This window comes from Nyctibius grandis, chromosome 8 (assembly GCF_013368605.1).
Source record: "Nyctibius grandis isolate bNycGra1 chromosome 8, bNycGra1.pri, whole genome shotgun sequence".
Classification (NCBI taxonomy): domain Eukaryota; kingdom Metazoa; phylum Chordata; class Aves; order Nyctibiiformes; family Nyctibiidae; genus Nyctibius; species Nyctibius grandis.
The window spans coordinates 6003858-6061140 of NC_090665.1; the positions used below are offsets into that span (position 1 = coordinate 6003858).

At 40.3% G+C, this 57283-nt stretch overlaps 2 protein-coding genes across 7 annotated transcripts; one reads left to right on the forward strand and one right to left on the reverse strand.

Moving 5' to 3' along the window:
- Nucleotides 1-6208: 6208 nt before the first annotated feature.
- On the reverse strand, nucleotides 6209-25485 carry NCEH1 (neutral cholesterol ester hydrolase 1). 3 transcript variants are annotated; one of them, XM_068405816.1, is made up of 6 exons: nucleotides 25184-25485; nucleotides 15563-15791; nucleotides 13589-13653; nucleotides 12095-12159; nucleotides 10980-11151; nucleotides 6209-9514 (listed from the first exon to the last, which is right to left on the reverse strand). In XM_068405816.1, exons 1-6 carry the CDS (start codon nucleotides 25319-25321, stop codon nucleotides 8897-8899), a joined length of 1287 nt encoding a protein of 428 aa, XP_068261917.1. In that variant the 5' UTR covers nucleotides 25322-25485; the 3' UTR covers nucleotides 6209-8896. The 3 variants fall into 3 exon arrangements, with proteins under 3 accessions (XP_068261917.1, XP_068261919.1, XP_068261918.1); XM_068405818.1 differs by lacking the exon at nucleotides 25184-25485 and adding an exon at nucleotides 18755-18880; XM_068405817.1 differs by lacking the exon at nucleotides 12095-12159 and having other exon boundaries at nucleotides 13584-13653; nucleotides 25184-25481.
- Nucleotides 25486-32904: 7419 nt separating this feature from the next.
- On the forward strand, nucleotides 32905-56964 carry ECT2 (epithelial cell transforming 2). Of its 4 annotated transcripts, XM_068406218.1 has the most exons (24): nucleotides 32905-33034; nucleotides 34077-34156; nucleotides 34258-34350; nucleotides 35139-35321; nucleotides 35842-35931; nucleotides 36997-37104; nucleotides 38323-38396; nucleotides 38541-38671; nucleotides 39640-39755; nucleotides 39956-40018; nucleotides 40332-40554; nucleotides 42087-42223; nucleotides 42908-43027; nucleotides 44745-44813; nucleotides 45785-45895; nucleotides 46912-47008; nucleotides 47725-47806; nucleotides 48761-48839; nucleotides 49023-49142; nucleotides 50461-50599; nucleotides 51203-51357; nucleotides 53424-53531; nucleotides 54597-54743; nucleotides 56875-56964. In XM_068406218.1, the coding sequence occupies exons 1-24, from the start codon at nucleotides 32905-32907 to the stop codon at nucleotides 56962-56964; spliced, it is 2745 nt and encodes a 914-aa protein (XP_068262319.1). The 4 variants fall into 4 exon arrangements, with proteins under 4 accessions (XP_068262319.1, XP_068262321.1, XP_068262323.1 ...); XM_068406220.1 differs by lacking the exon at nucleotides 34258-34350; XM_068406222.1 differs by lacking the exon at nucleotides 34258-34350 and having other exon boundaries at nucleotides 40332-40473.
- Nucleotides 56965-57283: the final 319 nt, after the last annotated feature.

Sequence of the window (57283 nt, forward strand, 5' to 3'; positions counted from 1 at the left end):
AGAGCGGCAAAAGGAATGTGGAATTAATTTAGCACCCCAGGACACTATGGTCCTGGTGACAGGAAAAAAAAAAAAAAAAAAAAGCAAAATGGGAGGTTAAAAGGATGTTGCTTGGCTTGTAGTATTGTACAAAAGTGTTTAAGGGTTGGTGCACAGAATGAAAGATTAGATAGAAAAGGAGACGCTGCTGGGAATTATCAGGATGATCCTGAAAAGGTTGCGAAAGGATCTGAACTAATTGTGAAAACCCAGGAGCCTGACTGGGAGGATGTGGATGCAATGTTGGATACTGCGGGGAATGCGGTGTTTGTGAAAGTGGCCAGAGCCCAGGTGCAGGCTCTGATTCTGGCTGGAATTCTGCCGGGAACGGTGGATCTCTGTTTTTGGGACAATCGGCAGATGATATTAGGAGAAAGCTACAGAAAGTGCAAGAAATGGATGCGAGAGATTTAGAGAGGTTGCTGGAGACTGCATGGCAGGCGTATGGGAATGGGGAGACTCGGAGGGGGAGAGTGAGGGCGGAGCGGCTGCCGGTGCTGCAGCGGCTGCTCTGTGCAGCGCAGGGGACCAGAGACCCTCTGGAACTTACCGGGAAATAACACTAACGCTGTGAAACGAAGTGCAAGTGCCCCACCGAGGGAAAATCAACCCCTTCTGAAAGATCAATGTGTGTGTATTGAAAGCAGATGGGGCATTGGAAAAGGATTGTCCGAAACTGAAATTGGTAATGGTTTCTGGTATAGGAGCTGACTGACTGGAACCAGGGGAATCTTCCCTAGCAGAACCCTTGGTAAGAATGCAGCTTGGGAAAGGAGAGAAAACTGTAGAATTTCTAGTAGATACAGGTGCCACCTTTTTCAGTATTGAATCAGACCTTATTGTCAATAAGCAAACAAAATGTTAACATTGTGGGAGCAACTGGGCAGGTTGAGAAAGCTTTCTTTTGAAACCATTAGAATTCATAATTGGAAAAAGTGTAGGAATTCATAAATTTCTCTACCTGCCTGATGCTCCTAGACCACTTTTGGGAAGAGACTTGTTAGAACAATTGAATGCTGAAATAAAAAATTTAAAAATGGAGAAATTGAGTTTAAAGTACCAGAAAAGAATCACATTGAAATTTTGTTTGGCTCTCACTGAACCCCAAATTAAGGAAGAAATTATACACGAAATAAAGAAGCAGGTATATCCAGGAGTGTGGGCCTCAGGAATGCCTGGAAAAGCCAAAAATGCAGAATGGATTGTTGTTAAACTTAGAGAGAACACGGCCTGTTAGGATAAAACAATATCCCCTGAAACTGGAAGATAGGCGAGGAATGAAAAGTATTATAGATGACTTGCGTACTTGGCAGGATCCCTTAAAGCGACAGTGTCGCCCCCCAGTCCGCTTTAAACGTCAGCTTGCACCCTTCGCCTGCTTTAACTTTGGCTTGCGCTTCTAATCTGCTTTAACTTTGCCTCGTTTCTCCTGTGTACCCCGGATAGGTCTGATCTGTATCACGTGTCTGTATTATGTGTTCACCTCTCAGGGATGTACGGGGTGGGAGGTCTTGTGTGTGGAGTTCCGGTTTTCTGTGTGTGCCTCTCAGGGACGATTGGGGTGGGGGTTGTGTGACGAAAATCCCTGTTTAGCCAGAGCCTTGTGAAGATTTACTTGCCGCCTCCCTGAGACGATTACCCCCCCACCCCTGGCTTGTTGTGTTTGTAGACCAGAACTTCATCAGAACTTTGTGGCTTGTGTGCCTGGATTGTGTAACTGGTGCATCCGAATTCTGTGTGGAAAATTGCTTGGTAACTAGGATCTTGTGTGAAACCTGTTTGTGCATCCTGATTGTCAGGGTCCTATACTTACTTGCAAGTATCCTTGGTGATCAAAATAACATTGCTAGATATAAAATACATATCTAAAGAATATATCTGTTAGATCTCATTGCACACGTTTTTCCCCAAACCATGCATGCGCCTTCCAGTCCTTCCGGGAGAAGGTGCTGGAACATTCCTTATTGGGTTGGGGGTGTGGAAATCCATTTTCCTACTGCGTATGCAGACCCCAGCTCCAGCAGACCAGGGCAGCGTGGCCACCAGTCTCTCGGTCGCAACGCAGGCAGCGAACTCATCTGCGAATAGCCAAACGAATCGTAAGAATTAAAAAGGACAGAATGTGGCTGTCACCAGGAGCTGCAATTACGCTTCTGGTTGCACTCTTCCTTTCAACTTTTATTTTAATCATTCTTGGAATACTTAATCTTCTGGCTTATTATGGTTATGATTTATCCTGTAATTGTCATTGGCCTTGTGTTTGCAATAGTGGACAATCACCTCCTTCTTCTGATCCCCCAGAGCCATAAACCTCCAACATGGCCTGAGATACTTTCTATTCTCTTTCAATTGTTGAGATATTGTTAAGTTTCTGTTCTCTTTAAACTGTTGCTCTTTAGATTGTTAAGATCTTGTTAAAAATTTGCCAAGATTGTTAAGATATTGTTAAGATAATTACTATGTACATATCAAGACAGTGGACAAAGCTGTCCACCCGGTATGTAAGTGTGTCCTGTTTTATTTGTTATGTGGAACAATATTTTAAGTTTGCTTTATTGTTAAAATACAAATTTCCATATGAGGGCTGCCACATTTTTCAATATAACTTTCATGAGAGAGATAAATAATGTTTGCCTACAACTTTCTGTTTGAAAAAGCAATAAGCAGTATTTTAAACTAAGGTCTGAAGACTAATTTTGTTTGAATTTATTTCTGTCTGACAAATTGTCGATTGACATATTTGTTAAACGATGAAACAAAGAGGCATTGCCTTCGTGTAGTATTCTTTTCATGACTTCCAAGCGCCCAGTGAATTAAGCACATTCTGTTTTAACATGTTATGTGGTTGTGTAATGTTGTTGTCCTTATTGTGTATTGTCACCGTTAATACTGTACAACTTGTACCTACCTCATCACTGGGTGGCATTGAATACACCAACCAAAGCCGTCCGTTGTACAAATCGTTTGAATCTGTTGATTGTTTGCATTTTAGGATTATAGCCAACTGATTGTAAAAAAGTTCAAATGCTCTTTTCCTACTTTACTATCCTTTTCTTCTCCCACCACCACGGGATCCCGAAGACAGCGATCTGGGACAACATAACAAACTTTGAGCCACGGGGTGGTGTGGAGGACCATAAAATGGACTCTTTGGGGCAGACAGCAGGTGCGTTTAGTTATTTCGGGATAAGTGCGCATGTTCTATCTGCCAGCGACAAGCTCTGTTACCGAGGCCTGTGGACACGCATCCATTGGAGGAGACCTACATGGAGACACATGCCCATTGGACAACACGACTCCATGGACTAGCCGCAGGATCCTTACAGCCTCCCTGCTTCCCCCCCGCTGCTGCTGCTGCTGCTGCTGCCCCCTGCCGCTGCCTCCCTTCTCCTCCGGGCGGTGCCTATTTCTGCTTTTTCGTCTGTACACCCCACCACCACCGAGGAAAGAGGACCAACGGCACACCGCTGGATCTGTGGTGGTGACTAACCCTGCTGCTCTCTCCACTCTCCTGCTTAGTTTTCTCCTCTCATTTCCTACCTTTCCTATTGTTTTGTTTTCTCTCTGCCCTCTCGTTCAATAAAGCGGTCTGAGTGGCAGCATCTGATCTCATTTATGCCTTAATGTCGTTCTCTTTTCAGAGTATAACACACCTAATTTACCTGTTAAAAAAAATCTGACGGCAAAACTTATTGATGGGTGCAGGATTTGCAAGCAATAAATCAGATAGTTAAGGGTTTGTATCCAGTAGTGGAAAACCCATATACTTTGCTGACCAGTTTAAAGGAAACCTATGAATGGTTTATGGTCACCAGTGCATTTGTTTAAACTTGGGAATTGGGTTTACGTTAAAAATATTTCAGGTAACCCTCTCGAAGAGAAATGGAGCAGTCCTTTTCAAGTTTTGCGGTCAAGCTTGAGAAGCACATTGCCTGGATCCACTACTTGAGAATCCAGAAGGCACCCGAAGGACCATGGAAATCCCAGCTCACAGAACCCACATTCGTAAAGTTAACTTGAGACTGTTAATGATTATATTGTGTTTCTGTTTTTGACACCACCTCTGATATTGTTAGTGTTCAGCTTTAAATTGCCTTTTAAGGTATAAATTGAAGAAATTAGCTGTGGAAATTTGGATCCTACCTAAGGTAATGAAATATGAAAACTTGGAACCTTTGTAAAAGAATTTACAAGTAACAAGTAAAGGGGGGAATGAAACAGTTGGGGTCCCCAGAGCAAGGGATGTTGAAAATACCTTAGACACTCGATTAACATAGATATACAAAACAAAGGGAAGATTTTACAATTTGAAGAGTGGTAATGGCTGTAAGATAAGGAGGCTCCAGGATGGTCTCACTTCAGATGGCTGGGCCATAGGATGGGCGATGCATGAGATAAGGGAATTGCAACAGCTACCTTGAAGGACGTGGCCTACGTGATCCTCGGACTGAGTTTGCGCAGAAGCAGGGGTCAATCAGACTACCGGCCTTCATCTGAAGACCCCCGACGACCACCAGGGAAAACAACTGCACATGCGAACAGACATTTGCATATCTCATGGCTATGTAAATGACTTCTCGGAAATCCTATGACTATGTATAGCGTTATGGTATATATTCTCTGAAAATTTGCCAAACCGGCGGAGCACTCATGGTGGATGATCCCCAGTGCTGCCCAGCGCTGCAATAAAGAATGCCTGCTTAATAACACACTCTGGTGTTATTGAGTTTTCTTTCTGACTCCTTACCCAGCGGCACCTAGCTTCCCACTTCGGTGAGGAAAGTTAGAAAGCAAGGGGGTTTGGAGATCTCCGATTTTTGTATCAAGATCATAGCAGCTTTAAAGTTTTAAGACAGGTTAATCTACTTTGAATATTTTTATTCGAAAAAAATCTAATAAAGTTTAGTGAGAGATTAAAAAAGATACCCACAATGAACCTAATTAAAAAATATAGAGGCCCAAACACTACAAAACAATGTTTTCAAGATAAAGCATTTCTTTCCAGTTTGTAGGACTTAAACCCGCAATGGCCTTTCTGCTTTGCCTGGGGATGCAATTTTGGAATTACTTAGCTGAAGGTTAGGAAATTCAACTTATTTGTGATTTTTATGAACCACGAAATATCTTTAAAGTGGTCAGGGTTTCCAGAAATGCTGAACACCCATCCTTTAAGAGGTTCTAAGCTATGCAAACAAAACCTCCATTTAGTCCTGCAAATATTGGCCAGAATACTGTGGACCTGCTAATATAGTTCCTGGGTCCATGAAAGTAGGATGCAAATGACTATAGGTTCTGTTATATGAGCTTTTTTGTTTAAAGCTTACATTTGAATGCTTTGATGGTCATTAGGAAGCTATTCTTGCAATGGATAGATAAAGTCTAATTTTTGGAGGGGGAAAAAAAAGCTATTTTCAAAAGTAGCTAGCCATACTTATTGATTTAGTGAAACGTAGACAGATTTATTGAGTATCTTCTTTTAGAAGAGTGACCTTTTACTATGCGCTCATGAAATATTGTTACAAATACTTGATGTGATCCTACAATGTGCCCTAAACTGCTTTGTGAAATACCCAAGGAATGAAGGTGCCAGGTACGCCCGAGGAAAACACTTCAGAAGACCTAGGACTAAACACACGAACAAATCGAGGTGTTGTAACACGCATTAACCTAATCTCTTGCTAGCAGGCATTAGCTTTCTGTAACCATGCCTGCCGGCCCCGGTTAAGCTCTCAGCTGAGTTAGTACTCAGTTTCTAGCAGTTTGCAGCAGCTCAGCTGGAAACAACCCGAAGCTTTCAACTTTGGGCACGGGGACTGCGTGCAAAGGAGAACAAAGCAAAGCAGGGGGAAAGCTGAGTTTGGACTAACACTTACTTCAAAGTTTACACTGAATTTTAATCAAGTGTCTTGTGCAGCTATACGCTAAAAGGTCTTTTTATAGCTGGAACTCAAGACCTCTTTTTATATGTTATAGGATTCATCGTGTATCTTTGCAGCTATCATGTACTTAAACCATACAGCTGCACGATAAAAGTAGTCAAGATACGATACTTTGACAGAACTAGTTAATACTGTCACATCTCATCCAAGTTGTGCTGCGATCTTGGATGTCACATCAAGCTGGTGATGCCTTAGTAAACACCGTCAGTCCAGTTATATACTTACTACCATTTCTTGTGCCAAGACTTTAATGTGCTTCAGTGCATAAAGGAAATTTACAACCGACTCCATGAACATATATTCCAGCTCTCCATTTCATTTCAGTTAAAAAAAAAACAGCAGTAATTATATTGTAGCTTCATAGCAGATATTTATAACTTAGCTCTAAACAAATGCTGATCTAAAGCTTTGCAGACAGCTCTCAGACAAACTTTATTATTATAGAATTTATAGGAATATTAACCACTTTTTTTTTTCCAGTATAACAGTTACTACTACCTTTTAATGACTGCAGGAGAATATAAATTAAATCTTCTCTGACATGGGCTTACTCTTTAAGTGGGAAAGCCCATAAGAAGGTTGTTGCTACAACTCAGTGTAATGATAATTTTTTTTTACTCTTTAAGTCATAAAGTCAGGTAAATGGAGCTGTGTCCGTACAGTGGAAAGGACTCTGGAGCAGATTAGTAATTTGTCTTTTGAATGGACATAACTTCGGTTGCTATCTGTTTTAAGTGTAAATTATATCTACTGAAGTTGTGTTTATGGAGGAAGGGAGGAAAGAGGGTTTAAACCCAGAAAAAAAGTTCGAATTCTTCTGCAGCGTTCATTGACCAAATTTATTCTGATTCAGCCTGTCACTCAGCTGCTGTAATTCTACCGAGTCTTTGTAACAATCTAATGGAAGAAGACTCTAAGCCACTATTGAAGCAGCTTTGGCTTGTGACCTCTGTGTGAACCTATGCCCAGAAATGAGTTTCAGCCTGGATGACTGAGCCTACATCAAGGCCTTGTCTCATTAATAGCTTTTCTTAATACATACAACCACATTAACAACCTGATGTTTCTAGGAAGCAATGACTGAGCAGAGCCATTCTCTTAGTTAATTTAAACACCAGTAAAAGTGGACTGTTCCGTATATATGTTCAATGACAGAAGGCAGTTTGATCTACCAGTACCCTTTTTTTTTTTTTTTCCAAAGAACTTTTCAGAATTCTGCCATAAGAAATGCTCTAATGCAATTGCCTTTGTCATGACCTCCCAACAGCCAAGAAGCTTCACCTTGTGGTACTTTGACAGGAGCCAGGACAGAGATGAGCTAACTGCCCAAGAGGACCCACAGCCCAGCAGCACCACCCATCACGGGGCAGGCTGCTCTGAGCCAGCTATTAGAGAAGGATGGAAAGTCAAAAGCTATGGGAGCTGTTCAGTGCCTGCCAGTCATCGTCACATCCCCGTGCTTCACCAACACCTGTGAATTCAGCTTCACAGCTCCTTTGTGAGGTAGGAAATTACTACTCCCTCTCTTGCAGAAGAAGAAAGTGAGGCATAAGGAGATTAAGTTGTTCTCCTGGGGTCCCACAGGAAGTCTGTGGTAAAGCTGAGGATGAATTTAATCCACTATTTTAGTCACGGGACAGCCATTCTCTCCTCTTTGCCCAGAAACGCTGGGCTTTTGACACAACCTTAATTTCTGCAAGCAGTAAGCACCCCAGACAATATACACTGTAAGTGGTTTCACTTCCCTGTTCTGCTTGTCTGCAATTTACAGACTGGGTCAAACTGTAGAGATTTCTTGCACAATAGTGAGATCATCTTACCTAGCGTTTTGGGTCAGTCTACAAGACAGACAAAGTTTAGCTGCAAAGCTCAGATTTAAATCTCCCCTATAGATTAGAGCCCACTACTATTTGCTTGCTTCCCTCCTTCCAGGAAGCATGAAATACAACAAACACTACAAGCACAGAAGAAAAGTCAATGAACAAAAACTACTACTATTAATTACAAACATTAGTGCAAACCACACAGCAGATTATTTTTAGTAAGCTGTGTTTTCTGTACGGAGGTCACATCTGAGGCTTTAAACACAGATGAAGTCACATTCTTTAGCAAGTAAGCAGTCAGCTTTGAAGCTCACTCGCATAAGCAACCTGGATTCTGCTGCTACCCATAATATTTTATTGTACGTATTTGTATGTGTGCTATAATATTTTTTACTGAAAATATATTTAGTCCTGTGCTTTTATAAAATATAAATAACTAAAAGGCAATAAAGACCAAATTCCAAAGCTGAATTACATGTTTGGCTAAGAAACTTGCCTAGCATCATCTTAACTGCCTAGAAAAGCTTTTTTTTTTTTTTTTAAATTTAAATGAGCCATTCCTCTATATGCCTAAAGCCAACACCTACACCCATGCTTGACATTCAAATGCATGGCTCTGCTGTCAAAAGTGAGTGCTCACACTTTCTTTGACATCAGACACTCAACATTGTTGAAAAATAGCTCCCATTTTTACATATTCACATGTAGATGTAGGTGTTTGGCTTTACCTCACATCATTTGAAAATTGGGGCCTTTGTGCCTAATTAAGAGTCAAAGCTTGAAAGTTGCAGCCAGTTTAGAATGCTACAGGAATGCTGATCTCCCTGCTCAACATTTGTTTAAGTTTGGCAATAGTCAGCTGAAAGAAGGTGAAAAAAAAAATAATCAAAGTTTGGAAAAGTATTTCTCAAAATACTTTGCTGGGCAAGGCCAATCGAGCTAGTAAATGCTGTAGTCAGTGGTCTGTACCCCCAGCAGCTGCAGCTGAACAGATGAAGTCAGAATTTGGAAAAGTGCATTTCTTCATTGTTTGCTCTTTCTTAAGAACGGACACCAGAGCTGAGCACCCTGTGTCTTCTAAAGAAAACTCTCTCTTCAGAGGTTTTCATCCAGCCATTTTATATAGCTGTTCCTGGTCTGACTGCCCGCAGAGAAATCAGTAGGCCAAACGGTGAATATCATGCAGCCATGAAAGCAGTCATCAAAGTGATCGAGCGTGACTTCCACGCCGGCGTTCTCCAAGCGCTTGGCGTACATCACCCCGTCATCTCGCAGGACGTCATTCTCACAGGTCAGGATGTAAGTCTTTGGCTGCAGCTGCAGAGTTTCATTTTCTGCAAGGAGTGGGACTGCTCGTACATCAAGCAGCGCTGGTATCTCCCGGATGATTTCAGCCTTGCCTGTGGTTTGTATTACAGGCTTGTAGTTCTTTTTGAATGATGAAGGCAGTAGAGATGTCCAGTTCAGACGTCCTCTGAAAGAGAGAGCTTGGCCAACGTCAAGAGCAGTGTGGTTGTTAATCAGCAGTGAGTGAGCCAAGTCATAATTACCATTGAAATAATCTATCCAATAGTTGATCATGACATAACGAGGAAGAACGGGCATATTCATGTTCTGCTGATAAGAAGGTGTATTGAAGTCAAATGCCTGAAGGACTGGATAAATTAAGGCCTGCAGTTTCGGTCTGATGGTCAAATGCTCATCTTTGCTAAGCTGTGGGAAAAATACAGGATAGAATTTGGATTATAAAGAAAATAAACATTACAATATCAACCTTGAACTTCACACAAGCAATCATTCATTTGACAATTTTTAGGGTAAATTCTGCACTTATGCATATAATGTTGCTCTTTTGTCTGAAATATTAGCAGCCTGATCTTATTCTTCTCTTGTAAGGATGGCCATTGGGGCAGACCCAGCATCCTGCCTCCAACAGAAATCAGTGGCAGAAGTTTATTGAAGGGTGTAAGAAATAAGAAAGTGTAAAGTGGCATTTCTCTGACACAGTTCCCAGTTTAACAATTTGCAACTGAGGGACTTCCTGAATCAAAGGAGCTATTCTTGCTTTTAGAAGTTTTTCATGGATTTTTCTTCCATGAATTTATCTAATTGTTTTTTACAGTTTTCTCTAGCAAAGGCTGACTATGTGCAGAAGCAGCTCTTTGTGTGTTTGACTTCAACCTGCCATCTGCATTTGATTCGAGTCTACCAATTAGACATTTGTGCCCTCTAATCCTTTTACTGGAAGAATCAGCAAACGGTTGTGTATCTTCTACACAAGACAGACAGTTCTCTATCACATCTCATCTTGTCTGCCTCTTTTTCAGGCTGAAGAATCTTAAGTATATTTAACCTCTCCCTGAAAAGAGTCCTACATTACTGATTTAAAAAGAATTATGCATCAGGGAAATGAATTAGGATTGCTGTTTCCAAAACATGGTACTATCATGTTTATCAGTCCTCAATATTGAAACTTTTAGTGTAATTGTCCCTTATTAATTTTTTCACCCTAATTCAATATTGCAAGGCTGTCATGATAATCAGTTGCCTGGACACGGTATCCGCTTTCTTATCACCAATGGTTATGACAATACAAAAAAGCTAATAATAATAATTCACTCAACCATGAAAAATATTATTACTTGCCCCAGGCTGCCTTTAAAATCTTTACTAGATCAAATTCAGATTACATTTAAACTGCAGACACACGAAAGAAATTTCATTTAAATTGCACAATGCTACAGGAAGACAATTTAACAGAAGAATTAAGCTTCATTTATTGTCTTTTTTTGTCCTTTATTTGTATTTGAAAGAAAAAAAAAATTTTCAGAGACAAGCGTCTAAAAATAGGGAGCTAAATTGATAAATTATGAATGTACCTAGTTACCTACTTAGAAAGAGAAAGAGGAAAAGGGGTAAAAAAAGTCATTTAGCTACTTGCTCTTAAAATCTAGCCCATAACAACTCGTAACTATAGTAAGACATTGCAAGCTATGTGATTCATATTGCAATTGACTCATTTGTCTTCTGTAAGGTGACTAGATGCTGGCTTTCTACTATTCTGTCTTTAGGGTTGGCACATCACCTTGTGATGACGCAGCACAAAGAATCTGTGAACCTACATGCATCACTAAGGTAGGGACTGTCAGTGTGATACAGAACAGACACTGGATGTTACCTGCTGACACACAGCAGCTGCCAAATTTCCTCCTGCACTATCGCCAGAAATTGCAATTCGACCTGGGTCAACCGAATACTCAGCTAAGACATCAGGCTGCAAAAAATGCTTAGTAGCACGAAGAGCATCATGGAATTGCTCGGGGAAGCACACCTCTGGTACCAGTCTGTATCTACACAGAAAAGAGATGAGAGACAATTATTACTGTGAATGTTAAGTACCTCTGTTTCAGGATTAGTAGGTGATATCAGGTATTCCTTAATGGCAAATAAGTATTTAATTAGGATAAATATTACGGGAAAAATACAAGGTGTGTAATACTTTTGTAAGACTTAATCATATAATTAATGCTCTAATTCTGAAAGATTAATATGAACCTAATAGATATGAATAATGCCAAGATAGTACAAAATTGCGCAGCACTTTCCTAGGATTTCCCAATAGAGGGCTCATCATACATTATAAAAATGAATGAATATTTTAAACACCCTTGGCAAGGGAGTCATTATAATCAGCCTGTTTTTGATCCAAATCCCCACATTAACTAGTACAAGGGAGAAATTTGTCATATACGCCCAACAGATTCCGCTGAGCCAAACACCAAGCAGTTCTGTTTCCTGATTTTTTACCTATGCTCGGAAGAGAATGAACCTTGCTGTTCCTCTGTGTTGTGAATTGAACAATAGCCAAGAAGTGAAGTAACACCAATTTGCTCTAATGCAACAGATGCGATAATTCCTCTCCTTTATTGAGGAGTGGGGCAGGAATATACCCATTGCACAGGCGGAGAGATTGAACTGCAGAGAGCAAAGTGTCTGCCCAGGACCAGTCAGCAGCTGAGTCCCATCTCGAGATTTTCTCTGTTTCTAAATATCAGTGCAGGAGAAATCTGTTCATATTTACTGAATAATTTGCGATCTAAGAGTTGTTACTAAGCCTTATGGTACAAAGCATGTCTTCTGTTTGTAGCTTTTCAATCAAAAGACTTTACATATTCTCAGCAGAGCCGAGCAAAACAAGGAAAACAAAATCCAGTTTTCTGATTCAAAACATTTTCTTCAGAAACTAAGCTAAAAAAGGTGTCATATGCAGCACAGATTTTAAACTTAGGTTACCTGAAAAGTGTTTCAAACTCCAAATCTGACCTGCTTTCAGAAAGCCAATCTATATATTGCATCACCTAGAAAGGAATATGAGAGTGTCCTTTGGGAACTCCTCACAAAACTGGGTAACAGATTGTGCGTATATCATGAAAGCAAGACGTGCAATTAAACTAATGAGAAATCTAATTAGTCTTCACTAATTGAGTAGAAACGCCTTGACTGAAAGATATAATGGCCAAGGAGAAGAGGTAAACAGTAACTCAGAGAAACAGGCAGAATTATACCACCATAAATCAGAAAAGGAATAATAAGGAACAGTGTGATTGCTGGTTGTCTGGAATAACCAGCAGCTGCTTTTTTACTTTTCATTGTTTCTACTAATAAACAACAAAGTAGTAAAAAAAAAAAAAGGCGACCCTTTAAAGTACACTGTAAGTATTGAATGAGTAACATCAACTCCATATAATTAAATTGCAATTAGATCACAGAGCTTAGTATATTATCAACTGCAGGTGGGAAACTTGAGTAGTTACATCAAGTGATGGGGTTTGCAAAAGAAATATTGCAGTTGACAATAAGGATGGGAAAAGTACCAATCAGGCTGGAGTCATCTAGGTAATGTAGTTAGCTAGTTGAGAGGTTTATTTACCTTGGAATTGTTCAGTGAGTTAAAAAAGCAGCCCTGCTTCTCTGTTGTCTGGCACCCTGGCAGTTCTCTGCTCTTGAGTGGAGTACAAGGCTTAAATGAGATGACTGGAACAGCAGGAGATCGAGAGAGCAGCAGGAAACTGCCAGACTCCACGGTGTATTCTGGTTAATGAGCAGGGGTAAAATGATTTGTTCATTTTTATGTTGCAGACCCTTGCTCAATAGGACTCAGAAACTGTGGTTTATAGACAGACTTCAGGGGGGTTTAATATACATTTTTTAATATTTTATATATATAAATTTTATTTTAAATATATATATATATATAAAAATATACCTTGCAGCAGTGGAAGTGGCCATTGAGAATGAGAAAAGTCCCTCTTTCTCCATGAGGCACAGAGATGTGGTTCAGCCTGCCTTCAGGTGTATATCATGTCCAAATGTGTTTGGTTTTTTTGTTTGATTGTTTTTGAAGTTCACAAGTATTTACAGAATCGTAACTTGGCACTTGAGTGATTTCAGGTTTTAGCTGCACTCCTTACATATAGAGACAGTTGCAAGATGTACTGAAATTTGCATTTTAGTATTTGTCCAACTGAACTAAGTGCTACTCTCTTTCCCCACATTTCTGCCTTCTAACATGACCTCCAAAATAACTAGAAACCCAAATAAATTTTTGATTACCATTCCAATTTGTTGTAATTTTAAAAGGGTAAAAATATTAGACCGGTAAAGAGAATTATTGTCCAAGTTAAAGCCTTATACACAAGCCAGTAACAAGGGAAAAGCTAAAAGAACTACGTTACATATTTCTAATACCTTAAAATAACTTGATCAGTTTTAGATTACTCACTCAACTGAGACAACGACAGCGTTGAGAGATTTAGCCATGATTCTGCAGAGATTGTTATAAAGGCTTGTTCCTGGAATGAAAGGACATGGTGTTACAGACATAGGAGTCCATTTATGTCAATATTCACAAAGCCACACGTAAGCCTTCTCAGAAAATATAGAGACATGATACAAATATAAGGAAAGCAAATGAGATCAGCTTGCAATAGATGAAGCGCCAAAGACATATTGTAGCAGAAGGAACACAGTGCACGCCTTGAGAAGTCCTGCAGTCTAGTGCTTTCTCATCTGTCTCTTGGGGACTTGGGGCACGTCATTTCATCCACCTATCACAGTTCTCTCAGTTGGGCAAAATTTAAGGTACCCAGTGGCTTGGGGGCATTAGCAACCAGACAGAATTATCACTGTATGAGTCACTGTTTGTTGTTCATTTTATTATAGCACGCATTGCTTTGATTCAAATGAGTTGCCCTGTTAATGTCAACTGAACTACTCATTTAAGGGAGGATTAATTACAATGATCCTATTTCTCAGTGGACTGATTTTCTTTAATTTTATTCCTTTCCAGTTACTCAATCATTGGTTCCCAGTACTATAAAATATACTAAGACACTAAGTGTTTTCTGAAGTATCTAGTCTTAGAATTTAATATTTAGCTGTAACATTTGTGCCATTAACTTCTGCATCTTGGACTTGAGGATAGCATCTGCCATAGCTGAGTTATAGTCATCCAAACAAAGTGTGGTAATTTAATATAAACTTTTTGCACAACAAGAGTCATATGCAAACTGTTACAGAACAAATGAGGCGGGCAGGACACTAACAAACACCCCTTCAGCAGGCCTAAGAAAACCCATCTCAAAGCACAATTCCTCTGTAGGAAGAGGAGCAAAATTTTTAACTGCTATAGGACTATCAGATAAAGAGACTGGGGTTTCCAAAGGCATGTGAAGGACAGATTTTAAAGTTATTTAGGAACCTAAATCTCACTTAAATTGTGGTCTAAATGACTTATACATGCATAGTCCAAATGCAATCAATACAGTCTTTTTTTTTTTTTTTTTTGGAACATTTTGGAAAACCCCATTGATGTTCTTTTTCTATAGATGAAGTCATACAATGCATCAGGGCTGCATGGACTTCATGATGTCACGGCAGCGATGGGGAAGGAAAACAGGGAAGACTCCTATCGGGTCTGGATCTCGGAGCAGCCATAAGAACCACATGCCCTTTCTCCTCCCCAGGCTTTTCTCCTCCTGTACAATGTGGTAGGATCAGTGGTTAGCTTATAGTTGTCTATAGCTATACCTTACTTTCTCTGATCATGTTTGTGCCTTCCAAGTTAAATGGAGTAAACAGCATTAATTTTCAAGGTAATTTCTGCTAGTGGTGGCAGTGGTCCCCTAAGGGAGGCAGCCAGACCATGGGAGGGGAACCCACCTCTACCTGTTTCCTTCATCACACTGCCCGTTGTCTGTGATCAGCAGCACATATTCCAAGTATGTGTTATTTAAGAGACAAACATGAGCAATGCTGTTACACGCAGTGTTGTTCAGCTCACTCTTCTGCTAATTGTTGTGTGAAAATGGGGCAAAACCCTTTTATGTAGTCACTGGATCCTTATCACCAAGGACTGACATTTGCACATGACCACAGAAAACAGAGGATTGGCCCAAACAGCCCATCCAGGCATCCCAGGAATTTAAACAATGAGGTATTTTGTCCTCTCAGGATGTAACGAAATTAACCTTTTGGTCCTTTTACAGCTCATGTGCAGATAAGATATGCATTTTTGCTACGTGTTCATGATATTTTTCTCGCTTCCTCCTTAGAGCTGATCTAGCAGAGTGGAGACAGTTACTACTGAATTCAGGTATGTCTTGGCAAAATTGTCATCCCTGGCAGGAAAAACAGCTTTTGGCTTCTCCTGCTAGGAGAAAACCAGACCAGAATCCTATTTAATTACTGGCAGACACATACTTGCACTTGCCAAGGCCCAGCCTCCTCCGTGGATGTAAACAACGCTGCGCTTGAGCCTTTCATCTCGCTTCACAGGAGGCTCAAACACTCTGACTTCCACACCATCAAAAACAGCATCAGTGATGTTAATGTCTTCAGAGGAGACAGACTTCAGCTTGTCAAAGGTACCAATCAAATAATTCAGAACTATCAAGTGATGGCTGAGTCGCAGATAGTGAATCAGGTGACACTAGGGGGAAAAAAAAAGAAGAAAAAAGGAGATTTCTGTTACTTCAGAGCATATCGTACTATACTGCATTGATGTTTAATGCAACTGTCTTCAAAGGGCAGGTCATATACAAAACTGAATATGGATTCTTAGAATACTCACTGGAAAATGAATTATTATTGAAGACCTTTAATGCTTTTAAAGCTGTATTAAAACAAAACCCTGTCCATAAAAGATTCTCTGTCATCAAAATAAATCAAATCACCAGCACTATGTGGATCAAGACAACTGTGAATGGGCACTCAGATCCTTGCCTTTGAAAGACACCTCTGAAAGGAGAGGAACCTCACCAGCATGTTCCACCACGGGACTCGCGAAGCTCCTCAGAGCAGTGCCAGCAGAGGGCAATACCACACAGGCAAAGTTTCAGTAGTGGTAAGGTATCAAAAATGCGAAGTATTTCTCTTGATCCACCCCAAAGCATAAGTCTTTCCACTTCCAAATGAAGAAAGTTCTCAAGGATTGCAAAGAAATTTGAAAACAGGAATGGTCTCAAAGGAATATAACGCTTGTTTATTGGCTTGTCCTGTATTTACCTGCTGAATTGGGAAGGATCTGAAATTCTGTCCAAGAAGCATGGCAGGTTAGTGATTTTTTTTTTCCAACCCGCAAGACTAAAATGTGTTACTTTTTTTTTTTTTTGTGAGGGAGTGTAAAAGACTGTGAAAGTGAAGAATAATATGATATTTCTGTCCCCTTGTGGTAAAAGCAGAGAGATTTTATCCCCTATCCTATCCAGGATTTTTATTTTCATGCTTATTTTTTAAACTTTGCCCTGAATAGATTAAAAACCTGTTTGTCTCAGCAAATGGATCCAAGGCACTCCTCCAGCCCAAATGGTCATGACCTGCTCCCCACGTATGACCTGCACACTATTTGTACTGCATACTTGTTCCCATTCCCTAGATGATGCAAAAGGGGTGGCAAAGGGTGAGCCAAAGGACTGCAAGGACTACGATGTCCAGACTGGCCATTAAAAGGGGAAAGACCCTCCGCTACTTTTTATAAAGTTAATTGCTATCCTAGTGATAAAGGCTAGATATTGGATAATCAGCTAAGCCTTTTGTATAACTTTCTCAGTCAAGGCAATGAAGTTGGGAGGTAAAATTAATGCTGTAGGACCACTCCCATAAGGAAAACTGTCAGCTGTGACCTTTTATTTCACATACAGGTAATAGATACTTGGGGAAAAGGCGTACTGTTAGGAGCCATGGGGCTTGTCTACTCACAACCACTTTACTGTTTTAATTCTGCTAGTACCACTAGTGCAGTGCAAACCTGCTAGTATGAATGAAAGATGCTGACACCTGAGAGAGAGCGGGGTTCCCAGGTACCGGTCTGACTGCATTCACGTTGTGAAGAACGGATAGTTGCCATAGTTTAAACCTGTACTAAAACTAAGCGGAAGCCAAGTCTGGTGTCTTGTGATGGACATGACTTTGCAAAGAAGAGTTTCACAGTCTCTTTCTGGTTTGTTATCCATTCACAAGGACAGCTATTGCATTGTCTTGACTTGGTTTTCTTTACTACAACACTATTTTCTGCAGTACAGTCTTCTGCAGCCACTTTCAGTGCTCAATTTCAGCTCCTCTGCCAGGAGCACCTGAAGGAAGGGCTGACGGAGGCAAACACACACCTACAGAGGCAAAGCAAATTTTGAAGCATTCAGCAGCATCCATGCCAAAGAAGATCTGTCTCCTTAGGTCTACAGCCCCAGCTCTTTACATGTAACTTTTGAACTTGTCATCATTAGTTTGAATGTAAAAAAAAAAAGAAATATTGGCTTTCAGTCAGGTGCCATATAGAAAAGGCCCTGCACAGCCCCACTTCCACTGCAGATTGCTGTAGAAACAGACAAGCTTTGATTTTTTTTTTCCCCCAAAAATCTATGCCAAATACAATGGGCTGCTATGTGAGTGGGAGAGGAATCCACTTCCAAAACAAGAATTTACAAAAATGACTTTCTTTTCTTGCTTTAGCTTGTGGTAACATCACCCTGCTGAGAGAGTTTGGTGGGAATCCAAATATTACAATGTTTGCTGCTTTTTGGATGAAAAATTAATTTCTTTATACTGCAAGGCCTTTCTCTGGGAGAAGAAACACAAAGTATCCACCCAGTAAGAAGAAATGCCGAATTCACAAGGCTGTTTGTATCTCTGAATTTCAGGTCATGCTTTTCTCCCACCATTACTTAAAAATTCTCACAGGAAAACCCAGTTCGAGTTTGAAATCTGAAGAGCAATACACCTATTAATAATTTGGCAATCTGTTGGGCTGCCACTGATGTAACCGGCTGAAGATCTGATCCTCTGTGTGCCCGAGGGAGGTTCCCAGGGAAGGTAACCACTGGGAATCATTTTTAGAAATACTGCCAGGGAAAACAATGTTTTTGTAGATTTTTTTTAGCCTGACTGTGCTGCAATAGACGTCCCATTTTAGTTTTCTACCACTTTAGATCACATTCTTTGTAGACGAGAGTACCACATGTTCCCTGAAATCAGAAATGTTTTATTTTCAAGGCTAGTTGGTGGTGTTTACCAAGAAGTGTTTTGCCCTGTTCTTTAATCTGCAGAGCACCGTGGCCATCTGCAGGTTATCACATGCTTTCATGTCTTTTTTTTTCCCCTCCTTATAACAGACCACTCTTTCCAAGAATCCAAAAACCTGGAAGAGATGCTTTGTACAGCAAGGCACGAAAGCAACAGTCCTCATTTTTTTGTTAGGCTTAGGAAGCTTTTTTTGCCAAGCATTTATCAGCCAGATTCTTTGGAAGTACATCTATATACTCAGCCTAATTAGTTGTCATTTATAAGGCATCAGGATTGCACTTTTTGCTGGCAAAGAGCTAGTCTTGTCCAAAGTTCTTACAAGTAAAATCCTTTTTTTTCCTCTATAAATAAATACTTAAAATAGATATATAATACCTTATCACTCTGTAATATAACTACTGGCAGAAGATGTGTTTCATGGTTGGCCAACTCTCTTCTAGGACTTTGTTGCCACCCAAAGGGCAGACGTGCCCGTCCTGTTGGCTGTGCTTCCCTGGCACCTTTCTTGCATTGGCACTAACAAACGTGAAGCCTCAGAGTATCACCTTGCTGCACCAGCTCAATACAAACCCTGCAAAACCAGAGAAACAACATGAAACTTCAGCCAGGTCACCATCTTACTGATAACCCAAGGCAGGAAAGAGGGAGTAGGAAAAAGGATGGTACCAGCCCTTTTGGCAGCAGTCCACAGTTGGATTGTCTTAAATCTGTTATAAAACTGTATCCGGTCATCTCATGTGAGCAGTAATTGGTTTGATCTTTGCTGGTATTTGTGATTTTTACCACCCTTCCTGTGACAACATGCAGGACTGTTGCAGGCTATCAAATATAGCACTTAAATATATTTGGGAATTACCTGTGTGCAGGTACATGCATGTGGAACAGAAAAGAGAAACAGTGACATTCTCTGGTGAAAAGGGAGAGAATACAGTGCTGTAATAATAAAAGCTAGTGAAAAGGAAGAGAGAGCAAAAGGACAAAGGGGAAATTGAGACTACAGCAAAAAGTAAAGACAAACTCACAGAAAAGAGGAGATAGTATAAAGATGAAAGCCCTGTGGGCAGTTAGCCCAGAATTGCTGTGCCAGCCACAGGCATGGCCCATCACTCAGTCTGGGTCACAGCCACAAGTTTTCACATATAACGACTGTATTTATGCATCTGTCTGAATAACCACTTTTGTTTTCTGAACAGGTAACTCTGAGGAAACGTGGCTGGTTAACTTCACAGTGTTACGGGCTGGACTGAGTGATAGGCTGACACACACTGAGACAGCCCAGCTGCTGGGCAGCGAGGCAGAGTGGGATGAGCAGGAGGACCCCAGGAGAGGAGGGCTGGGCTGGACAGGCCAGCGAGGCAAACGTGAGTATTTTGCTGGTGTTTGAGCCAAATCAGCAAATAACCACTGTGGACATGTTACAGTAGCCCTACTGCCAACCTATTGCTCATTTCTGATTGCAGCTTTTTGTTTTGGGACCATCGGCTCCCCTTGACCCATGGCTGCCTTGGCAGCAATGTGATTTACACTCACACTGTAATGCTCCCCAGCTCTCCAACAAGTCAGGCAGAGCAACCACTACAGCCACAATCTCTTTCTCTTTTACCAGGACATCCCAATAACAGGGGTTTTCAAGTAGGGACAACCCAGGGACCCCCTAGAGACTAAAGTGCTCAAGACAGCCACCTTCCTCCTGGTAAATTCTTTGGTGAGGGCTACCAGCTATTGAAAGATTTAACTGATGTAAGAAAATCTTCAATAAATGAAGAAAAGGAGTCAGGGTTGTGATAAAAAGCAGACGGAATGAACTAAGTACTGCTCTAGAGAGGCACCATTACTTCACCTTTAATCACCTGTATCTGTCCCTAAAGTATTAGGAGTCTTCTGTTGGCTCCTCAGCTGGTAATTTCATGTAGAATCCCACATGCTCACTGCTATTATGCTTACCTCCCTCATGGACCTGTACTCCATATTAGTCATGTGTTCTGTATTACAAAGCAAATCCAAAAAAGCTTTTCTGTTGCTAATTTCTATTAACCTCTAACAGTACTCAGCACATCGGGATTCTTTGTCCTCACATGACTTCCATAGCTGACACTGTCCAGCTTCACATCTCTGAGCTTTAGCCACGAAGTTATTGCAACAGGTCACGTTCAGGCGGCACACAAAGGCAGCACGCCTCTAAAGCCAGGCTGAATGCATCAGCTGCTTCCTCTACTGCCTTCACAGCTGGTCAGACCCAAGGTCCTGCACTGACCTTTCAGGCCTCGGCAGGATCAGGAATTAAGCAAACAGCTAAGGCTCTTTTGTCATACAACACTACTTGGGACTAAGCCAAATCTCACTCGGGACTCAAATGAGTAATGATGCTGGAACTGAGCAACTGAACTCTCCAAGACTAAGCTTCCTACCTGAAAAGATGCAGACACTATCATCAATTCTGGCATCACTTTGCAAAACACATTTCTATAACATGAGAGTCCAGAATGCCAACTACAGTATCTGTGGTCAATAATAGAGATTAGTGAAAACTAAACAGGATCATTTCCCCATTTAGCTGTGTGCAGAACATACTGGTTTGTGTGTATTTCAGGCAGTTTATCCTGTTTAAAGGTGAATGTCTATTTTCTTTTATTTTACAGAACCATTTCTTAATGCAGGTGCATTATTGCCCAGTAAAGAATATGTTTTTTTAATGCTATTATATAAAGGCAGTCATCAAAGACAAGTGCTCTTAGTTTCATGAATTTCCTTTAGAACTGAAAAGAAACCAAGATGACTGTTTTACAGTTTATTAGTTAGAAGCAGAAACTAGATTATGTTTTTCTAGCAGAAACTAGATTACCTTGTAAGGTTTTGTGCAGCTTCTGCTCAGGTGCCACTGCTGTGAGACCCACCTGCCACAACTAACAACTTGGTTTGCTGTAAAACAATTCCAAGACCATGTTCTTGTATGCAAAAACATCAACAGCTTACTGGGCTGGCTACGACTATGATTTACATCTGTCCAGAAGTCACATACTCTGAAATATATGGGTAGAGAGATATTAAAATGTTACAAAGAACTAATTACTGTTTTCTCTAATCCTGAATGTTGATGTCCCATGATTTTATTCCAAAAGCAAGTGAGTGGCAGAGAAGCACGAAGGAATCTTTGGTTGATGAGGACAAATATGAGGATAGTTTTCTCCCTCGTACAGCTGCCTACCTTCTTCCATACGTGTCTCTCTGATGGCCTCTATGCCAACCCATTTGTCCTTCCAAACCTCTGCTAACAGCCGTCCCGGTTCCAAAAAATCCCTTCTTCCTTGCCATGCACCAGAATAGCAAGTATCTTGACGGTGGTGTTCAGAAATAACTTATTTCAAAGGGCTTATTAAATAAACATATGCTGCTCTCTTTACTCTGACAAGGCAGAGTGGTCAGAGAAAGAAGTGAAAAACAACAGTATCAATCCTGCTGTTAACAGCAGAATTATGAAATGTTGCTTTAGACACTTCTTGACAGACACCAAATAAAACAATAACTATGGTGCAATCCCATAATTAATTCTATATGCTTGCCCAAATTTCAGTGAAGCCAAGTTCTGACATACCTGTATACATATGTATGTACACAATTTTTCATTTCTGATCTAAAATTGTGTTATATCACTGTTTTCTGTAAAAATGTTACCATGTCCCATTTTGAGACAGGTGAGAGGGGCAAATTACTCTCATTCTCAGTGAAGCACTTTCACATCAATTCATTAATATTACTGAAGTCTAAGTTCCTCTGTTTTCATTCTGGAGCAGCACAGGACATTGAAGATGGCACAGGAACAAGGCTCTGAAAACCCAGCTCAGTTTCCAGCTCCGGCACTGGAATTTTTGTGAGCTCAGATGAGGTACTCCATCTCTTCCTATCTCTATTCCCCCCACTTTAAGATTAGGGTAACAGTATCAGTCCTCTTCTGTAGTATGTTTTGAAATCTACTTACAGAAACCGCCCTATAAGCATTACGCATTTTTTTATTATATTTGAACATTTATTGGAGTATCTCATGCTGAGGCAGGACACTGAGTCAGTCCCAAGCTTGTAAAAAAAAATTGTAGCTGGCTGGGACAAAACTCCTCATGGAAATGCAAAACATTATTATGAATACACTGAGAGCCTTATTATGTTTTATTGGTAGTGATTATTAGTGCACTGAGCAAAACAAACTCATTATCCCTAACAATAAATTATCATGCTTATTCATTAGAGTCTTCTCAAATTATTTCAAAATAAGCAAAAGACAATTAATTGTATTTGAAGCACATTAAGTTTGTTTCATGCTCTTGGAAAAAAGGATTACAGTACACTTCAGAGATTTAAAAATCTGAAATGTACTTCTGTCTGCTATCAAACCTACGAAGGAGAGTAATAAATAGCGAGCTGAAAATACATTCAGAAGTGGGTGAAAGTTCAATGGTCACATTTAGAGAAATGTCAAGCCATTTGGTCTTGCAATAGCCGGTAGAGGAAGAAAGGAGAAGCTGAGCTCTGCAAAAGGACATACACTTTATATACACACACAAAAGCTGTCTAACAAAGTAAATGCTCAAGCTTAACTTTTACAATCCTAGCTTCAGTTCACACGATTCCTCCTTAATGGCAGTCATTTATTCCTGACTTTGCGCTGTCTCTGTGTTGGAAAGACTTCTGAACACTCAGAAAGCACTTTCTCTTTCTCTCAAAGGAATGCCCCAAGGCTCACCTGTTGTGTGATTCAGGGCACCTCCAATGCCTCATTTCTTTTACACTTTGGTGTAAAACTCATTTGTTCCTTCCTTTGGTTTGTAAGCGGCATTCCAGGAACTGTTACTTGCTTAGAACTTTTTCTTACTATAGAAGTTTGTATTTCTAAGGCTGGAGATGTAAACAACTAAGAAATTACCACTTCCCCCTAACAGAGACTTTCCCACCCAGAGAGTGGGACAGATGTGAGCACCTCAGCCCTGCCTCCCAGTTTACTCGAGCTGCCACCCGGGCAGGCTCTGTCCTGCCAGCTCCTCTGGGGATTATGACCTCTAGAATATCCCCGAAAGAGATACCCAGCAGCCTCCAGGCTAGAGGCACCAGAACTCATCTGTCTATGCCCAGCATACCACATAAACAAACTGCACGTGTACATAAGCCAATAGCAATATACATATATATAGTCACAGTCATAGGATTTTCTAAAGATAGGTGTCCTTCAGCTGGAGGTTATGGCCTTGATTCAGGTGCTCCTGGCTGAACTGTTACGGTGTGTTTTGCATCACAGCCCTCCTGTCCATACCAGCAATTAATTTGGTCAAGCCAAGCGCCTGCTGTTCTGTTACTTGAGTTAACAGCATGGAGCAAATGAACATCAAGCCATAGATTTTGCTGAAGAATGAAGATATTCTAGGCCATGTCTGCACAATTTTCATAGCAGACATATGGGAGGGTATGTGAGCAAACAGGTTTTATCCTGTACAAGGAAATAGGTTTTATCCTTTCATCCTAGAGACATGATTTGATTCAGGAAAACATTTGGACCATAAGAAGATGCCGCAGTGGCTCAGGTGAGTGGTCTCTCTGCTCCCAGACTCTGTCTCCAACACTGGCAACCAGAGAAGCTATTCAGCCAGAATATACAAGTCTGGTCACTGTGTGGTCCACTCTCCTCATGTTTCCCAGCACCCACAACTATTGTATTAGGAACATAGAAGGTACATCCCCATCTACTCGTTTTGGAACTCTTTTATGGGCCCTGTGTCCATTAACTCATTTACTCCCTTTTTGAATATGCCAATGCCCTCATCCACTCCAAGTGCAAGTTTCTGTACATTTCAGAACCAACTTAGTGAATTGAAATGCTGCTAGGAAATTAAAACAAAAAATACTTTCACATACATAGTACCTTCCATCAGGCCTGACCATGACTGGTCAGTCCTTGTAAAAGAGCAGACCTTCCTAGAAGAAAATAAAGTTCACAGCTAAAGCCATTATCAGAAAGTTTGTGATCTCTGATGTGTTTCACATCAGCATAAAAACATTGGCAGAAAATGAGGGAGACATCATGAAGTGACATACTGTCATGTGTGTCTTGCGACAAAATCAAGCATTCAGAGAGTTTCATTTAGTAATAAGATTCAAAATCAAGGCAGTTTAATATTTGAAAGAGCTTCCCTATGTCTTCTTTCCTTAAGGCATAATTAATGCATGGAATAAAACCCATTAATTCTTTTTTTTGACCAAAAGCCTGCAAGTTGAAAAACAGACTGAACCACATCTAACCACAGCACCATGAAACCCAGAAGAGAAGACTGACCAGCTTTAGTAAAATGTGCACACTTCATTTACTGATCAGGACAAAAGCAGGAGCAGCCCTGCCCGGAGGTGCCTGCTGCTCTCCCTCTGCGGCACAGCGTTACAGCTCAGCCCAATTCCTGTTCTCCTCCGGGATGCGGTATCAACCCGGTGCCGCGGAGACCGGCCCCAGCTCCCGCAGACGCGGGTGTCAGGGATGCTGGCGACTCCCCCCTCGCCTCTAACTACAAACCGCTGCCTGCGACGCGGCTCTCGGGATGGGCCGGGTCCCCCTCGGGCCCAGGGATCCCGGGGGGGCTGTGCGGGCTGCGGAGGACACCGCCCCCGCTGCGGGGATGCCCGGGGCGGACACGGCAACCCGCGGGCGCGGCCGCCGCTTCCAGCCGCCTCCGGCAGTGGGGCGTGAAGCGAGCCCGGCGCCGGGGGGGGGTCTGTCCGCCTCTGCCGAGCCGGGGCCGTAACGCCGGCGGGGCCGGGGCGCCGCCTTACCGTCTGCTGCACCGCCCGGAAGGTGGCATCCAGCAGCATCAGCTTCCAGGGGTCCGACACGGTGCCGGGCAGCGGCAGGTACACGTAGTAGGCGGCCAGGGCGGCCAGTGCCGTCAGCAGCACCCAGGCGGCCCGCATCGCCGCCGCCAGCCCCGCGCTGCGCGGGGCCGCCTCGCCGCGGCTCCCCGCGGGGCGCTCACTGCCCCAGGGCCGGCCTCCCCCGGAGGAAGTCCCGGCGTTTCCGTCCCCGGGCCGCCGGCCGTGTGCCAGCACCGGCTGTGAGCCAGCACCGGCGGCCGGCGGCCTTTTCTGCGCCTCGCCTCCGCGCCCGCGCAGCGCCGCCCCGCCCGCCGGGGAGGCCGCTCCGCGGGGCTCGCCGCGCCTCTTGGCGGGGCACGCCTCGCTTGTGCCGCCCCGGAGGAGAGCGCGGGGCGCGGAGCGGCGCACCGGGGAGCCCTCAGGGCAGGGGCTGTGCCGGGCCTCGCCCGCCGACCCACGCGAGGCTGCCTTGCCACGGCCGTGAGCTGACGGGGCTCCTCCATCGTGCGCTGGGCCACCAAAGGCTGCAGTGGCCCCTTTGACACGCCCTTGCCCGCACCCAGGCCACCTTTGCCCACCTTGGGCTGACAAAGCCATCTGTGTTGTTCACCAGGCGCAGCGAACCCGGCCCACACGCAGACCCCCCCCGGTTTTCTCTTTCAGGGGTTTTGACGGCGGCAGCTCGGTGCGAACAGAGAACGGGGACACCGGCGTGCGGGCAGACCTGGCCCTTCCCCGCTGAGCCCAGGGGCTGCGAAGGAGAGATGAAGGCTGTTCACGGGGATCGATTCCCATCGCTCCAGGAGGATCCCAGATCCAGTGTATTTCCAGGAGGAACTCAGGAACACCCTTATTTTAGCTGAAGAAACTGTACTGCTTCCCATTTAACACATCACAAACCAATTCCAGAAGGGAGATTTTTATTTTTTAAAGCATGTTTATTTTGTGATTTTATTTTGGACTGGGAATATTTTTTTTTTAACCCTAGGCCAGTAACAAATTTTGGTTTAACACAGGAACACTTCTTGTACCTAAGACAACAACATTTTCTAAATAGAACTTTTTCATCCCCATAAGCACTTTCCTGTCAGATAAAAGCCCTCTCTTTGCAACATGCTGGAAATACAAATACTATAGAGTTCAGCCTTGACACAAATGACTACTTAATACTTCGTCACAGAGCTATCTTCAGCAAATTAAAATATTTATTTAAATAGCCAGATCCACATGCATTATGAATCTAATGCAGAAAAAAGAACGAGCACTAATTTTAACAGTGACATTGCTTTTAAAAATGTATTCATAATACTAAAAAGTCAGAGAGATATATAAAGAGAGTCCTGGAAAGGACAAGTTTCCTTTAAAAATGGATATGAAAAGGTAATAAAAGAAAAATATGTTTCTAAGAAGTAAAAGGTCAGCTTTTAAGCCAGCTTTACTGGAACTGAAGGAAAACCTCGCTGATTCTAAAGGTTGTAGAAGAAATTTTCTGGAATTTGTGAGGAAATAAAACTTGTAAGTATCTTTAACCTTTTTTCCTAACAACAGCAGATGGAGTTTCTGTAATTTTCAGAGTCAGTTTTGGTAGACTACAGATGTGAAAGGGCTGGTAGGAAACACGCTTTGTCAAGAAAGCAGCACAAGGTGAGATTCCGGAGGTCTCCAGCTTTTTATACCAACTCATCCCTTTCTGTATTATTTTGTGCTCACACACACCTTCTCTTTTACCCTGTGCCTGCTCCTGGCCTCCCGTGCTTTGCCTCCTCCCATTCTCTTGCTTTCCCAAGCATCTGCCCCTAACGTCCACACCCAGGATCCTGGAGCATAATAATTTGTACCTGTCTCTTTCAACAAAAATCATTGCTCCCAAACCTCCAGCAAAACTAGGTCTAGTCCCACTCCTCTCTCATCTACTTATCTCTTTGAAAAAGAGACAAAAAGGCTGGATGGAATTATTTTGAGGTTTCTCGTGCTCCCACGGACCCCCACATACATCTTGTGCTTGTTCTCCTCCCTTCTTCCTGTTTCAAAAGCTGGCTAAACTGAATCAGTAGCTCTTTGAGTAACCTGTTTTTTTCCGGGTGCTCATAAAGAAGTCTGTTGGCTGACAAGACACTTTTGTTTGATAAAGATTCCCTTCTTTTTTTTTTTTTAAAAAAAAAGAAAAACAAATTAGATAAATTAAAACCCAAAATGCTTGCAAGATATCTAGGGGACAAGCAGTCTACCTATGTAAACTCACGCCCTGAAGCCAAGAAATCATAGAACCACAGACTGGTTTGGGTTGGAAGGGACCTTAAAGATCATCTCTGGGCAACCTGGGCCAGTGTCTCACCACCCTCACAGGAAAGAATTTCTTCCTGATGTCTAATCTAAATCTACCCTCTTTCAGTTTAAAATCATTACCTTTGTCCTATCACTACATGCCCTTGTAAACAGTCCCTCTCCAGCCTTGTAGGCAACCACGGTTGCTAGACAGCCAGGGCCATGACAGAGACAATGCAGGGCCCAAGGTCTCCTTCAGGCCTCTCCAGCTCCCAGCAGCTCTTCTGATGTGGCTTCATTGTCTTTTTCCACAAGGTATGAGATCCCCACTCCCACAATGCTAATGTGACAGGATTCATTTAATGATTTAATCTCCTGGAACTTTCTCCTTGTGTTACTGTTGAGAGGAAACTATTTAACGATTAAATGAATGTTGTACTCCTGGGTTACTGATGTCTAGATCACTGGAAGGAACAGCAAGTTTCAACCACGTGTTACATTTTACACAACAAAAAATAATAGGTGTTGATATTTCAGAGCCTTTTATCAGAAAAGCACTTAGATTTTTAAATGTCAGGCATATAAAGAGTAGTAATTTTTTTGTCATCAGTCCTGATCTAAACTTTAGTGACAATAAATGCACTTCACTGAAAATAAAAAACCCTTAGCCACTTTTCATAAGTGATTACTACCTAAAATTTGTCTAAGTTCTGTCAGTCCCAGGAAGGATCACTTAGGATGGTTCATCAGGATACCCTGGTTGCTTTATGAGGTTGTAATTCTGGGTTTTCAAGTGTACTCAAAAAAATGGCTAATGCCCAAGCCACTCTCCATATTCATAGTGAGCCTATTTTGAATGTTTAGGTATCATCACTTACATCCTTTTTAAACCTTTACCTGAGAAGAAGTGATGCGTATATCACCTGTTAATCCTCAGCCCCAACAAATATGCTTCTCCCATCTTTGCAGGCACAACATTCTATAAACTTTTTTGAGGATCTGGAGGTCAAGTGGAAATTAATGTACAATCACCAGTATCTTTTCCAGAAACTATACTGCAGAACTTGTTCCAAACCTAGGAGAAACCTGGTCCCTGGTTCAGGGTGTGAGGGAAACTGAAAACCTGGCTGAAAAGGACTTTGTAAGAGTGCAAAGAAAGGAGAGAACGGGAAAAGGACAGTGAAGGTTGGCAAAATGATGGCCCAAACTGATATTTCAAGGTGACAAAAGGACCTCAGGTTAGGCTGTATTTTGACTGTAAGTCCTTGTTGCTATCACTCTATATGAAACAAAGTAATTGTAGGACTGTGTAATAATTGGCTGACTGAACTGCCAAAATTGAAACGACCTCCCTGGTTTCCAGTTATTCTGAAATCTGTTCAAGAAAATAGTCCTCATTTATGTGTTTCTCACCAGCAAATCTTTATTCACATAAACAACACTTGCTGTCATCTTCTTCTGCTTTTTCCTATTCTTTCTTCCAAATCATAAAAACTCAATGGACTCTTACTGGCACTAACGGCTGCTGGATCAGTCATGAAAATGCCTGAACTAATAAAATTCTGTAGTACAAAAAAATGAGTAAGATCTAAGAACTCAATTTGGCATATAAGTATTTAGCATATAATAGAAAATTCTAGAAATAGAAAATCTCTCTTTCTTTTTATATAGAGCCAGTGAGACATTATGCTAAATCACGTTTGAGAGATGCTGAGCTCCTACGACAGAATTCCTTTCCAGATCAGTAAGTTTTAGTATTAGAGAAAATTAAAAAAGAAAAGGACAGTAAAGCATTTGGTGTAATTAATTCGTTTCTGGGTTGGTGCCATTGAGTCAGCTGGTTGACTTTCATCTTGACCAGTCATATTTTCTCCTGTCAGCTCTTTTCCCTTGTTTCCTATAAACCGATTATTCTGAAACTCAACATAATATGTGCACACTGACATCCTCGGCAAGGCAGAGCTTACTGAATTCTTAGGAGCATTAATATTTTTACGGTGGTCACAGTAATTATTTCTCCTCCCTTTGGCATAGCGCCCGAAGGTGGTCTGAAGGACACCTGAGAGCTCACCACACGACGGTCTGGGTCGGGGCACGGTGAGTGGCGCGGCGACAGGCGGGCTGAGGGGAGCCGAGCCGCGGGCAGCCCTGCCGCGGGTCTCCGCCGGGGGACGAGCCCTTCCGCACACGCTACGGGCCGCTAACTGCCATCCCCGTACGCCACGGGGCAGCTGTTACAGCGGCTCTGGAGCTCCCCGGCTTACGGCCCGCCCTGCCCGGGCACCGGACAGCGCCTCAGGCCGGTGCCGGGCCGGCCACCCGCCGCCGCTCCATCCGGGTCTCTCCGCCCCGGCCGTTGGAAGCGTTCGAAACCCCGCAGCGGCCAATCAGCGCAGAGCGCCCCCCGCCCCTCCAGCACCCTGCCCTCGGGTACCGCAACACGGCCTGTTCGTCTGCCCAGGAAACTGCCCACCGCCAATGGGGGACCGCCCAGCCACGAGCGGCAGTGCAGCATCCAATCAGAGAGGAAACGGGGCGAAGTGCCGTCCAAAAAGGGCGGGGAAGGGGGCGGGTCACCTCGGAGAGATGTCGAATAGGGTAGCGGCTTACAGAGGGGCGGTGAGCCTGGCAGCCAATGCGCGGCGCGCTTAGTGCGGCGGCTCGCTTTTTGAATTGGTGGCGGCGGCCGCTCATGGCGGAGGTTGTCTTTGCGGTTGGCGGCAGGTGGCACCGGCGGTGAGGGGGAGCCGGCCCTGGGCGCCGGGAGCGGGCGGGTGTGGCGCGGAGCGGCAAGGCCGAGCTGGGGGAGGCCGAGCCCGAGTGGGACAGCGATGGGTGCGCGCGGGCGGCCTGGGGCGGGGCCGGCTGAGGTGGGCCGGGGCTTGTGTCTAGTGCACCTTGGAGACCTGGAGGCCTCCTGGGGCAGGGCCGCTGCTCAGTGCTGCTCCGGGCCCCCGTTAGGCTGCTAGCGGCCCGCTCTGGGCAGAGCGGGGGCCCAGGCCCGCCGGCACCTGCCAGCTCCCATGGAGAGCGCCGCTGGCGGTCTCTAGTCTTGCCTCCGGCCGCCTCCCTGCAGGGGAGCTTGGTCCCGCTTTGGGTGGTGTGTCGGGCGGGAAACAGGCAACACGGGAAGCTTCATTTAATGGTGTCTCCTTGCTTTAAAAAAATGTTTTAGGGTGTGGATGTTTTGTGAGCTTCAGGCTTTCCACGAACTATTGGGAGGTTGTTTGTAAGTGTAATGTGTAAAGGCATTCAGGTTTGCCTGAATCCTGTAGTGATGGTGTTCTGACTTGTGTTCTTTTTTGTGTGAGGGGGGAAACCGTTGTGGTCATGTCTTCTGTGTGTTATTTGTTCTCTTCTGTATCTTGGCACTTTCAGCGTGTAAGTCTGGTGACTAGTATTACGTTATTAATTAATATGTGACCATTAAAACAGGGAATATTTATTAAAATACACCCATAATGGAACCCCCAAAATAAGTTGGAAAAGCCATAAAGAAAATCAATGCCCAGCCCAAAGTACGGGCTTTTCCCAAATACACTATGAAGTTCTCTGTAAGTGTGTGCTCATATACATGTTGTGAGGTATAACAGCAACAGCATGACAGGAATCATATCAATATCTCAGTCTTTTAAAAAATAATCTGTAGGATTTAAATTTAATGATACCCTTAATGGAGGAGCTTTTTTGGTCTGATTTTACATATAACTGTCTGTGTCGTAATCATTATTAACAATATGGGTTGAATCTTCTAAGATTATGCTTTCTTTTACCCTCACTGCCAAAGAAGAGGTGATTGTATAACAGTTCCTAGTGGTATCTTTATAACCTTCTGGACAGATGATCGCTAAAGACTCTTTCTGGTTAAAGTTACTTTCTCCGCTTGCTATGTCTCAAGCTATTCTGAGAAACTAGCTGGGTGAGTAGGACTTACTGCTAGGAAATTTAGTTCTGTGGAGCCTGCACAGCTGTGTGTGACACCTAAAATAGCAACTAAGGTGGCAATTTTGATAACTGAATATGCCTAGAATTATGGTAGATTTGTAGTGTTGACTTAATGCTCATCACTATATTAGGAACTTACTTGATGTATTAGAAAGACATGAATCCTGTCGAAGAGTCCAAACATTAACTCCTGAACTCTGAAAGATAAACTCTTTTCTATATTGCTGTTATGTCAAAACACCCATTGTTTTTTGTCTTCTGATTTTTACTTTGCTATGTCATTGAACAGGCATTGCACAACTTGAAAAATAGTATCTGCTATTCTCTAAGGGTTTTACTACCTCATGAGTCCTCTTTCAGACAATGCTTTAATGTAATATTTGGGTGGTTACTGTTTTAAAGGGGCATTTGCAGTCAGGAGGAGAATGACTTCAGTTCAAGTGATACAAAGTGTTATTATACTACAGCAGTTCAGATACAGTGGCTAGTCTAGATAACTTTTGGTATCACTGCGCAAATATTTACATTTGTGTGAATGATGAATCACAGGAAACACATGTTTCTTGCTTCATGCACAGAAGAAAATGTGATACATGTTGGGCAGGTGTCTTAGAACAAATTTTCTGGTACAAGGTTCAGGTAGCTACTTGTACTATATATAAGGGGAATAAGAATTCTGCCTTTCCAGTATGTGACAAGTTTGGTTGATGGGCAGGGAGAGCACAGATATATTCTACCTGTGAGAAGACATAAGGCCTCTTTATGTGATGATGAATGGATACCTCTACTGTATTATAGTAAATGTAGGACAATAGACCAGATCATACAGATTGACACATGTATGCTTATTAACTTTGGAGAGACTGACATGCATTTTGAAACCTAGTTTTTCTTTGAATAAATACTACTGGTCCTACTCCCTGGATGATCATTTTTATGTAACCACAGTAACTCTTGCCAGTTCACCTGAAAAATCAAATTTTAGCAAGATGCTTTGTGTACCCTAATTCTTCTGCTAATGTTTCACTGTAACAATGCTAACCTGGGTCTGGCTTATCACAGTTTATCACGGAAGCAAACAAGTGCTTTTAGTTTGTCAGTGTTTTGTGATGAAACTTTTTTAAATGAACACTAGAGTTAGTGCTTCCCTGCTGCCCAGAGTTGAAGTACCCTCTCTGCAGCTTTCTGTGCAGATGAATTATTTCCGTGGTAAGCAGCCTGCTCACAACCATTGTTTCTGTAACAGGTTTGTTGTCAGTCCTTTCTACCAATTGTGTGACTCCTAATAGCCTTTCAGAACTGCTGTATCAGTATGAGTGGGATTTTAATAAGAGTCTGAATGTTTTGTTTTCAGAAGTCTGACATTACTTCTGCCTGCCTTAGTCATGCAACTCTTATTATGAGCTTTTTGCAACTGTAACTTAGTTTAGCACATCTGCCTTCTAGCTGTTGAAGAAAGAAACAAGACAATCATGGCTGACAACAGTACACTGGTGTCTGAAACCGGGAGGAGCCTCTTGGCTGATTCTTCTGTTCTTGATTCAAAAATAATAGAGACCTCTAAAGAGAATGTATTTCCTGCATCTGTTTTGGATGTTGAAGGTAATGGGAGAAGCTTATTTTAAGACTGCTATGTTTTTGTAATGACTGATTACTTTGTAGGTAGTCTTGAAAAACCAAAAGTGCTTTGTTGAACTACAGAATTGCACGTAGGGTACCTGAAAGGGTGTTGGTTTGGTATCCTTTCACCAGCAAAGGGACTGTCTTAATTTTTAACTCATCTTGTCATAAAAATTTGGGGCTACAGCCATGAAATCAAACAAGTTTTCTGGCTGATGTGTAGAAAGCTGTTAGTTCCATAAAAAGATGGAACTTCTGTGGAATAAACCATTCCAGGTGATACCAATATTTGGAAACTACAGCTGCTCTATTGTGTAGGATTACAGGTAGTCCTTAGAGAGATGAATAGTCTTGAGCTTGAAATTAATGAAGAAATCTTGAAATTAAAAAGCAACAACAAAGGTATTTTTATTTTCCTGCAATGCGGTAGCCAAAATCCAGTGGCAATCTTTTGCTGCAGATGACGTGGAGGCAATGTTTGTCCCTTCCTCCTAGTATTTTGAAAGCTTATTAATACATGAAGAAAAAGAACAAGATATCTAACTTCAGTTCTGATGTTCCTTGGTGAAATTGAGCAGTTACTAGGAAGTAATGAGCCTTGTCAGCCAGGAACACAGAAACTGGAAAAGATATCAGCTGTCTATTTTCCTGTGAGTCTTGATATCTAATTCTACTAGAAGCATTAAGTCAATAATTTTGGTTTTCTCATTCTTTTCTTTTTCCTCTCACCCTTGCTAACTCTTCTTGCATGTTCTTGCTTTGACTGTAAGGTAACTGGTCACGAATTGCAGGATCTTGTTTCACCATGTACTAGAAAGTTCAGGCTCTATGGTCAATTTAGTATGCCTTAATTAAAGGACAGGCTTCTTGAGGTAACATTTATTTTCAGGCTTGTTCCTGATAAAGCAGGTATCTTGAAAGGATGCAGTCTGCTTGTATTCTTCTATATGTTATTGCTTGATTTAGACCTAACATGGATTTTTCTATTAAAATATGAGTATTATCCTTGTTTCTCTATAAACAGAAGAAATGCCTCAAATAGAAACAAGAGTGGTTTTGGTTCAGGAAGCAGGCAAACATGAGGAGCTTCTGAAAGCCTTGGAGGTACGTGGGTCTAAGATGAAACAGTCACTGAAATTGGATTGTATGCTTTTAGACTTCTGGTAACCAGTTTGGTTCTGTACTAAAGTTCACCTCTTCCACAGACGATTAAGATAATGGAAGTACCAGTTATAAAGATAAAGGAAACTAGTCCTGGTAAATCGGAAGAAAAACTAATAAAAAGTATTATTCATATGGTATGTCATGCAATTAAGCACGTGTGATTGCATGTAGCATGTTGTACTTCACTTTGACTGAAATGTGCATAAGCTTTAATTTACATTAACTGGGCGTAATGGTCACAATATACGCTAATGTTTCTGATGGGGTCACTTAAAGCTCGTCAAAATTGGTACTTTTTTTACAAACACTTTCTCAAATATGGAAGTAATATCTGCAGCTCTTAATTAGTGGTGTTTTCTAACGGGGACGGAGACATTCAACTGCATGCTTATATTGAGTCAACACATAAGTTTTTGCTATGAACTGACTTCATAATTGGTTAATTGACTTCTCTTTCAGTTGAAAGCTGCATTTAAACTTAAGTGTAAGAAGTGGTTCTCCATTTCTTGATGTGAAAAACCTAGGAAATAAAATTTGGAACTAGTTATTGAAATTAGAACGGACCAAATTTTTAGACACCTTGACAGTCTGAAATTTCTCTTGTGTTCTTATTTTTTTTTCTATCTGTAGATATTTCCAATACTATATCAGTGTGAACTGATATGTAAACTACTAAAGTAACTAGAATTCTTATTTTTCAGAAGCAGAAATTGCTTTAAGATATTTTTTTTTTAGGTGCAGTTCATAGCTATTCTTATGCTAGAGAACCGTGCATCTAATTCAGCTTTCACCAATCCTTCAAAGAGTCTGTCTCTGTTGAAATCTGAATCATACATTTTCTAATGGTCCAAAATAAAAATCAGTTGAATTTTGACACTATGTTACCTGAATAATGCTTTCCCCCTCATCCCCATAAATCAAGGAAATTAAAGTGCCATATATAAAGACAGACACGATAGAAGAGCTTGGAGATTCTGATTCCCCAGAATTTGAGACTATCTTCGTTGTGTCAGACTTCCAAGATTCTATCTTTAACAACCTCTGCAAAGCAGATTGCCGTGTCATTGGACCTCCAGTGGTACTGCACTGTGCACAAAAAGGAGAGGTATGTGCTTTCTGTTGAAATCAGCTGAGTAATTCTCTGGTGCAGTGAGTTCTAAATATTAAGCATGCAAAATAAAATCTATTTTGCTTTTGTCAATCAATCATAAATATTCTTAGCATTGAATTTTAAGAAAAGCAAGCTTCTAATACAATGTTAGAATATTGCATGTAGTGAGAAAGCACGGGTATACAGGAGTAAGACTCAGTTGTGGGAGTTGTTGACCCACTAGTTAGGATTGTGCCATTAGGAAAGGTAGTGTACAAATGAAGCTCCAGCAGACACTTTGTATTTCCAAAAGTTGTCATGTAGAGGGGATGGATTGGGGAGGAGAAAAAAGGATGGAGTGCCACCTTGGGGATGCTCTTGTTACTTTATCAGAACACTGGCAGGTCTGGAGCTGAGGTATAACTGAATACACAGACTTAGACGAGTGTCTCATGCATTTTAATACTAGGAATTGTATTAAAGATAATGTTAAAACTTTAATGGAAGCAGTATGCTTTTGACTTCTCACTTTCAGGCTTTACCGTTCTCCTGTCGTCCACTGTACTGTGCAAGTATGTTGAACTTGGTACTGTGCTTTACAGGATTCAGAAAGAAAGATGAATTAGTAAGACTTTTTTTTTTTTTGCTTTGGATGGGTAAAGCTATGTTATTTTCAAAATAGTCTTCTGTCACCCGTAGAGTTTAACCATGACTAGAGCTTATATGGGGGGAATGAACTGTGTTGTTTTGATCTTTTGTTTTGTTGCATGTCCAGAGGCAGTGACATTTGAGGATGGGAACAAAACTGTTGTGCAAGTCCTGTGATGCCATTTTTGGTCACTTTTTTTGTTGAATGATGTTAAACAGCTCTAATTCAGTAGGGCTTAAATATTTGTAGATTAAGGCTTCAGGTAAGATAGTGTCCTCTTATTTGTATGTAGTAGTGTGGTCAAGTAAAGCTTTGTAGTCCTGTTCAGGGCATTTGTGGACATGTTATCTTGCTGCCTTGCTATCTTGCTATCAGGACTTCAGTCTTAGACCTATCTAGGTGTGAAGTGGTTTGATACTCTAGCTCTTTGCTTTTCTATTTCAGTGATGCAGTTGGCACCTAATTTCCCTGTTGGACACCTGGGAGTCAACAATTTGGTTCCACTTCTTCATATTGGAAAAAAAAAAAAAAACCAACAAAAACAAACAAACAAACAAAAAAAATACCCGAAACAAAAGCCTTTGCCCAGTGTTAGGGATAGTTAGGTTTTATCTGCTAGATTCAAATTGGACAAAGTGCAATCTTATGTAAATTCTGGCAGTTGCCCCTTCAGGTAGAATTGACTAAATTGATGAGGATAATGTGCTTCAACTCTATTGTGCATGAAAAGGTGAAGGCATTATGTATGATGATCATGAGAGTACTGGTGGCTTGGGTAGTCTTCCTCAAGCTACACAGCAAGGCTGTATTAAATGTTAACAAAAAAAAAAAGAAAAGTTAATAGCTCTTCTGATGTATCAGCTATATCTTCTCCTGTAGATGTGAACAAGTTGTTTTAAGAACAAATGGGACCATTTCTATTCCTAGACATTTAATGTAACCTCCTATAGCTTGCTTTGTCAACTACTTTTGTACTGCTCTCACTTTGCACTGTATGCTTCTAGAGATATACTGAAAACTTATTTCATCTTTATTTTTCAGGTTAAGCTAGTGACCTTGGTTCATCACATGGGTGGAATTATTCGAAGGGACTTTAGCTCAAAAGTTACACATCTGGTGGCTAACTCAACGCATGGAGACAAATTCAGAGTATGTAACTTGAGTTGGTGCTTCATGGAAGCTTTCAGAATTTGGTTCTTGTAGACTAAGTCTGTAAATTATACTTCAGCTCGTAAGTTGCAGGGTTTTTTTCCTGTACTAACAACAATGACTTGTACTAGTGAGTTCATCTCTGTTGGGTATTGAGCTTTGACATGTTTTTATCTTTGTTAGAGATCTAAATAATGTCAATTGCCTGAGTGCAGAGATTTTGCAATAGACAAGTATAGTAAATAACAAGAACCAAAATGTTTCTTAAGTACTGATGTTATCAGTGCTTAAGACACTTAAGACATTGATGTACTGATGTTATCAGTACTTCAGACCTTGATGAATGTTTGTTCATCAATGAACAAGTGTTTATATATCAACATGCTTGCTTTGTTTGTCTGTCCAAACAATAAACTTTGAGGTAACTTGCAAAAAACTGTAGTACTCAATTTGTGCGTGTCTTCTTTTAAAAATTATTTTCAATTTGTTATGTATGAGCATTCAAATCTTCCTTTATGTATAAATGTGTTTGATTTTTTTTTTTTTTTCTGACAACACCAAAAAGGAATCCTTCAGGACATGTATGTCCAGTTGAGAAGCAAATAAAAGTTTATAGGTTTTTGCACCACAGAATATGACATAGCAATGCTTAAGTCCCTTGACTCTCCCTCATTTGAGTTGTTAGTAGGTTGTTGCTTTTTTCCTAGTCTGTCTTCCTAATCTTCCAGTTGGAAGAGAAGACCTACTTTCTAACTCTGTTCAAACATTCCTTTCTGCCAACTCAAAATGAAAAAGCTTTACAATCTCTCTCAAGCAGTCATGGAAGTTACCTTCGAAACAGTCACTTGCTCTGGTGAAAGCAGATCAGGATGTTTATCTTCATGCAAAGTATCAAAAGCAGAAAAAAGTTCCTATATTCCACTGGAACAGAGATTTGGTTTTGTGTTTTTGTGAGTGACGAAGGATATCAAACTAACAAAATAGTGCACTTTTGAGTAAGTGTCAAAATAGCTATTGATCTGATCTCCTAGTCACTGAAGAATTAATACATTCTAACTCTTGGGAGTTACAGTTGGACATGATTCTTGAAGAAATATGTTCACTTTTTGCAGTATCTGTCTTGAAAAGTAAAAACAAGGTTATGAATTTTTCTTGGCATGGGAAAGACTTAAATGGAAATACTTACTTGGTACAACTTGTGTTTTTCCTGTTTTGTAGATTGCTGTAAGTCTTGGTACTCCTATCGTGAAAGCTGAGTGGATTTATAAGGCTTGGGAGAAAAGGAATGAAATGTAGGTGTTTATTTTCCTTCAGCCTTAACCTTGCATCCTGTTCACCTGTCGTGTTGTGAGCTTCTGTTTAAATAGTGATGTGGCACTGATTTAGTGACTTGTTTGTGCATCTTTTTTTTTTTTTTTTCTTCTTTTTTCCCCCAGTGATTTCTGTGCAGCTGATGATGACTTTAGAAATCAGTTCAAGGTTCCTCCTTTCCAGGATTGCATGTTAAGTTTCCTTGGATTCTCTGATGATGAGAAAGCTAACATGGAAGAAATGACAGAAATGCAAGGTTATTGTTTATGAAAGCTGACCTGTGGAAAGAATGGGGTTTATAGCTGATAAATACTTCACTGAAGCTGAAATGCTGGATCCTGAATCTTGAAGCATTAATGAAGACTCTTCAGCTTGGAGAGTTATAAACTGATTTTTAGATGTCAGTGTATGCATAAGTTCTGGTAGCTGTTGAAGTCTTCAAACTTACTAGGCTGATTGAAACTAGACAATTTAAAAAAGTAATTACAGGATGCTTGAAGATATCCTGGAAAACTTGCTACATAAAATGTATATTCTGCTTCAATTTTCATAATCAGTTTTGTGGTATCACTTTTACGTAATTCACAGAAAGCATCTACAATGTTTACAACTTCACTTGATTGGAAGCGTTCCATTTTTCGGTAGTGTAGTGTGCAATATTAATAATCACATTGACAGTAATGATGTAACAGAACTTACAAGTCTCCCGCCTTGTATTGCTAGAGTTGCATGTAACAGAACTATAGAAATGGAAATAGAGCAAGCTTGTAACAGCAAGGCTTTCTCAGAAGGATGAGAGTTGGCTGGGTTTGCTTTTCTTTTTCTTCCCCCCCCAAGACATGTTTACCTAAAGCTACTTCTAAGATTGTGACATGCACAGGTTCTAGCTTGTGAATGTCTTTAGGGTGAGTATTCCTGGCTTGCTCTTCCAAGAAACAAGAAAAGCTTTCCAGAATAATATTGCCAGACAGGTTTAAATGCCCTCTGAACTCTGTGTAGTCTTGACTTTTCAATGTGTATTTTACTACTACATGCTACATCCTATTTCCTAAAAGCTGTCCACTGCTGATAATATCCAGGGTGTTACATAAGTCCAGCAACTGAGAGGTCATCTCTCTTGGGCTCTTCTCTCATTAGTGATAGGTGCCACAGAACTATCAAGAGCTACTAATTTTGAACAATAATATTCTTCAATCTTGCTAATTTGCCTTTTTTTTTATCTAGGAGGACATTATTTACCAGTTGGTGATGAAAGGTGTACGCATTTAGTGGTTGAAGAAAGTACAGTAAAAGATCTTCCATTTGAACCTTTAAAAAAACTTTATGTTGTAAAGCAAGAGGTTAGTGCTGACAAATTCTTGGAAGAATATTGCTATATAACACTTGATATGAGATACTTTTTTTTTTTTTGGAATAAGCCACATGTTTGCATACTAAATGCAAACTGCCTTACTATTATATATATATTATCTTGAATATTTTTAACTTTGAGTGAAGCCCTGTAATGTGTTCTTAATGTGTGTTTTCTTTTTTCCTTTAGTGGTTCTGGGGAAGCATTCAAATGGATGCCAGAGCTGGAGAGTCCATGTATTTATTTGAGAAGGTATATTGAACTCTCTCACATAATGCACAGCATATATTTGGTGGTAAAATTAGCATGCACAATAGTATGTGTGGGGCCAGAGATCAAAAGTTTCAAAGCAGCATTTAAGTTCCAGATAATCCATTTTAAATTTTATACATAGAGTACTAATTCGGAAATAACTTTTTTCTGCTTCCCAAAGGCTGAACTTATTTTTAGTCAAACAAAATACTAGTGTGGTTTGTGTTGTGTGCTGATCTCTACATTAACTTACCTTTGCACTGAGCTGAGCTGGACACAGTGGGTAAAACCACTAAACTTTCTTTTACTACAGTCAGAGAGTCCTGGCCTCAAGAAGTCTGTGTCACTACTTTCTCTGAATACTCCAAACAGCAATCGCAAAAGACGCCGTTTGAAAGAGACCCTTGCACAACTGACCAGAGAAACGGACATGTCGCCATTCCCTCCTCGGAAACGCCCATCAGCTGAGCATTCGCTTTCTATTGGGTCCTTGCTGGATATTTCTAACACTCCAGAGTTGAGCACTACCAATGGAGGTAGAGCTAAAACTTTCATTCAGACACACTTGCAGTGTTTAAGAGCTCTCTGCATACCAGTGGTAACAGTAGTGGTAGAAAGTCTTACACGTTTTGCTACAAGTTTCTGAAGTAATTCCAGGCTTTTGCCTTTTTGAAGTGTACAGAAAGCAGAATTGGAGTGAAGCGTTCAGACATAGACAACATGTCTGTGCTGCCTCTTGTCATCACAGTAAGCATATTCATATCTGAAGGAAAACATACGGAGTTGATAAATATGAAGTACAGTACAGTGTTACTCCAAAATGCTTCAAATACTCTGCTGAAAATCTGCAGCAAATAAGCAATGTAGTTAACAGTAAATCATCTAAAAACCTCTTCAGTAGGATAGTTGGAGAAAGGAGGACAAAGATTCTTTTCTAAAGGAATTAAAGGGAAAATGCCTGCAAAGCCCACTCCTAGGTCTTTGAAATGTTCTGTTAAGGTAACACCATTTGTGCCAGCAAACTGTCATGTCTAAAACTTCACAAGAATATAAACCACCAACTAGTTTTGATTGGTTACTTGGCAAAGAGCTTTTAATGTCTCTGCTTATGGTTCTTGTGGCAGAGAGGAAATGCAAAATTGTTTTTTGCAGCTAAACAAGCTAATACCTGAGGGTTTAAAAAAAAAAAAAACCCCCAAAAAAAAGCTGCCCTAGTTTCATTATATAGAGAAGGTATCTGGAGTTAGTACTGCTTTAAAAATAACAAGTCAAGTAATCTTAGTGAGGCACAACCTGTAAGTGATAATTCAGAAGGAACAGGAAAGATCAGCTTACTCTCAAAGACCAACTTTCTTAGATCATGCTAGCACTCTCATAACCCCTGGTACCGAAGTTTCTTCTGATACAACATCAACAGACAGTTTCAGAAAAAGTGCTATTTTGAAAACAACAGGTGAGGTACTTATTTCACAATAACTGTGACAGTAATGAACTTGTACATCAGAATGAGTGAGTACAGATCTCTGCTGTTCGATACATGTGCAAGTATTTAAAATTAATGGACTGCTCCAGGTCCACCTGGGCTTTAGCTTTAAGAGAAATCAACCCCCCGCCCCCAGTAGGAAGAAATGTAAGTGTTGCATGTAACGACTGCTTTTAATAGATGGTTTTGAGCTGCATACCTAAGGCAAGGATGGTAAGTAGCTGAAAGATAACTGTTTATGTGGCAAGGTGAAAGTAGAAAAGTACTTTTGTACATAGTGCATGTATAAAGAATGTTCAGCACCTAATCCTCAGTTTCTACTAAACATAATAGAGTTAAGTCATTGACCTGCCCATAATGGCTTCCTAGTTTCAGACTAATTTGGGGGAATAATATATTACTGTTGTTGTTGTATAGTTAGGCTGTAATTAAGACAGACATTTTCTAGAAAGAGCTCTGATAACTATAGCTACCTTCCCTTGAAAATTGTGAAGGTTTTTTTTTTCTGTCTTTGAGGGTGAGCTTTTTTTAGAGACTGTATTGTAATAGAGCTCTTATTTTCTTTTGGGAATATCTCTTCATCAGAAACACCAAAATCCTGTGCCAGGCCTTCCAAAAACTCAACTCCTCTTCCACTAAAGCAATCTGCAAGATGGCAGGTTGCAAAGGAATTGTATCAGACAGAAAGTAACTACGTTGACATACTAACAACAATCATTCAGGTAAGCTGGTTTTAAAACAATTTTACAGGTCAATTCTAATAAGACATCTAGTGTTTACATCAGTGATTACTTTCAAACTGTGATCTGCAGGCTTTTGAGGGCTTGGGTGCATCAAAGGTTCATAAAAAGGTGACTGTATACAGTCTCATGTCATTTTACTGGCATATAAAAATGTTTAGTATCTTTTAATAAAAGCTGGAAAATACAATTTCTTATCTGGGATCTGCAGTGGAATTGCAGTTTGTATGGAGATCCTAAGCTTCAGGAAAATATGATCTTCATGAGTCAGATTTTTAAGATACTAGTGAATAGAGAGAGATGGCAGGGAAAAGTGTGGTTTTTTTTAATTATTATTATTCCAAGAAAAGCAGAATAGCAAGCAGCTCACAGGAAGAGCTTGATTTCTGGAAAGTTTATTTCCATTGCAGCTAATTATCTACTTAATGAGCTAAGATGAGTGTGAGTGGAAAAGTAGATGAAACGGAGTGACACTCAGTTTGATATGTCGCTACAGTATATCTTAAAACCACTCCTCCATAACCCACTCTTGCTAAATGGGAACAGAATGTCTCAAGATTGTGACTGCAGGAAAGTGTGATCTGGAAGGAAAACACTGTTGCTTTTGTAACTAACACAATATGTGGAGATTGGGAGGGCATTAACTTTTTTTGTCTAATTCCTCAGTTATTTCAAGTACCTTTGGAGAAGGAAGGACAACTTGGAGGACCAATTCTTGCACAGGAAGAAATTAAGACCATATTTGGCAGCATTCCGGATATTCTTGATGTGCATACTAAAATCAAGGCAAGCTGCAATTTTCCCCCACAGTGGAAGCTTTGATACAGATTTTGAATCTTTTCTGCATGCTTTTAAGTTGTATCTACTGGAAGGGTGTAGATTCATCTTGGTGCTGTAACGTACTGTTCAACCTGTGAAATTATGTGCAAATCCGAAGTATGCTTTAAGATTTAAGACTTATTTATAAATATCTGAAGTCTGATTATTGTGCATGTAACTAATATTGCCATTCATGAGCTAGTTTGTAGTTTTCCCATTTTAATACTTCTTCCTGTAGGTTTTCTGTAACTGATATAAAACTGGTCAAAAGGGCCAGTAGTATCAAGTGGTAGTCTCACAAGTGCTTGTAACATACATGTTTCTATTAAAGCAGTAAGCAAGGACTCTTGGAAGGATAGCTAAAGCTATGGAATTAAAAAAAAAAAAACAAAACAAAACCAAAATAAAAATAGGTGTTTTCCTGGGCTTTAGACATGTTCATGTAAGGAGTCTTTATGTCAAAGAGAGACTTCTGTCATTCGGTAGGAAAAACTGATCCCTCCTTAAATGGCTTTGAACCAGTTGTCAGAAAATACCAGCTCAAGAAACTGGCTCACACTTCAACCTCTGAAGCAGTTAACCTGGTACTGAGGCCTAATAAGAGCTGACCAGCATCCCCTATCAGCTTGTTTTCTTGAGGCTTTCTTTGTTGTGTGTTTTGATCTGGAATGCAAGCGCTCTCTGAAGCCATTTCTGGGTCTCACAATAGATTACGGTGCAAGTTTTCCTCAATAATGAAGTAACAAAATCTCTTTCAAATAATGGCATATGTCTGTTCCTGTATGTTTCACAATAGGCTTTTAAAATGGAGGGACTTGCAGACTGCCTGTAACTCTGGTTTGTTTTTGTTGGTTTTTGGGTGTGTTTTTTTTTTTTTCTTTTCCTTCAACTGTTGGGATCCAGTCTAGTTAATCACAATGGGTATTGATATCTGCCCACTGAGATTGAGATCAAAGTAGGGCATGTGTGTCCATGTGTCAAGTAGGATACCCTTGCAGCGTGTAGTGTAGACAAACTTGCTTAGATGTAGTAGTTGTGTTTTCCTTCATCTTTGGTGTAATAAAGATAAGAGAAGTGGGAGCAACAAACCAATATTAATGGTGAATCCTTTCCACTTAAGGTGAATCCTGAATATTCAGCTGTGCCCTCCTGTCCCTGTTATTATCTGACAGTGAATAAGCTTGATCCTTATCAAGCTGATATAGGCTTAACAGCTCGGTCTCGCTTTCCTTAACACCCTGGTGCAGCAAGTGAGGGAAATCTATGCTAGTTCTATTTCAGTCATATCTTATGGACTGAAGAGTCATATATTAAGTTTTGGACTCTTAATTAGAATTGGTTCAACTGTCTTCTGCATATACTTTTTTAACAATCATTTGGGATATGTTCTGTAGTGTGTTGGGCACAGCAGTGTCATCTTGTTGCAGAGTTGGCTAGTGCTGATACACTGCTAGGCTCTTCTTGCATTGATTCAAAACTATATTCAGAGGTCTCTTGCTTTCAGCTCTCAGTAGACTGAAGAGGCTTAATGTTAAATTTTACAGCTTTTAGGGTTGCCTGTTTTGTCAGCATGGAAACACACAGCTAATTATATGTGTTTGTCAGAACACTGATCCCGTCTTACAGCTTTATGCTGTTCATTCACATCTTATTTTCTTCTGCCCCATCCTTGCATGTGTTCTAGGAAGACCTGGAAGATCTTATGATGAATTGGACTGAAAGCAAAAGTATTGGTGATATAATTCTTAAATACGTAAGTTTCTGTTTCTTTTTTTATATGTTAGAGCTATTATCTTGCCTTACAAATAATCCATTTGTAGGAGCTAGCAAACACAAGCAAAGCACTACTGAGTGAGAAAGAACGCTGACTTGTATTGTTGTATTTTCTGTTTATACTTTTCAGTTGAGTTAGATTACATACTTTGTGTAGGTAATCATATCAAGTTTGTGTGTCTGTCCACTTGTCTGAGGGGGTAAAACTCTAAATAGATAAGTTTTGAGAACTATAATTTGCAACACTGCAGACATGCTTTTTACTTGGACATTAAAAGGGGCTCTTCTTGTAACCCTAGCTATCTGCTGCCTCTGATCAGTAGTAAATAACCAGGAAAATAACTTTTCACAGAAACTTCTTGTGTTCTTCCTTCAAGTCTTGCAATGCATAAGTGAATAAGGACTCCTTGTTTTCCCAAGTACAGAATGTGCAGAACAGGAAAGCTAAGTCTGGGACTGCAATGCATTTTAACATAAGTAGTCTGCTAGGTATCTTGTGCTTTTGCTGACCTGGTCATTTTGAGGCAAATAGCATTTGGCATTAAAAAGTTTTCAGTCTAAGGTATTGCTTCTAGTGGCCTAATGTCTCTTAAAGGTGATTGCAGTAACTGGAGAAAATACCTGCCTGAAACTTCCAAAATTCTCACCAAAAGCATCTTGCTAGGTGAGAATCTGCCTTCTACTCAAGCTCCTCAGCAGCATCTAAGATTCACATGTGTATGTGATGTTTCCGAGAGCAGTCTGCACTTAATCAGCAGCATTGAAACTTGGGCATCTGGCATGCAAAAATGTCTTAACTTGTTCTGTGAACATGCATGGGTTTACAGCACATTTTTTACTATTCTTTATTGAAATGTGCCTTTGAGCAGCTTTGTATGGCTCAGGGCATATAAGTATACGTACAATGCTGCATGATATGTGAAGCGGAGCTGTAACAGTTGTTTCTTTCAGTCAAAGGACTTGTTGAAAACATATCCTCCATTTGTGAATTTCTTTGAAATGAGCAAGGAGACTATTACTAGATGTGAAAAACAGAAGCCAAGGTTTCATGCCTTCCTCAAGGTAAGTGTCTGCGGAACTAAGTCTTTTGAGTAGAACATGGACCATTACCAAGTAAACTACTTAATGCAGTAGATGGAAGAATGTGGAATTTTGACAGCTTGGAGGAATGCGAATATCTCTTGGTGAGACAGAAAGAGGAAGGATTTGAACTTCAGTCCCTCAGGCTCCTCGTAAGGCTCTTTCATAAAGGGTCCAAGTTCTTCCTCTGATACAGCTTTCAAGGTAGTTTGATTATACGCATTTGTTGCTGGAAAAGAGTGCAGTCTGATTACTTTCTCCCAAATACATGTCTTCTCTTTTCTGTGAAGATAACTAGAGCTGCTGCTTTTCATTGGTCTCCCTCCCTGTGTTTAAAAGACTTGTATTTTTGAAATAGCTTTTAACTTGCTTTTGACGCTGTGAAGTTCCAGGGAGGTAGAATCTCTCAACATTTTTGTGACTAATGAATAGGAGCATAACAGTGGAGGTCTAACAGGAAGATGATCTTCAAAGAAAGATTTATCTGAAGATGAGTCTTAAGACTCTTGAGCTCTTTAGATAAAGGTGTATAGTTGATTAATAGTGCAGTGTAGCTTTAACTCCTCTTCTGTATCCAACAAGTGTGTCTCAAATACTGGAGTAATCCAACTGACAGATTTCACCTCATGTTTTCTGAGGTACCAGGAATTATATCCAAGTATTATTATCTAAAAGATGGGGAAATGAGTAAGAGAACAGGCCGTCCCCTCTCCAACTCCACGTTAGCATCTGAAACAACAACTGAGGGGTTGATAATATGGACAGTTTAAAACTAGATGTTCTGAGAACATATATCATAAAAACTGCACAGATTTGAATACAATGTGCTTTTTAACATGATCTGTTAATGCCTGAGTATCTGTGGTAAACGATTGTCAAACTTTTACTGCAATGCTAGTTTCAAGGAAGACAATTCTTATAGTTTGTGATTTTTGGGTGTTTGTGTGTGGAAAAAAAAGTAAGAATTACTTCCTTTTTCTCCCCTTTCTTTTTCCCAGATAAACCAAGCTAAACCCGAATGTGGCCGCCAAAGCCTAGCTGAACTCCTTATCCGTCCTGTTCAAAGGCTGCCTAGTGTTGCTCTGCTACTAAATGGTAATCTAGTGATGTTTTTTTTTATTAGTGTTGGTGAAGGTGTTAAAACCAAGTTAATGTCTGCTTTTGTCATAATTAGCAACAGCTTTTCTCATATAAAACAAGCCTGATTCTGGGAGTTAATCACACTTAATGGCAGTCAGCAAGACCAATTACTGAAGAAAGCATACTTTTGACTAAATTTCACTTGTTCGTATATTTATCTGCAGAATACAGGTAGAGGAAAAGTTTGCTCTGACAACAGTTTTGTCAAATACAAATATAATTGAGATTCAAACGCAGCTAGCATAAACTGGAAAGAAATTCATATTCACAAGGTTTATAGCTTCATGTGTTCCACCTGGTATCAACCACTTGCTGTAATAATTATGTTAATAATAACAAACCCCATACCACCACCCTTTCCTTCAGTTAGAAAAAGACTTCTATGCTAGTCTCTGCACTTCAACAAAAGCAGCACGTAGTCTCGTTGATTTTTTTTTTTTTGAATAGTTTGAGGGTTTGGTTTTGTATTGTAGGTGGGATTTTTCTTAATGAGATGCATGGGAAATTGCTGCTCAGCCTACTTCCCCACTTAATCAAGGCTATTTGGATTCCAGGATAGCTGTGACTTCTTCAGTCATCTTATCTGACTTTAAGTTTAAACTTGAATTTTTCATATTTCTTTTCAGGGACTTGTAATGTGTGGGGTTTTTTTTGTTTGTTTTCAATTGTAGATATTAAGAAGCATACAGCAGAAGACAACCCAGATAAAATAACTCTAGAGAGAGCTATTGAATCATTAAAGGAGGTGATGACGTAAGTGATGCTTTTTCTATGAAACATACTGTTATACACTTAGATCTCTGTTCCTTCTAAATTGCTCTTAGTGTGTTGTTGCCATAACTTCAGTCTCCCTGTACGTATACAGAATTCTATGTGTGCTTCAGTCTCCCTTTTGCCACTGTTTTCACTTTGGTGTTCTGTGCCAGAGCTCTTGAAGGAGTCTGTGGTGGTGTTACCAAGCACTTCTACTTGAACCTATGTGGACTCCCTGCCTCAGTATGAAGCAGAACCTCCTGAGTCCTCTGTTCTGTTCCAACTCTTATTTCTATCCATTCCTTCCAGAATGGAAGAGATGTGTTTTGTCTTTAAATCTTCATTCTATGCATATATCCACTGACAGGACATGCCATTGGTGGAAGATTAGTTTCTCTTCTGGTCCTGTATTAGCTCTTCTTGGCACCATTCCAATGAGTTAATTAGCTTAAAGCTGAAGCTGTTTAGATTGTAGGTCTCACCTCTTTTGAAGTGTGGCATATGTCTCCAGCAATGAGACCTCATGTATTAATTGGGTAAATGTTTGTCCGATTTTAACAACAACAACTTCTTTTAAATTGTAATTATTCTTGCATTTGCTTCTTGGTGAGCTGCAGTCCTGACATGTGGGGATTAACTGCAGGCTGTAAAGAACTGCATTGGGTTGGTCTCTAGCTCAGAATCTTATGGGGCAGGAAAGGGGAATTACATATTAACTGAATGGTGTGTCAACTACTGGTGACACGACAAGAATATTGTTCTAGGTATGAAGTTTCCTAGGTGCTTAGCATATGGTATTTGGATGAGGAAGTGTGGTTGATTTTGTATTTTCCACTGCTGCTGTGTAAACTATATCTCTGAATGTTTACCTTCACTATTTTTGTATGTCTTAAATGTGGTGCATTCATTTACTGTTGCTTGATATTGAAGATAAATATAATATGCTTCCCTCAGACACATTAATGAAGACAAAAGAAAAACAGAGGCACAAAGGCAGTTCTTTGATGTTGTCTATGAAGTTGATGGATGTCCAGTAAGTAATTTCTCTGAAGCTGCAGACCTGTAAAATGACTGTGCACTAGTTTGCTCCCTTTGCAAAAGTATGTGAGTATGCAATGGTGCTGGTTTAAACAGATTTCCAGTGTTAAGTTGTAAGCAAGTAGTAATCCAGCCCTTGAAATAAATGCTTAATGAGCTTTTTGCTTCTATCACTTAGGCCAATCTCTTGTCCTCTCACCGGAGCTTAGTTCAGCGTTTGGAAACTGTGGCGCTTGGTGATGACCTCTGTGACAGGGGAGAACAGGTCACACTCTTCCTGTTCAATGATTGCCTAGAGGTAAGATGACTATATAGGTACATCTCATGAACTGAATTATAAAAGGCTTAACACTACTTATGAATGTAAACAAGTAAACTTTAAAAACTTCAAAGCAGAATTCTAAGTCACAGAAGGTGATAGCTCAACACATGCTGATGTTGCCTTTCTGTTGGCTATTGTATAAGCCAACACAAGTAGCTGGTCAATTCTGGATAGTTGAGAGGTGTTAATGTAGCCTTTAATGTCTTGCAGCCAGATCAAAAATTTAAAAGCAGATTAATATGTTAAAAAAAAAAAAAAGTTTGTCTGAATAGTACTTTGAGTAGTACCGATGGATGAAAAAGTGCTGGAGTCCTTGTCTCAGCAGGATGTTTGTCCTTTTTAAGTTTAGTTATATTTAATGTGAGTAAATAGTGGGCCTCTGGGGTAGGTCTGTCTGTTCTTAGGCTACAAAAAAAATTTCACTTATTAAATGCCTTAGACTAACAGTATGTTAGGAAGAACTAGCAGGGAAAAGTAATCTAACTGGGTTTTGGAGATTTATGTGGAGAAACTGAGGTTGTAAAGGACACTTTATGAAAGTAGTTGTTACTGCCTACAGCAGTAAAGAACATTGTCTTTGTAGAAGACCAACTCTAAAATAATCCAAAATTAGTGCTGTCTTAAGCAGCACTTAAAGACAAAAGCCTATTGTTGTGACTAGTGATGAACTCTTCCTGGGAGTCAAGTTGACCCAGCTTCATCACTACTTGTAAAGGAAGGAAAGAAAAATGAAAACACTTTATTAAAGCTTCTTGGCTTATCTCGTGTACAAGATACAAGCAACTGAAGGTACCTTACTTAGAAAACACGTAAGATACCTATGTGTTAACTTAAGGTACAAACTGACCAACCTCCACTGCAAAACCCACTTGATGGCTGCATGGGCAAGCCTAGGTTGGTTCATGCATATAGATGTTTTCTTTTCTGTTTAAACCTAGACTACCTTGTGGTAGGTTTCAAAGGGCCCTTGCTTGTTATGCAGGGTAGAATTGAGATCTGTAATGCAAAATTACTTCCCGTCTTGATTTTTTTAAATTTATTTTATTTTCGAGGTGAGTGTATTGATGCTAAGTAACCAGTATTGCTGGGCCACTTGCACTGTAAAAAGTGAATAGTGAGATAAGTGAGTTCCTTAAAGATCTTTGTGGTAGAGTAAAATACTCTTTAGAGTATTTTTCTGTAGTAAGGCTTTCTGTGCCTTCCTGTATGCTAAAAGGCAAAAGAATAGAAGAGAAAGAAAGTCTATTGCCATTGTTGTTTAACTTTAACCTCTTTGTCTTCTATTTAACTTCAGATTGCAAGGAAACGGCATAAAGTTATCGGTGCTTTCAAGAGTCCGCATGGCCACACAAGGCCGCCTGCATCTCTCAAGCATGTTGTTCTCATGCCTCTGTCCCAGATCAAGAAAGTCCTAGACATCAGGGAGACAGAAGGTGTGTATGTTTTGAAGTGCTGTGATAGGTAGTGAAAACTGTGGTTCAGAATATAAAGAATGAAGGTCTGCTGTCATGGGATAGAATGCAAAGTTATATTTGTAAGGTATGTTAGGTATGTGATTTTTAGTATAAGCTTCTGTTTGAAGCTCTGTATGAACTTGAGAATTCCTTGCATTGACACCTTTTGGCTTTTCAAGAATTGTTGCAGGATGCTGAATTTGGCATTAACATGAGCCAACCAAATGGCAGTGTGAGTTAAACAGAGGAGTACACTTGACAGCTCTGGATTTACAAAATGAAACCAAAAAAACCACACTTCAGTCCAGAGCATTAGACTGACCAGAGACACGTGCTGTTGCTGTAAAACCAGATCTTCATTTAACTAGTGATAACGATGAAGGATGTGGACAGAACTCGGTGCTCTTGAAAGTGATACAACAGCTATCATGTAAATAAAGAAAATCCTTTCACCAAATCATATTGTTCCTAACTAGCTCCTGGCAGATGGAGTGTTAACTCTTTTGAAGGTTCCCCCCTGAATTATATGAAAAATGATTATTCTTTGTCTTGACTCCTTGCCTCTTTTTCTATAAACTGTAGATTGCCATAAAGCTTTTGCCTTGGTTGTGCGGCCACCTACAGAACTCAACAACAAGCTACTCAGTTTCCAGATGACAACAGAAGAACCTCCTAAAGAAGATTGGTTGAAGATGTTGTGTCGACATGTGGCTAACACTATTTGTAAAGCAGATGCAGTAAGTACTCTGGAACCATGTTACTGATTGGAAATTTGTCTATTTTTGGCTTGAAGCATATGAAGATAAAGAAGTTGTTAGTAGTGGGCATGCTTGAGGTGAAGTAGAGCAGAAAACATTTGTGCTAGTACATCTGCAAGTGAGTGGTTAAAAGGTGGAAAAGGAAACAGCCTGGAAGTTAGCTTCTACAGAAGCTAATAAGTACTTAAAAATCAAGAATCATGCCCTTCCCCATCACAAAGTAATTATAATTATTATTAAATTATTATTAAATATAATTATAATAAATTAAGATATAATTATTATAAAAATAAATATAATATTAAATTTTTATTAAATATAATTCATTATAATTATATGAACTCTGCACTTCAGGTGTAAACAGAATTGTCTTCAGCTTGCTTCTTTCACAGCTATGTTTCAATTTACAACCCCAGCATTATGAATCATATGTTTTGGTTTGACTCTGTTGGGTTGGATTATTTGTTCTACACCTTGTCTGCATGGGCACCGTAGTGTAAGAGACATGAAGCATCTTCCTCCTATAAAGAGAAGTGTACAACCTTAAAACAAGGAAACAAAGACGACAATGAAATAAAAGGAGGCCTCCTCGCATTTTTAGAAGTTCAATGTGTGGGCTTTCCACAGACACAAAACTAATAATTTGAAGAGTAGATCCTCTCCAATTAGGGCAAGAGACTTTCAGCTGATGTTTTAATTATGTAAGAGTGTATGCATATCAGTCTTCCAAATTTGCTGAAAATATGTGCCGTACATACAACTGGGTTTAAGCTAGAAATGTTATGTTCTGCATTGCACTCTTACTGTACAATATTTGGCTGTCTGATTTTTTTAAAGACATGATTGTTTCAGGAGAGGTAGTTAAGTAATCAAAAGAGCAACTTAGTTTTGTTTGGCTTGTTGTCTAGGGACTTACAAATAAGAAACTTGGCTTTGTGCTTTTCCTTCATTTTTAGGTACTGAATAAGAAAAGTACTGATTCATAAGTGTTAACTTACTTTAATCCATCTGTCACCTATCTTCAGTCTTTTGTGTTATGTATAACAGAAAGAGATGGAAAAATGTTGGGTTGTTTAATAGAAATTAAATCTTTGTGTAATAAATGTGTCATTCCCTCTTGCCCCAGGACATTCAGAATCACATGCTGACAAATTGTAATCTACTATGCTGAATCCCATTAGTTATGATTTCTGTAACTACTGCTTTGTGTCAACTATACAATACTTTTTTCTTGCTGATTTAAATGACAAATTGAGCTTCAATTTAAGCACGCTTCCCCTTTTTCCTGGGTTTCAAGAACTCTTGTGGCATCGTGTGAGAATGTGATAGCATCGATATTGCCACATGGTGGCAGTGAAGGCTTTAACTCCTCTTTGTTACATACAGCTTGCTGTCTGGTGTCCTTACAATTTTTTTCAAAACTTTTATTTTTTTTTTTAGGTAAACTGTCTTTTCCCAAAATAAAAACCCAAAACAACACCAACCCCCAGAAACTTCCCACTCCCATGTGTGCCCCCCAAAGTCTTGTGAGTAGCTAGCCAGAGACTGCTTTGCACATGCTAGAGTTTAAGAATGAGGGATGGGAAAAAACCCAAAACAAAACAAAAAAAACCAAACAAAACTTCTGGCTATTCTGAAACATCTGTTGGGCTTAAGATGAAAGGGTTAGTCTTAATGTTTGACAGCTGGAGTTATCAAGATTTCACTTCAGAAGAGTACTAGATGTGTCAGTGAAACAAAGGGGGTATATATGTTGTGAAACTTCCCAGGTATGCATCAAAACTACTGCCTTTACTTTGGTAAGCCCTGAAGTTGAAACTGAATCAAACAAACCAAATGTAAAACCACTGATGAAGTGGTTTCCTAAACTGATTTCACCAGCAGTTGATCTCATGAAATGCCATGAAAGCAAATAGCTGCTTGACTGTATATTAAGAATTGAATATGGCAATTAAAACCTCTAAATCTCACTAATGAACTAGAGAATGATATTTTGACAAGTGTTGATTTTTGTTGACCATTATTAAGACTATTTTTGTCTATAGGAAAATCTAATTTATACTGCTGATCCTGATTCAGTTGAAGTAAATACTAAAGATATGGACAGTACTTTAAGCAGAGCATCCAGGGCAATAAAGAAAACATCAAAAAAGGTAAGATACTACAAAGATAGCGCTTTACAGTAAACCCCACTTTAGTCAGGGAATTGTGCTGGTATTCCTGTTTCAGGTGGTTTGTAGCACTTGCAGTAGTGACAGGAAAAACTTAATCTGAACTAAAACTCTTAAGTATAAGCTCCTTAAAGGAAGAAGGTGGGGGAGTGTTTGAGGTTTTGACTGAGTAGTTTTGGAGTATCTGTATATTTGAGTCGGTTATGGAACCTACTCTGTTTAATATTTTGAATCTTTTAAACATATTACAAAAAAAACCCTCTGCTGTAACTGTTTTTAGCAAACTGAATGTAGTTTTAAAGTCGCATGCAATTATCTAAATTCAAGTACCTTCAAAAGTAGGATGGGTGCAGAGTATGTGTGTCCTAGTAATAAAACAGACCTTGAAATAGCAGGGAAGTGCGTGCTGAATGCTGGTGTCTGCCTGTGTATGCTTTCCTTTGTGTATGGCTTAGCTGCTCTCAACTCATGGGCTGAGGAACTGTGCTAGGAGGCAGGAGGAAGGCTGCCTGTCTACTCTCTCATGGTGGCTGTACACTGGGTTTAGTTCTGCTAAAGTTTGTGGCATGTGAGAACGGGTGACAAAATGATGCAGCAAGGAGAAATCTGTTCCACATTCTCAGCAGCCTTCCAGTATGTTCAAGATATAATACTGTTTCTTAGAGAAAACTGTAGAGGCTGCAGCAGTTTGGAAGCTGCTGAGAACTAAATTGAGAGCAACTCAAAGGTGGGGGGCCTGACTTTGCAGAACCCAAGGGATGTGGGGAAGCCTAGTTTACTAGACCTTATTTTGACTTCTCCCTGCATCTCTGCCTCCCCCCTGCCATGTTGTATTTATATTTGGACAGAGTAAGAAGAGCGGGGGTGATGGGGAGCCTTAAAAGTCAGATCACCTTGTGGGTGGGTGTGTTTGACTAGTTTTGATACAGTCATATTAACATTTGATATATGTCCTACAAATGTTCAAAATTTGAATGGTAGCCTATGTTGTAGTAGTTATTACAGCCTGATTTTTGTCAGTGTATAACTGCTTGTCAAACTCCTCAGGTTACAAGAGCATTTTCTTTCTCAAAAACACCAAAGAGAGCTCTTCGAAGGGCTTTAATGTCGCATAGTGCAACAGAAGGAAGAAGTCCCAGTTCAGCTAATGAGAGTTATATAGGCAGCCGACTGACTAGTACGTCGTCATTAGCGGTAAGTGATTTGGCTGTGCAGGCCAAATAAGTAACCTTTTTAAGATCACAGTTATTTTAATGTCTGGTGCTGATCTATCTTTAACAATTTCAAGATCCACAGTGGAAAAATTTATTTTTAACTACATTCATAGATGTGTTATCTTCTGAGCAAGAGTTGTTTAATGAGAAGGCTTACTTGCTGAAAATGCAGAAAAATCTGCTGTATGTACTAGAAACTGGGAGTTGCCTTGTACAATTAAGTTGAAGGAAAGAAAGAAACCTTCTTTTGCCGGAGATGGAATATGTGTCCTCTTCTGAGAGACTGAGAAACTTCCAACACACTGTCTTACGTTGGTTCCTGCTTTTGATTTTGGACAATATATACAAATGTGATGTAAAGCTTGGATGCTTGGGCTTTTTCTTGTTTTGACTAACTCTTGAACCCCTTCCTAATTGTAGATTGCTCGTTCATCTTCTACGTGCAGCCTAAAGGGATCTGTCAAATGTGCTGTTAATGTTCATCGCTCCAATTCTGTTGATTGGAGCTCTCCAAATTCCAGGCCTCGACCTGGCTCTCCAAATATTCGTCTTTCAAATGCTGTAGAAGAAAAAACCTCTTCCAACGTGGAAAGCTTAAATGGTCATGCCTTGGACAGATCATGTCCTATCCCTACTATTACTATCACTTGTGATGCTGGAGATAATAACCAGCGTGGTGCTGAAAAATTCTGTACATCAAATCCTGACTGTTAATGCCCATCTTGCATGAAGTGAGCAAAAAATCTTGATTCCTCTAAACTAAGACAGCATGGTACAACTCTAGAAAACCCTAGAATCCACGAAGTGTTTTATATGGTGTTGGGTTTTCCTTTGACTTGTTCTAATGCACGGGGTTGGAGTCAACACTCACATGTGGTCTAGTTCTGTTTCTGGTTCTGGGTGCAAAGTTAATTCTATCACAAATCCTTTTAATTTTTCTGAGTTTTATTTCTTAATTCATTTCTATACAATTTAATTACTTACTGTTTCGATTCAGTTGTCCAAGTGGCAGTGTAGCTCACTGGTCAGAGTTCTGAGGACTTTAATAACTCGGACGCAGGGAAAGTCTTGAGCAGCTAATTTTACCTGTGGTCTTAAGTTTTTGTTCCCTATCTGTAAATAGAAAAAATATAGTGTATAAAATACTTTAGAGTCTAATAAGAGCTGCTATAGAAAGAGGACTTTAGGATTTAATTTTCAAATATTGCCTATGACTGCAAATAGAACGAGTGCCATAAACGGGCGTTAGAATTCATAGTGAAGTGGTATATCCTTACCTGCTCAAAATATCCCTGTTCAAAAGACTCTTGAAGCATGCAGGTGCAGCAAGCTGCCTAACTACCGTGACCTGTTTATATGCTGAAAAGCTTGGCTGTGTTATACGGAGCAGCAGGAGACTGCTTGTGAAAGTATCTTGGGGTCTAATGTAAAAAGAATATAAAGTCTCAGCTGATCCAAAGAGGTCAGCTTTTAGTGCTACATATTGACGTGTTGGTTTCACTGTAATTTTAAGTCCCAGAGGCAGCCTATGCTCCTAGCACCAGAAGAGTCAGCTTTTTGCCTAGTTTGTGCCTATCTAGGCACAGCTAAAGCAACTTTGACAAATCATTGTGATGTCCATTGCCTTCTGTAGCCAAGAAGGCATGTGTTCAGCATCTCATTTGGGGCTCAAAGCTGGTAAGAATACAGGAAGTTGTAGGATCTGAGGGGAGCTCCGTTTCTCAGAGTTAATCATCATGTATTTTGCCTTCAATTTGGAGGGAGATTATTATTGCAAAAAGTGTGGTGCAAGATGTACCCTAATACTTGGTTAACAGCTACTCTTCAAAAACACGTTCTTGCATTCTGAATCTCTCAAGGCTGGTAACAAGGAAAACCTTTATTCTGCATTTTTTTAAATATATGCATTCTAGTCATTTGGTGCTGTTTAACTTCTCTGTTCAAAATCTAGAAATGCTGAATTATTAATTTCAAAAGCTGCCAATCTTAAATATTTGCTGTACTGTTACATTCCTTGTACTATGTACCAAGGTTGAAAAATGACTACTGCACTATTGACATTGGCTAATAAATGATCAAATAACTTTTTTTTTCTTCTTCTTCCCCAGCAGGGTATTCCTTCTCCTTCCTTGGTCAGTCTTCCCTCAGTCTTTGAAAAAAGGAGTCATACATTAAGTCGATCAACAACCCACTTGATATGAAGCAGGTTTAAAATACAATGCTGTATTGTAGTGACTGACAAGCAGCTGGCTGTTCAAATGACCTGACATTAATGGTACCTTAGTCATTAGCACTTAGCAATGATTAGCAAAATGTTAGATAACACTAAGTTAATCACAAGGGCTTTTTAGTTGTATTGAAGCAGATCAGCTAATCAGTGGAATAAGTAACGTGGTCTTCATTTAAGTCACAGTATTCCCTTGCAGAAACTTATTTTCTCACCAACATAGTGGAAGCATTTTCTTCTGTGGAAATTATCCCTTCTAGGCAAGAAACTAGTTTGTCAGATTTTGAAATGAA

Coding starts and splice junctions, on each gene's coding strand:
- NCEH1 (XM_068405816.1), bottom strand. CDS start 25,321: ATGCGGGCCGCCTGGGTGCTGCTGACGGCACTGGCCGCCCTGGCCGCC. Junction 12,160..13,588: donor TCAACGCTGTCGTTGTCTCA/GTTGAGTGAGTA, acceptor ATTCCTTTCTAG/GTGATGCAATATATAGATTG. Junction 9,515..10,979: donor CAGCTGCTGTGTGTCAGCAG/GTAACATCCAGT, acceptor TTTTTCCCACAG/CTTAGCAAAGATGAGCATTT.
- ECT2 (XM_068406218.1), top strand. CDS start 32,905: ATGGCTGACAACAGTACACTGGTGTCTGAAACCGGGAGGAGCCTCTTG. Junction 33,035..34,076: donor ATCTGTTTTGGATGTTGAAG/GTAATGGGAGAA, acceptor CTCTATAAACAG/AAGAAATGCCTCAAATAGAA. Junction 45,896..46,911: donor GGTTTCATGCCTTCCTCAAG/GTAAGTGTCTGC, acceptor TCTTTTTCCCAG/ATAAACCAAGCTAAACCCGA.